Consider the following 68,542-nt stretch of genomic DNA (forward strand, 5'->3'; position numbering starts at 1 on the left):
TTGTTACTCTCGGTTACAGATATTCACAATTCTTGCAAATTTATTAGGAACCTGCATCCACAAGCTGTATGTAATTTGACCTTCTCCGGTATCCTTTCATCTATTAAATGCAGAACAAGCGAGCTCGGAATCCATGATTGAATGCTCATCGAAAACAGTTTGAGACATGTCTGGTCGAGTTTAAATTTGGCTATTTTTTGTGATTTTCAAACCTCTGCAAATGTCTTGATGCTTAGATGTGAATCTGAAGTCAAATTGATGACTAGAATGCAAGCTTTATCAGAATGTGTTCCCTGTTGTGCTTAAGAACCTTTTACCAAAAAAAGGCTGGTTACCAAATGCCATTGGCTCATCTTGTTTCTATGATTACCATCTCCAAGCTTGGTTCGAGATTTCTTATGTTCAAGCCCGATTCGCAATGTGCAGGGGTACTAACAATGCTTATTTTGCAAAAGTGGGAGGAATAAGCAATGCAGAAATGAACAGGATTGAGGTCAACTTTCTGTTCAACCTCGATTTCCGACTTTGCGTATCGCCAGAGGAGTTCGAGATGTGTTGCTCACAGTTAGAGACGGATGGCAGTGGCAAATACCAGATCGATCGCTCGATCAAGTGTTGCGGAATTAGAGAAGGGTGGCTCAAGAAAGACAGTGATAAATGCACTTCCACCATTGCAGGGCTCAGCTGCAGAGCTATTTGAGTCCAAATGTTACTTTTATTTTCTGATGCCTCCTGGCCAGGAAGGGCTAATTTCTTTCCTTCTAATTTTGTTCTGTAGCCATGTCGAAAGTCTGAACTTTATAAAAGTCTCTTGCTTTACAAGGTCAAACCCGATTTTGGGTGAGAACATTCTTTAGTGCCAGACAAAATGAAGTGTTACAAGCATATTATGACCACTTTTTGGTCAAGGGTCTTTCTAGTCCTACAAATAGCCTGATTTTCCGCACATAAGTATATGAAACTAGGTTAGTGAACCATCTACTGTTTCCTCCGAAAAAGAACAGATTAGACAAACCTGCCACTAGGTCGCAATTTACATAAATTAATCAGCCCGTAGCACCTAAGATTTGAAGACTGCAACATGCACAAGCTTGACCAATGATGTTGCATCAGCTAGAGAGTTTCTGAAAAGATTAGGAACAAGTAGAGGAAATGATTTTGAGCTAAATGCCTTAGTTCAACAATCCATAGAGGCCACAGCCTCGGCGAGCTGAATTAGGCAGTCCCCGAGTCAGCAGTTTGATTTTACTAGCAGAAGGAAATTGAGAGAATGAAAAATCGATATAATAATTCCAAATTGAGCTATCTCTGAAATTTCTAGCAAAACTTTAAAGTGCACAGGTGCTGCACAATACCTCATTTCAATTAACATGTATTAACATTATACTCCATAAACCCTACCCTACCAAGACCTACTAGGAAATGGATGTAACAGAAGTACAGAAGACGGTAACTTAAACAGCAACAAAGAGAGAAACCTGCAACCTCAAAAACCCCAGTAAAACAGGTACCAAATAAAGCTTTGCCAAAAGCTGCTTCGAAGATCATACAGATATTAAAGCCATATAATAGAAAAGGCTTCATCAATCAACTGGAGGCGTTCTTCCTTGCAGAGTAGACACGGTAAGCAGCCAGCCCGACAACAGCTACAGCAGCACCAACTGTCATCATTGATGAATCAATTCCACATTATCAAACTTTAAGCCAAAAACTCAATCATCTAAATTGACCAGAATAAGCTACTGTCATTACAATTTTCACTGTTTTATGAACCCTAGCATATACAATTTTCACTGAAACAAAAAGATAAATATACTCAAACGAGATCATTTCTTAACAACGGCATCTTCCATATGGCACTATTACCTTGCTTAAATATGAGAAAATGTCGTGATACTAAAAGGGTCTAATTCTGACTATGCCTTTCTAAACTCCACACACCCCATAAACTGAAAATCAAAATTACAACCAGTCACAAACCACTGATAGACAATTAAGGATCCTTAGAGAAACAACATACCTGAAACAAACATAAGAGAGCGATTGACGAGTCTATGATACTGTTTGCGGCTTCTCCCAGCTTCTGTTTCCGGAATACTCAAGTGAGGATGCTCTGCAGCGTTCACGATCCTTTTGAATATAGTATTAAAATCACCCAGTTTTGCGCTGATAGGTATAGGGGCCTCTATTCCCATATCCTGACTCACCTATATAAGCAAAGACAGAAGAACAAGATTTGAAGAGAACATTAACCAAGCACCCGCAAAAGCAGGCTAGAAGTATAAATTTTAAATTAACAGACAATTTGGAAATATGAAGCAGGGCCACAATCTGCAGTTTCTCTTTCTCAGAGCATTTTTCTCTTTCTTGGAGAATTAATGGGAAGATGAACAACATTAAGTTTCTTCTGAAGATGTGCTTGTAATGCCAAATAAACTGATAATCTAGGCAGAAACAAAAAAAAACACGTGCATGCAATGTGGCTGACGTAACAATAATAATAACATAAAAGGCACGGGGATGGAGTTAGCATTCCCAACCCCATCACTCAATCCCTTTGCAAAAAGAAAGCACAGGACAACTTCTAGGATATTACATCCTTAACTTTGAAAGCATATGCTTATTGGGAAAAATTTATACCCTGGTAGAGTCTTGTATAGCCATGGGAAATGGATCTAGATCATCCTTAGCCGCGACAATAAGGCAAGGCACCTCGAAACCAGTAATTTCACCATGACTGGCAACTTCCACAAGTAATTCAGTTGCTCTCTTCCACGAGGACTCATCAGAACTGAAAACCAAGGAAGATAACTTTCAGGGCAATGAGAATTCTAATGGCAAGAGGCATATTCATGCATTGGACAAACTTAAATTCAAAAGCCACGTAATGTGAGCAATATAAGCTTGGTTGCTTACATGGAGTTAAAAATAGACTCTACGCATGGTTGTCAATGTACCTCAATCCACAATTCATCAAACAATGCAGCTAGTGAAGTGCAGGACCGTATACATTTTCTTGTCAAGATTAGAAAACAACCATACCATATGAAATCGCAAGGATTTCGGAATTACTTTTTCCCTTCAGGGAAAAGGATCTTCAATGTGATAACAAGAATAATGACCCAACAAGAAGACGAGTTCACAATGCCGAGACAAAAGAAACCCCAATAACCCTTAGGAATGACTCAGCTAAACAAGTCTCACCCTTTAACATATTGAATGCAGAAATAATTTTGAAAATTGTCACATTGATGTTGAAGAGAACAATCTGAAGATGTTTTAGGATCGAGATCGAGAGAGAGAGAGAGAGAGAGAGAGAGAGAGAGAGAGAGAGATCACAAATGTTTACTCGGTGGGAGTAAGAAAAGATTACACAAGAGCTATACTAATGGTGAACAAAGAGACACTCACAAAACTTAATTGGCCTATTTAATAACCTACTAACTTATTTCCAAATCGACTTGATATACTTCAATACAATGCATTACCGTTACAAGTTAAAAAGATAAGCGGGTTATATTGCAAATAAACCATATATGATGGTAACACCAGCAATGGTTCATGGTATACTAATGGCTTAAGGAGGATTGAGAAGATGATGAGGCCAACCATAGTCTTGGTCATCTCATAACTCATAGAACTCCTACAAATTAATTCCAGTTTCATCTATTTTTGCTTTCATTCGACTTCTGTAATTATTGAAGGGGATCATTGGCGCAAGAGTAAAGTTGTCACCTTGCGACTGGAGGTGCTGGTTCATGTCCTGGAAACAGCATCGTGCCAAAACACAAGGTAAGGCTGGGTTCATTAGACCCAAAGTAGTCCGACCCATCCCTGGACCCCACACATAGTGAGAGCTTCGTGCACTGGCTGCCTATTCTACTATTATAATTAGTGGTGAACTTACTCCATTATTTTTATTTTCTTCTTTGACATGTAAACGGAAGTCAATTATTGGTATAATTTCACATATCAAGCATCGATTCTACATGAAATGTCTATATAACAAACTTGACTTGATATTCAACTTTTAAATAAGAGAAGTACTGCTTTTATAGTGTGGAGAAGGTTAACAATTTATCATGCATAAGGCATCATCTGACATTTCTCCGATAATGCGCGCGGCAATGACATGAAGTTATAATAACCTGTCATGAACAAAAACGGCTATGTCACAGGCAGCCAAAGACTCCTTGTTGACCAGCATTTTTTTAACTCCATCTTCTGGAACTTCTCGCAACACGAGGGTTTTCTTGCATCCCTGCGTAACATGTGAATTTATGTCTGAGGAACCATGCAACATCAGTAACAAATCATAGTGACCACGCCATTCAACTTACCCCAGGCTGGTCAACAACATTAACAGCATAACGCTCATCAGTTGTTGAAGAGTAGGTATCAGAGAAGGGTCTGCATCAACAGTAAGCCATTATGAAGACTAGATGAACTGAGTAGTTCACAATGTTACAGAACTCATTAGAGATGAATAGAAGGCAAACCTCCCTAGTAAAGAATTCAGTAATGCTGACTTTCCGGCCTTTTTAGGCCCAAAAACTAAGCATTGGAAAACATTTCTGTCGGATTGTTGCTTCTTTCGATTATATCTTCTTGTCTTAGTGACACGGATAGCAGGTGAAGGATCACCAGGATATCCAATGTAGATGAGATTCTCAAGGGTCCGAGCTGGGTCTAACAGTGTCATCAGAGCCCACTGCATTGACACAAGAAGACTATTTAAAAATCACTTTAGACTTCCACGTACCTGGAAGGAAAAAAATCTGCTACTCATCAAAAGTTTCAAAAGGCAAGCTATATTCAAATCTTAGCGTAATCAAATATAAAATGCAAACTATAGCAAGCAGATAAAATGGTGAAAAATAGCATCCAGTCATTCTTACAAGACCTTCCAAGCATGACGAATTACAGGGACTTCTCATAAGTTAAAATGATGAAATAAGAAGCGAAAGAATATTACATAACTTCGTCCAGCATTGAAATTGTCATAAAAATTACAATTCTGAACTTTCCACAAACAAAAACACAGAAAAAGAGGTACCAAGGCACAACTTAATCCCTCATATCAACTTAAAGAAGACAAAGGACATACTTACTATATTTACGGATCATAGAACAAAAAATTAGAAGGCTAGGTAAATGCTCATACCTGAGACAAAAATCCATCCAGTGATAGTCCCTCCAATGCAGTTTTTTCTGCAGCATCTTTGTATGGAGCTTCATTCCACGGACTGAATGTAGAAAGCAGGTCTTAGGTCTATACATTTAGAATCTCATACAAACAACTTAGTGGTAAAGCGGACACAGTATATACATTGCTCATGCATTACAACCATATCTTCAAATAAAATATGCATTTATTGGAATTGCACATTCATATCCGAAGTAATATATTCCCTTAATCCCATAACCATCTAGGGGAGTAACGTGGATGCACAAATAACTAGTTTGAACTGATTTACAACAAGAAGCCACTACATTATAAAGAAAGCAAAGAAACAGCTTAAGAACAGCACAAGGTTCTAACAGAAACAGGATTACCATTCTGGTGCAGTGGAGAAGAAATCCTCGATTTCATTAGGACGTAGAGCCCCATCCTGTAAAGTAATATACTGAAAGTCAGGATTCTCAGAACTTCAGGACTAGACTGTGACCAGCAACATAGATCGAATTTTTAGATTAAAGCTTCAACTAAAGTGGATAGCTGGTAATCGAAACGAGAGTGGACATACTTCATCAATGTCAAATAACTCAAATACCCCCCTGAGATAATCAATAGCTTCATTTGTCAGCTCCACGCTCTACACAGAGGAGAACCAAAATAAGCAACACCTTTAATGCTATTAAAACACCATCAGTGGAATTAATTAAACATTCAGTACCAAAGACTACATTGACCTGAATGTAATGCCAATTAAAGACAAAAACAATTATTAGCTGTTTGTAGCAGAAGAGAGGTACAATTTCCAGGTAGCTTCACACATTGAAAATTTGACCATTTGGCATACATATGGCATTTTCTTCAACTTAGTGCAAACATGCGATCATCCCGCTAGCTCCTCAGCAACCAAAGAAAGACTGAGATCAAGACAACTTCCAGATCGAGACAGATTAGGTCAAGCACTACCGATTTATATATTGACAGTGATGACATAATTGTATGCACATTTACGAGTACGCAGCATTCATTGCCCCAGAATGATAAGTTACTTTGCATAACGTGAGAAATAAAGTAGCTAAAAAATATCGAAAGACCTTTCAAGACATCAACCAACTTTTGTGATTCAAGGTCATCCAAATTCTCGTTTGACTAAGATATCACGCCACATCACATTCACGAGACTAGGGCGAAACAGTTGTACCTTCAAGCGAATAAAAAATAGCCTTTTACTATGGCTAAAGTAAGGAAAAAAAATGTCACAAAAACAAAGTCATGAAATAAGAAGCCATCAACATATTGCTCCAGGCAAAAACCAAATAAACTAACGCTAACTCCTAGCAAAAAAAAAAACTCCTTTACTATTACTGTCCATCATATAGGTACCTGATCAGGACTTCTTTTAAATGAAGATGGAATTAGGTTCTCTGCTAGTTTGATATCATTGTCATAACCAAACTTCCTTAGAACAGTCCAAGTTGTCTCCAGACGTCCTTTTTCAATGAACAGCGCATGGAGAAACAGGAATCCTGTCAATGTCAGCCCATGTTCATTGACTCCTTCGGACAACTTCTCTTGAACAACCCTCTTGACTCCCACTATTTCCGAAGGCTGTAGAGGCGCGTTGAAACATTTGACCTGTGAAATACATGAACTGAGGTGATACAAACACACGCCAGAGACTACATAACAGGAGATAAGCTTGCTAAAATTTCCTTAATATATCCAGGGATGATGCTTGCTTGGCACCTAAAACAGTCTCAATCAGTAGACATAAACTCCCGAAGAAGGAAAAAAACAGCATGATATGTACAACAAGTTCCAACAAAAAGACACTATTAAACGCACAAAAGGAGACCTGAAAATCATTTAGCTCTGCATCGCTGAGGGCACCATCCCTATCATGATCACAGAGAATGAAAATCCGCTTCAGGGCTCTAACACAACGAGGTTTTAGGGTTTGCGTCTCCTGATCAAATAGTGGGCCGGTAGGATGAAGAACAGCCTTTTGTGCATAGTAGAAAACCTCCGGTATCTGCAGGTAGAAAAATGCTCAACAAAGGAAGAACATTACTAGATCACTATAACTAATACGAGAGAGATGATCATCTAACCAAAACCTGAATTTGTTTGTAAGCTGAACACTCGATACAAGTTTCGATCTCCCGAAATTGCTGCATTATTGGTGTCATCACGTGGTCCAAGCTAATTTGCTGATGCTCATCTCTCAAATCTAGTTTGCAACCCACCACTATAACCGGGACTTTTACCTAAAGATGATAATCAAGAGATTGCTGCTCAGTGACTCAAACACCAGAACGAAGACTAGTTCGCAAGGCTTTGCCTATCAAAATTACATTGTTATCCTTGACTACGGCGATCAAGAGTTATAGTTTCTGAAGGAAGTTGCAATTCTTTCTCATGGATTGCAGGGAATCAAGAAACAAAGGGACAACCAGTTTACAATACCTAACCTCTAATCGACGAAGTTCTGGGAGCCAAAAGGTACTCAATCGATCAAGGGTAGCAGGCTGATCACATGCATACGTAAGAACCACAGCATCAGCCCGCCGCAGCTCTTCACCAGTTTTCCCACTGTCCTCCACTCTGATTTCATATTCATCCAAAAACAAATATCGAATGAGCTAACACAACCCCAGTTTGAAACATATATATTAGACTCTTGATGATGATGAAGATAGCTAAGCAGAATTGTTTCGGTAGAGCACCTCGAAGAGGTGTCGATAATCGTAAGCGGCACGCGATCGGGATAGAAGTCTTCGGGGAGGCGCGTAGGCGGCAACACCGGAGGGACATTCGCCGGGAAAACATCAGTGGCCGCGGTGCAGATCAAGCTCGATTTCCCAGTGCCACGGTCCCCAACAACCACGATTCGGACGCCAGCTTTACCAACAGACAGAGCATTCCCAGCAGAAGCTCGTGCCATCAAATCTGTAAGACAAAGCCCCCCCACCAAATCCCCAAGAATTCATCAGCCACATCCAAAACCACACAAAACAAGCCGTCCCCAAGAAGCAAAAATTGGCCAAAATAGAGAATTGGCAAAAGCCCAGATGAAAAAAAAACACTAATCAACGCCGCGATTCGAAGCTCTCGCCGATCAAGCAACCATGCCGAATCCCCAAAAAAAAAAAAAAAAAAAAAAAAATTTACGGGAAAAGAATCTTAACATCCGTATACTTCAGAACATCCAAAGCGCAGCTGATTCGCTGGGCATAAAGATCTATCCAAAAACTAGCGGCTCGGAGTACAAAAACGGCCCTAGAACCGAGAGCGCAAAACGGCAGCACCCCACGTGCTCGATCAAATTCCCCAACCGAGATTTTCCCCCTCCCCGCGACCCACATTGGGTTTCCCCCTCCGCCGCGCCGCGTTTCCCGACGCGGGCAGCCGAATTCAGGGGAAAAAGAGAGCACCCAGAAGACGGGCAGCGAGTCTCGGGGGGAAAAGGAGCGTTAAATCTGCAGACAGACGGCGGACGGACGAACGGACGGACACACGCGAGCACAGAAAAGCCAAAAAGCGCGAAAACCAAAAGAAGAAGAAGAACAACAACAACAACACCCTAAGAGGAGCGAGCCGGACCTGCTGATCGATGGGCTGAAGAGAGAGAGAAAGAGGGAGGGGAGGGAGCACCACCTCTAAAACCCTAAGAGGAGGAGGACGGGGGAGGGGGTTGACGGCGGTGGTGGCTGGCGGCTTGGCTACGGAGGCTGCTTTGGGCTTTTGGAGTTGAGGTTGGAAGGTGGCGACGATTCAGGAAAAGGAAGAGTTATTGTTTCTTTCTTTCTTTTTCGTCTTTTTTTTTTCCGTGGGCAGAAAGCAGTATATTGTTTCGCTCGATTTTTTTCCATTTTTATTCCGTTTATGTTTGGGGTGGGAAAAAAAAATAGGAAGGGGAAAGAGAGGGAATTTGTCAACGATTGTGGGCTGAGTTTGATTTTGCTCTCGATGATCTCTAGTGATTCCCCGTCGCAGCAAAGAGCTCGGATTCGATTGAGGACTCGCGATTTGATCTCAAATCGATATATACTTCCGATAAAATTTACTCCGAACTAATTTTTTATGGTACACCTACAATAAATTTACCCCGAACTATTTTTTTGACCACCAAAAACCCTAAATTTGTATACTCGTGACAAATCTACCCTCCGTCAATTCCCGTTAAGTTAGATTAATACCGTAAAAAATCACAAACTGGTAACGGAGGATAAAATCTCAAACTGGTACATCCGTCAACTGTCACGTGTCGTCTAACCCGACAATATGACGGTAAAATTTAACGGAAACTAACGGATGGTACATTTGTCAAAGGTATACTAGTTTGAAGTTTTTGGTAATCAAATATTTAGTTTTTGGTAATTTATTGTAGGTATATCAGTTTTATGATTTTTTTATAGTATTTACCCTTTTCTTTTTCTCTATATCTAGTTTCTCACAGTTTCCTTCACCTACTGCCTTTTTTTATTGGTAGTGAAGGTCCGCATCTCTAGTTGAATGCTTTTGAAGTTGGCGTGCATGATACAAATTGTTCAAAAATGTTAGGTTGATAGAGAATAATATGGTGACTATAGTTAGTATATTTTTTAACAAATATAAATTTATGAAGTACGTACCGAGAGCATTATGACGTCTTCATCATCTAGCTCGAGGAAAGAGAAGCTCGACTCTTCACTCGATAGGATGATCATCGCATCATGGACTGTAGCTCTCGTCCAATCATCGAGAGCATGCCACCAAAGAGTTCCTTCCTTGTCGGTACTAGTTTGTTTTAATTTTATGCTATGTGCTTTGAAATTTTTATTTTTGATTTTATTTTATGTATTCATCTTTTGTGGATTGTTGCTATTGACAAATTGGGATTTTTGTTATTGCGTTCACTTTTATTTTGCTTAACTAAAAATGAAATCCAAAAAAAAAAAAGAAATTAACTAGTTCCCGGGTAGACCCTCTAGCCGACCCTGGAATCGGTTGATAAGGTAGGTTCTAGGTTATAGATTCTAAGGTATGCACGGTACGTTATAAGTTCTAAAAACTGGGAAACTTTCTCCCTCTAGCCAAACCTATTACCTTATTTTCATTATTTTAAAGTTAGTCCTATAGTTTTATAAAGGGTGAAAGGTTGGTGTTTTTTCTTTGTATTTAGCTAGTACTATTTTGAATAATTTACATAAGACTTAATTATCAGGAATGACTTTCTTTTTCTTTAAAATAATAATAATAATTATTATTATTACAGAAGACTTATTATTATTAATGATATTATTATTATTATTATTGTTATTATTAATGATACTATTATTATGATTTTTGTTTTTATTATTTTTATTATTTGTTTTGAAATTCGAACATGCAACTAAATTAGTTCTCATGTATGCATACAAACTCTACCAGGCAATATTATACGTAGCCCTATTATAAAGGTCTGGAACAAAAGCCCCCGAGCTATACATAATGAATTAAATGTGCACTAATTTAATATGTGCAGATCCTTAATCTAAGTGATGAAAAATAATTTCTAAAAACGATAAGATAAAGCTAGCAAAACCAATCAAATTTATATAATGCAAGAAATACCTAAACCCATTCTAAATTTTTCTTTATTTTTTTTTATTTTTACATCGATGTTACCATGGATGCGGACCGGATTTCTTCACGGATCTATCTTGTTTTCGATGTTCATGTTGAGGCCTTTGTACTTGCACCTCTATTCATACGATCGCTTTCTTGCTCTATACTTGACTGAATTTTGCATGAACATATAGCCCCATCTATGTTATTTTTTGGAAAAATGACACAAACAGTCCATGAACTTTAGTTCAATATGTAATGTGGTCCCCGAACTTTTATTCTTTTCAATATAGTATCTAAACTTTAGCTTAATGTTCAATGTCATCCTTAAACTTTTACTTTATTCAATGTAATCCATGGACTTTTAGTACATATTCAATATAGCCCAATTTTGTGCATTCATAGGATTGAAATAATTCTCGCCTTTTATACTTTATTTACAGCTGAATTCTCCTTGCCTTTTTAATTCTTGTTTTGGTCAAATTCACATTTCCTATCCTTTTTATTTTTTGGTCGAAACATTTCCTATCCTTTACTAGCTGAAATTTTCATTGTTCTTTCCTTGTCTTGAGTTACATATCTTCCTAGTTCAAAACACCACATGCATTGCGCACGCAATTCTCGGCCAAGCAAAAAGCTAGATGGGAGTAGCGAACTTAACAAAGAGGTCGGAATGATTATTAAAAAAGTTCTAAACATATTACACTCGCGTCAATTCATTCTTAAATCTTTTAATTTGACCAATTTAATTCTAAACCTATTGTACTTGTATTGAATTATCAAGAATGACCTTTTTTTTTTGTTGATCATCATCATCATCATCTCCGTTGTTGTTGTCGTCATTATTTCCAAATTCAACTATGTGATCAAACTATCTTTCATGTATACTCATGAATCAATTTTATCTAGGGGAATTGAATGCTCTATTAATAAAGTCGAAAAGGAATTGTATGCATCGGTTATGGGACCGACGTGATGTAACGTAATCAACCAATTACTTTACCAAAGTATTATACTTTCTAATTGATTTATAAGTGCGAATTTAACTCAATTTTTTAGTAACACGTTTCTCCTCACGTCAATGTCACATCGGTCACCATGTTCATGCGACTTCGGTTGTTCAAACTTGTCGGGCACTACTTTTTTGTTTGAACAAGAACTTTCGCTCCTGTTATATATGTGGCAAAAGTAATTGACTGTGATTATCACAAAATAAAGTAATTAACTCTGAAAAATATTCTTTATCTATCAATTTTTCCAGCTCGTGCTCGGCACATAAGTGTTCATATGGATCAAAATGAAGAGGTTTTAACACCTACTTTCTACTCGAAACTTTTCATATTTTTGGCTTTTTCATGTAATTAGAACCGACTCTCTAACTCTTAATTTTTATTTTATTTTCCTTCCTTGTTTCTAGTTTGTTTTAGACTTTATAAAAGTAATGAGTTGCTGCCAAAACTTAAGATATTATACGAATTTCAGAACATTTCGAAAAACTTATATTTGTACCAACGTGTCGACATTTAAAGTTTCAAAAGTTTCGGATTTAAAAGTCAATCCATACATAAACCCGAGTTTTCACGTGATATATATCTTTTTCATGCTATCAAATTAATAATATATTTTTTATTTGATGTATATAGAAATTCGTTACCGCACAAAATGATATGACAAGCCATATGAGACAACCACTCGGATCCCAACAGAAAATTAGCAAATTAAAAAAAATATCTATGTAAACACATTGTTGTTAATATGTGTATTATGATTCCAGAATTTATTTTAATAGTGGTAATTTTTAACCCAACGAAGGAAAGCATGGTCAATCCTGATGGTAACTAGCAAAGAATGGTCTATACCCAAAAAAAAAAAAGTGTAAAAACTGTGTCAATTTTGATTCAACTACTAAACACTTTGAGTTATATACATAATGATCGGTTCGAGTTGTATTAAAGCCTATATAATTTCATTCATTAGATAGATTGATACTCGTCTCTATTAGAAAATATGTGAATCATACGATACATCGAATTGTACCAATCATCCGTATCTCCAAGCATATGAAATGATATGTAGTGTGAAGGAATACAGCTATAGGATGAAAAATATGCTATGGCTACATTTGATACATAGACTGTCGATCAATGCTTTTTCCTCATGGTGTTTTGGGAGGCCTGGAAATTGACATTAAGGTTTTGATGAAGTTGTCCAAACAAAGTAAGACCTAGATTTTTCGCAACCCACGCTGATTTTTCTCCGGCACGCGACATTTTCCAAAATAGATGGTCAAATTCAGGGAAAAAGGAAAGTAAATGGAAGAGACAATGAATCTCAGAAACAACGTAATCTGCAAACAGCGGGTGAACAAAACGAGAGTGAAAGAAAACCAAGAAATCTACGTACAGAAACACGAGCAAGAGAAAGAGACAATACAGACGACTCAGACCTGTTGATCGATAGAGAAGGATGATGTGGAAAAGAGAATCGCATGAATTATGTACCTTTTGATACGCTATAACCATTTAAGGTAAGAAGATAATCATGGTTTTAATGAAAGTCAATCCATGAGAGATAGACCTGCAATCCTAATCATTTCTAACAGAATGGTTGAAGAGAGGGGGAGACCCCCTGAAACCCTAGAGCGCGTTAAATAGGGGCTATGGAGGCTTCTGGCTTTGGCTTGGAGTTGAGGACTTGAAGTTGGAAGTTGGCGAGAAAGAACAAAACTCACAGTTTCTATTTTCTTTCCTTCTTGGTTAGCAAGAAAATATTTATTCTCTCGCTTTGTCACTTATTCATTTATTTTCTTCCACAAATCTTTCTGTATTGTCCCAAAAATTATATATGTGAATCATGCCATACATCAAATCGCGCAAATCGTCTCCATCTCCTAGCATACGAAATCATATGATGTGCAAAGGCATACAGATATAGACCGTCAAGCTCTACCCTTCGTAAATGGTTAATGGTTGTTTCTGATTTTTAATTTGGAAGGGTTGTAGCATGATACTAGAAAAGTTCGGTCCAAGGATAGAGTATTGCTGATATAATTAACTGAATGATCGATTGCCGTGAAAGAGAACCTTTTTTGCTAATTGGGATTGCGTAAACTTGTAGAGTTTGGGCAAGCGTTGCTTCCATTGATGAAACAATTTACAATATATATAGGGTTTAGGGCTAAAATAATACAATGACAATTATGCCCTTTAGTATAAACCTAATCTACCAATACTCCTCCTCAAGTTGATGAATGTAAACATGTCAACAACTTGTTCTTAAAAGTACAAAATAAATCACGTGTGATCGGTTTCGTGAACAAGTCTGCAAGTTGGGAGTGACCGGGAATATGAAGAGTGTGCAAAGTGCCATCTTGAATTTTTTCACGAACCAAGAGACAGTCAATCTCGATGTGTTTGGTGCGTTCGTGGAAGACGGGATTAGTGGCCATGTGGATGGCTGCTTTATTATCACAAAAAAGATCTGATAGTGTTGACGTGGAGATCTGAGAGAAGCATGCAAAGTCATGTGATTTCACAAGTGGCAGACGCCATAGCACAGTATTCAGCTTCTGATGAGGAACGGGGCAACAGTAGTTTGTTTCTTGGAACGCCATGAGATGCGACAAGAACCAAGAAACATGCAGTAGCTAGAAACAGATTGTCGGGATGTAGAACAAGATGCCCAATCAAAATCTGCGTAACCATTAAGTTGGAGAGTAGAATCGGATGGGAAAAACAAATCAGTGCCGGGATCATGCTTGAGATACCGCACAATGCGAAGTGCGGCATTCCAATGGTCTTCATTAGGAGAGTGCATAAATTGACTAAGATGTTACACTGCAAAGAGTAAATCTGGACGAGTTATTGTAAGATGTAATAATCTACCAATAAGTCGTCGATATGAACCTAGATCCTTGAGAGTTGGGGAGGAATCCGAAAATTGTATATTGGGTTCCATCGGAGTATCAACAGGACATCTTCCAAGAAGACCAACGTCAGACAAAATATCAAGAGTGTATTTCCTTTGTAACAAAAAAATCCTAGACTTGGAATGAGAAACTTCAATGCCTAAGAAGTATTTGAGAGTACCCAAGTCCTTAATGCGAAATTGTGTGTCGAGGAATCGGTTGAGAAGTTGAATCATAACTTCATCATCATCCGTGATAACCAATCGTCAAGAGAGAGCCACGGATCAATGTAAAAAGTGAGTAGTTCGCCTTGGACTGTTGAAAATCAACATCAAGCAGTGCATAAGAGAATTTAGCAAACCATTGCCTCGATGCTTATTTAAGGCCAGATATTGCTTAAAGGACGTGAGAGAATCACCACTCTGATACCATATAGAGTTTGGGCAAACGTTGCTTTCTTTGACAAAATAATTTATAATATATATATACATAGGGTTTAGGGCTAAAACAATACAATGACAATTATGCCCTTTAGTATAAACCTAATCTACCAATAAAACTTAATTAACTTAATAAACTATAACAGATAAATCCACTTTGAATATGATTTGACGCCAAAGCAAATAGTGAGACACACCGTGCCTTCCTAGAAAGATAGACATTCGAACCAGTGCACATCGTGACAATTGCCTTGCGCTTTACATTACACTACCACAGTTTAACAGAAGTAAGTGATTAGCTTTGCATGTTCCCAAAATGGATCACTTCCTTGCATCCACAACCTGCCAGCTTTTTACACACAAAATTTACCCCACAAAGACCAACAGAGATAGAAAGAGAGAGAGGTCTCAAGAACACCTCTCAATGGGTCATCAACAATCCCAACAGCAGACACATCCACAAGATACTCAACCCACCAAGCAAAGCCGCATCCCCACCAGCGAAACTCCCTTCCGGCGTGCTCGTCGTCAGCACCACCACCATCCAGTCGTCCTTGGACCCGACGCCGGCTCCCGTAAACCTCGAGTCGTTCAGGTACTTCTGGTACGTAGTGTGGGTGTAGTTGGTGAGGACGAGTGTCGGGACCAGCTTTGGCACGCACGCCGGGGGTATGACGCCGTCCGCCGTGTGGTTGGGGTGGATCTTGCACTTGGACAGGACGTCCTGGTAGCTCGAGGACTGCAGGCCGATGCCTGGGAGGGTGTTGGGGCCGTACGTGGCGGTGCAGGGCTGGTCCTCGATCTTCTTGGCGATTACATCCACAAGACACGAGGCCTTGTCGTTCTTGGCGAGGTCTTGGAGGCTCTGGGACTTTTTGTAGCTGTTGATGCCTTGAAGAAGGTTGTCTTCGTCGTCTGCAAGAAGATCAAACAGTGAAGAGTGGAACCTCTCAGATTACTCATTCATCATGCAACAGCAAAAAGGAAAAGGAAACTACTCCATGCGTATAAACTAAGAAACCTAGCAAATATAATCATATCAAAGAGGACACACCATTACAGACCACCGGGTGAGACAACAAGAAGATGGCATGAGCGAGAACAAACCCAGAGAGCAGAAATTTGACCAAACACGTGGTGATTAATGAGCAAGATCGCTGTAAGTTTGCAATGAACAATGAGATTTCGTATAAAAGTTGGATATGAGGGGCTTTGGATTTGGCTTTTGGTCCTTGCTCTTTGAAGGTTATCTACTAATCTTTTGAAAACCCTTGGAGTTTCCAGGTGCCACTTCGTTCCCTCCGCTTCGCAATCAAGGCGAAGTGGCGAATTGACAGATGAGCTAACATGTCGCAGCCATGCAAAAACATAGGAACAGAGACGCGCTGCCTCTAGTGTTACGGCTCGATTTCGTCAAAGTTCATATTTCAATATTAGATTTTGGTACCGCTTCCTCACAGTAGATACAGAGTTGAAAGTGATTGCTGAAACTCTTTTAGGGGGTGGAAACCTTCTCCAAGCTGCTACAACTTACAGCTGCTTTTCAAGAATTTGCTTCACCCATCTTTATACGCTACAGTTTTATTCATTGCCGGACACATGGATTATAACATATCATATAAAACAGTTGCAACACATCACAATTACAGCACAATTGCAAGTATACTAAACAGAAGAAGGCAATAAATAAAAATTCCTTAGAGTTGGCACAATTGATTAGGGCATCAGTGAATTTCTAACACAAAAATCATATGTCACCCGTTCAAATCTTACTAATTGCATACAAACTGCTCTAGATTAGCATATAGACCGAAAGTCTTGATTTACATGGTTCGTGAGATTTGCAAGATATTTTAAATATCTTTAAACGGTCAGATCACCATACCGGTAACATTACGCGATGAAAGACAATTTTTTGGTGGCAACAAAATTGCTTCACCCTTTATGGGCTATACAGTATAGACCCAAGAAGTACATTTTGAGTATGGCATCAATTCTTTCGGCAAAGATTAGTCCATTGATCTCTTATTTCCTCTTTGTGGCATATGAAATCGAGTGCCTATTGCTAATCCCACCAGAGATTAAAAAAAAGAGTAACATATACATCATGTTAACCATTAGTATTTGAACTTTCGAATCGATTATTTCTTACTTGGCAAGAATAACATATTGATCTATGCCTAGCGACAGCACCCATCACGCACCATAATCTCCTATCCGCAGTTACTTTTCGAACACGATGTCACTGTCATATTAAGTCGATCATTACGAATGATGCGGTGATCATGCGGCGACGTGCGCGCACAGAGTGCGCTTACTTCTCCTTCGTCTCTCCATCGCCATCGTCATCTTCTCCGCTGCATCCTCGTCATGATCCGGGGATATCTCTTGCTCTTTGGCTTTGGCTCCGAAGGCAGCGGTACGTCTCAACGTTTACTCGATTTGCATGTTCCATGCACGCGAAGCCAAGTGGGCAGAACCCTTCGCTGGAGCCGGCCACGTGGGATCCAGGCATTTCACCATCGGCTAATGCTGGAGGAGCACGTCGCGGCTACCATTTAAGCGCTGTACACGCCCGCTTTCTGAGTTGGGACGTTCACCTGTGAAATAGTGTTCAGTAGACAGAGAGAGAGAGAGAGAGATGGCGTCGAACGGAGAAGAGATGTTTCCGCCGCAGAGGCAGGAGGGGCAGCCAGGGAAAGAATATGAGATGACGCCCACTCCCTAGTTCACAAGCCCCGACTTCAAGCCCTCCGGCATGCTCCAGGTCTTTTATTTCAACTTCATTTTAGGCGCGCTCTCTTTTAAGATGCGTTTATTTCGTGGAAAATAAATGATTTTTTTTGCAAGAGTTGATCTTCTGGGCATGCCCTTCGATTCAGCACTAGGTTATAAGAAGCCAATCTGGAAGAATCATGCAGGTTCACATCACCTTGCGCGCGACTCGCCGCACGCCCTCATCGCGCGATGTTGAACCGTGTACTAGCACGTGGAAACGATGAGGTTCGTGATGGTCGCACGCAAGGTGTCTTCTAATTTGGTTTCTCGACAATTTAGTTTCTAATGAAAGGCATGCTGAGACGGATTGAATCATGCTAATGCTATAATCAGGTAAATATTTGTTGCCTAAAAGTAGCCAATAGTTGATGCATGATGCTTAATTCAAACAAGTCTCGACAGGAAGTTAATAGGATATTTCTCTTGCATGCATTCACAACATGCAACTTGTTTTGAAATTTGTGAAAGGGGAAAATCGCCCTTGTTTCCGGAGGAGACTCTGGTATCGGAAGAGCGGTCTGCCATTGCTACGTGCAAGAGGGTGCGACGGTTGCCCTCACCTTCGTGAAGGGTCGAGAGGACAAGGATGCGACCGACCTGCTCCACATGTTGATGCGGGCAAAGATGTCTAACGCGAAGGATCCAATAGCAATAGCCGTGCCCGATCTAGGGTACGATGAGACTTGCAAGAAAGTGGTTGATGAAATGGTCAACTCGTTCGGCCGGATTGATATACTTGTGAACAATGCCGCGGAGCAGTACGAGTGCAGCACCATTGAAGAGATTGATGAGGCAAGGCCTGAGAGAGTCTTCAGGACTAATATATTTGCTCCGTTCTTCATGACCAGGTATAGTTTTACAACACTGGTATATAAATGCGGCCCCGGTGCGACTCCGTTGACTCGTATGCCCTTGCTCACTAGCTAGAGCGCAAGTCCTCTGGTGAAGGCTACGATCGCTCCTTTTGTTGCCATGTAGTCAAGCAGCTTGGAATTTCCTTTGTAAGCGACTACCGATGTCGTGTTGATGATGGCGCTACCTTCCTTCATGTGCCTCAGAGCATGTCTACGATCCAAAACTCAAACTCAGTATAAAATTGGCATCAATACCTTCCCTAATTATAAACAGAATATGCATGGATTGAAAGGGCAAGATGAAAAGCTGCTTCAGCGAAGAAGAGGTCAAGAAGTTTGGGTCGGAGGTGCCGATGAAGCGGGCTGGGCAGCCCATCGAGGTTGCACCGTGCTACGTGTTTCTTGCGTGCAACCATTGCTCCTCCTACATTACTGGCCAGGTCCTTCATCCCAACGGTGGGTACACTCGGTATACTTCATGCTTTATATACTTAATGTCGACGCTACTGAGACCATGCTTGGTTCTGCAATTTCTTTGCAGGTGGTGCAATAGTGAATGGTTAATACGATGGGAGTTTCAAAGGGTGGTGTGACTTGTGGTGTTGAGCATCTTAGATGTGTGAATGTGAAGTCCTAAAGCGAGTATAGTCGGTATACTTCCAGTTGATGTTATGATATGAAGAAAGCTTAAATGTATGGGTTTCGTGTAAAATAACATATGAACCTTGAGTGTGTGTTACGTTGCTACTTTAAGTGGTCAATACTAAAGAATGCAGCACAATTTTATCACGTGTGCTTAGTGTTAGACTTGTGTATGTCATGTAATCTTCAGATTTAAGACTGATCAGGTCGTGATACAATGGGCAATGCTAAAGGATGCAACACATTGTTGTGCTCGGTTCACTTGTGGATCACCATCAGAAAGAAGATGGACAGGACCCACAGTGTAGAATCCAACCCATCAGGAATAACCAACTGATGGGCTGAGTTTATGTGGGAAAGTATGTACTAAAATGAACCGAAAAAATGCAAGAGTGCAGTATCTGTGTCACGATGTGGAAAAGCTATCTCTAGACATTCGACTAAACATGAAAATGTCTCCTGCCAGTCTAAAGTCGGGCCAAGAACAGAGTAGAAACAGAGTGCTGCATAAGAAAACAACAGAGTAGACAAATAGAGCAACAGAATGTTGCAAAAGTAGTTCGCCGGATCTCATTGGTCCGAATCAAGAGCAATTTATTACTCGAGTTATTAAATCTGAGCGCTTGATTTGCAGTAACATAGTAATCCGACATCAATGAGAGACCGAGATTAAAGAGTTAAGTTAAAATCGAAACACAAAAGGCAAGAGAGCATAATATACAAGTACAACAACAGACCCAGAAGAAGGGAGGCGAAGGCAAATCTTTCTATGGTTCGTCGCCAGTTCCTGCATCTTTAGCCACTGCGAGATGGGGATCACGAAGAACCGCTGAAAGAGACTTGGACACCTTTCCCACCGATTCCAGCGATCAAGCATTGGAACCCGCAAGTTTCCAATTCAGGAATCACTTTGTCAACAACTGTTCCTGATAGCACTGATCCGCAGGGTCAAGGAAACAGATCACAAAAAGAACATAAGTACATGAGATGGAACACGGTTATCTATCTTCAAGATTCTGTAAAAAGATATTTCAAGAATCAGGATTGCCATACAACTCGAGAAAGCACACAACAATGCAGTTGTTCTCTTGTGCAAAGTCGGACAGATTTCTTAAATGCTAAGCCATATTTACCGACCATCAAAGTCATTCGATGTTCCTGTCCTAGGATGGAACTTCAATTGCCTTTGCATGGAAAGCATCCTAAGCCTTCATGAGTAGCTGTTGCCTCTTACTTCTTTCTTGACGCTCATGCAATTATATGCACTCTGATGGGTATGCAACTTATGCAAGTATTTGAGCTAAACAAGTATCGACATCCCACACAAGCTCACGTAATGACTTCTCTCAATATTCTTTTCATGCTTCTAAAGAGACTCGATGCTTTAATTAAAAGAAGACAACATGCGTGACACGAGTGGAAACTACAGATGACATTATCAAGAGAAAAAGAACTAAGCGAAAGGATACGGGTTGGCAGCAACGTCAGAACACAACCTCCGCCCCCAGCTCCAGTTAGTTTGGAGGTTAATTTAAACTTTAATGTCGTGCGCAAGACTGTCTCTATGGAGGCATGGCTGACCCCCATGCACTGAAGCAAACCTTGATTCATTTCCATCAACTCCCTTATTTTCTCTTCCTTCTCTGTCACCGAAATGTCGTCGGGAGCGGGTGCTTGGATTATAGTCGACAATTCTTTGCTGATAGAATCAACAGCGTTGAACACAGAAGTCATGGCATCTGGATGTCTCAAGGTCCTCTCAGAAACACCTGCGACTAAAGCTTTCGTGTTCCTCCCCACTTTTGTGTTGGTAATGAGCATTCTAAGGGGCACAGCGGACTTGATGCGTGTCAAACTTCCTGACTTAAACTTGATCATGTTACCTGCAGAATAAAGTTTGCAGTCGATACAAAAACAACTTAGAAAACTCCATCTAGAAAGTGAGAGAGAATCCGTTCTCCTGATTCACAGCCAGAAGAGATCAGCCAAAAGTTCTCGATTCTATATCTTCTCACCGCTCAAGTTGAGAAGGCTGAAGTGGTTCTTATCTACATAGTCTTACAACCACCACTTGGAGTTTATAGACCAGGAAACAATTTCTGACACAATCTACATCATTAAGAGTTTTCCTTCCATTTACTTTTCGCCAGAATACCGAATAGATTAAAGGCTCCTAAACCACGTTACAGATAATCTTTCCATTGAATGCCAGCATGCACACCAGTTAATCTAACCATTGCAAAGACAGGTGAGGATCATAATTAGTTTGGAAAGCCAGCACAAAATCCAATATTCTACATATAAAGGTAACCATTTACTTGCACAAGATACCTACCATATGTGCTCACAGTGTTGTCAATTCCCGACGGCTTTCCATGAATAATCTTTTCGCCTTCAAAAGCCCATTTATTCAACAATTCGAGTTCATTGTCCCCAAAATCGAGCCATCCTTTATGGCCTTTGTCCAAGCTCACAGATTTGGAGAAAGCAAGAAAAGCAGCTGAGAGTGCCACACAAATTGCAGCTGATGATCCCAACCCTGAACCGAGAGGAAGCTCCGAAGTGACAGTCACGGTGGCAGGCTTAAACCTGATGTGCATAGATGAAAATATTAGAACAATGCAATGCACAAAATGTATTACTGAACCTGATTAAAAGAGATGTACCCTTGGATACAGGTGTAGAGCCAGAGGAAAGCTGAAACTCCAGATGCAAGTGCAATTTTTTCCTCTGGAATGTTTTGTTCTTCAACTAGAGCAGAAATTGATTCTGCAAATTTTCCGGAGCATGTCTTGGGGCTTGAACAGTCGAGATCATTTGATTCTGAAAGAGCTTCTTTAATTCTACCAATAGGCCAAGAAAATTCTAACCCCATGTCCTTGAGGTGGAGTGTAAGGGTGTCGCTGGTCTCTGCTTAGAAAGACAAGATGTCACGGCCAAAGCTAACAAAAGATCTAGGCATTGATAGAACAACATACTGAATTTCTAATTTGTAAAACCCATTGTATTGCACTGTAGCAGATATAGAGAGTGCATATTATGGTGCAAAGCATGCCCTCCATTACATGCTTCATGCACCAATTCAAACACAGCGAGGTCAACCAGATTGGGAAAAGATTCCGTACTCACCCAGATGGCAAAACAAATTGAAAACAAGTTTCCTAGAGAGCACACCGAAATCCTCCCACCGAATCCAAAATTGCAGGTAAAAATCTTTCGCTTATTTGATGGGATTATTAAGAGGTTATCTATGGTTAAACAGTCCCTTGACCAGGTAGTCATTCTTGATCAGGTCACTGACCTTTATTTTCGTCCAATTTGGTCACTTGACCTATCGAGCACATCGACGAGTGTTTCACGCTCAAATATTCATCTTTAGAAACCTTTTTTTTGCCTCTCATATTCTCCATAGAAGACGTTCAAGATCCTCATCCACAGAAGATTCCTACGAATTGATTTTTAATCGCTACCACGAGAAGCTACGGCATTGAAAGCACATTGGAAAGTTGAGCGACTAAAATCAAGAAAAACTGAATAAATCGAGAATAAGTGCAAAACTGAGCACATCGAACTAAGGATTAAACACGCATCGAACTCAGCTCCACTTGACCCTACCAGAAATCGACATCTCCTTCCGAAAACCTCGCCATAGGCCAACGGAACTTTCCATTTCAGCGAGAGGACAACACCTGACGACACCGTCTCGAAGCGAAGAACTTCACACAAGTATCACCCTACTTCTACTGATCAGAAACTCGAAAAAGGATAGAAACCGCCGCTGCTTCCTCGCGTAAAGAGGAAGTTGCAGAAATCAAGCTCAGATCAAACGAAAGCGAAGCCGCGCGCGGGTGCGTAAGCAGTTTGGAGAACGTGCGGGGAACAGGGGGGGGGGAGGGAAATGTACGTACCGGAGGAGGAGGGCGACGGGACGCGGAGGGTGACGTAGGTGTAGAGATTGATGGACGCGGCCACGGCGACCGATCCGTGGACCACCGCGTGCTCGCCGGAGAGGATGATCTTCCCGGGGGCCCTCGCCGTCACCTCCATTTCTCCTCACCCCACCCCACCCCCACGCGCGCGATTCGCTCGGTCGCCGGCGGATGGATTGGCCTCCCCCGATCGCGAGCTCGGTTCCGCCGGGAGGCGATTCGAATCGATCGATCGATCGATGGATTCGATCCTCCTGTTGCTCGTGTTCCGCGCGAGCGAGAGGGAGAGAGACTGTTGTGAACGTGAGAGAATGTGGGAAAGCTGTGGCGGTATTATGGCGGAGAGAAACGAACACGAGGTCGAGGAGGTGGAGGCTATTGATGGGGGTACCTGCTTTTTGTCGCTTTTTGTTTGGTGCGGTGGCGATGGCACGCGCGCCCACGGGAGACGCGCGCGCGCGTGGGGGCGATGCGTTTCTTGAAATTTTTTTGTCCTTTTTTTTTGGGCCTTTTTTTTTAAGGAAAAAGGGAGTTTTTAGGAAAAATTATTTCGGATTTCGGAATAAATAACTAACTTTACTTAATTTGTTACGCTGCGCACTAGGGGGTGTGCAAAACGGATCGCCCAACCCGAGAACTGACCTAACCGGACAAGACCGGTCAGTTTGTTGCGGTTCCCGAGGGTGTCAGTTTGGTTCCCGGTTCCTAAAAGTGGAACCGAGGGAACCGGATCGAACCGAACCGACCGGATATACTCTTTTTTTATTTATTATTTCTTAAAAAAAATTAGTAAAATATGAACTAAACCCGGAGTGACTGGTTTCATGAGACCGAACCGGTGGTCGGGTCTAGTACCCAGTTCCCATTTTTTAAAACCGGGAACCAATTACCTCTACCATGAATCACCGTCACCTAACGCCACTTATCATTTTTTTCAGTTTGAATTATATTTCAAAATTGGTGCATTTTTTTAGAGCAGATATCACAAAAAAAAAACACCTTAAACTATACCTATCATAACACAAATACCCTAAACTTTTTTTTATCTTGCCAAAAACCCTAAACTTACCTACTGCGACACAAATACCCACCTTTTCTTTTGTCATGAAAGAACTTAAATTTATACACGTGTGACATATACCATCTATTTTAATTTCATTTCGGATATATTTGTTACATCGGTATATATTCGGGGTTTTTTATGGCAAAAAAAAGTTCTACGGTATTTGTGTCATAATGGGTAAATTTAGAGTTTTTTCTAATATAAAAAAAGCTCGAGATGTTTGTGTCACGGTAAGTATAGTTTTGGATTTTGTGGTATTAACTTCTTCTTTCTGATTGGCTTGTCATTTATGTTTGTGTTTCGATGCCACATTGTCACACATGCTCGTGTGCATGATATCATGTAGAGATGTACGGTAATTAAAGATTGGTTTGGTACACTTCTATTTATTAGCATGCTTTTGTCGATCGCTGAGCTCTTGTACTTTGTGCGTTGAAAAGTTATACCACTTACCTTATCAAAAAAAAAAATTGTTTTTGCTGTCAATTAAGGTTTCTTGACCGTTAGATATTTCCAAGCACGGCCACATCTAATGTAAGCCCTTTCAATGGACCCTTACATTGATTAAAATGGCAAACAGAATGGAGCAAGCAAGAGAGACAGAGGGGTAAGGTTTAGCGACCCTCGTGGTGGTCTGTCACGATTCCGCGATCCGATATCGATAAGGGTGTCCGCTCCCACCGTTGGCCTTAGGAGGGGCTGCACAAAAACCCCAATAAGACCACCTCCTGCCGACACGGGTGGCGGCCCTTGCCAAGGAGCGAGGGCATGCGTGACCCTCACCCGCGGTCGGCACAATTCCTTGCTAGGAGGTTTCACGACCTCAGTCGGACCTCATCCATCCATAAGAATCCAGATTCCGACCTTCCCTTTTAACATCCATCTTCCTCCCTGCACATAGTTATGCAAAATGGCTTGGGATAACTTGAGTCGTCGGATCTGCTCAAGACCTAACAATGTTCAATGAAGCCACGAATTCGAAGTTTTCCGAAGGGTAGGTCCCACATGGAAAACATCTACACATGCATATAGGAGAAAGCCAAAAATTTCATATACCTATTTCATTTGTGCCAATTCAGTACCAAACTTTTCAATTTGATCAATTTAGTTATAAACATTTTCACATTTTGCCAATTGAGTCTATTTAGCCTATTTTGGGCAGGATCGCTGACGTGGATGCCAGTGATCATATATGATATAGTTGATGCTAATGCTAACTTTTTGTTTTTCCTTTCATTTTGGTTTCATTTTGGTCAAAGAGGGCCATTGTGACCCTCGCCAGCCACTGGACGAGGGCTTGCTAGCCCTCGCCGGCCGCTGGGGAGGATCGTAGCCCAGCCAGCTATTGGTGAGGTGACCCTCACCAACAGCCGGTGACCCTGGGCGGCCACAAATGACAAGAGAAAAAATAAAAAATAAAAATAAAAATTCAATTTTGTTGTTAAAATTGTAAAAATTGTCTACGTTGGCTTCAATCGTGCCACATAGGACGGCTTTCGGCCACGTCAGCGATCTTTGATCAAAGCTGGTCGGATGGACTTAATTAATAAAAGATGAAAATATCTAGGACTAAATTAGCTCAATTGAAATATTTAGAACTGAATTTGCACGAATGTAATAATTTTATAATATTTTTTTGGGGTACTTTTCCCGATCATTGTACCGTGAACAAAGAAATGCTCCAGCCCATCAACAAGGACCTCAAGTCATTCCCTAGGCGCGTGAGCTGCAGCAAGTCAAATTGAACCACTGAAGGGAGTGGACCTGCCACCAAGTTCCCAAGTTCACGGCCGATGCTCAAAACGCCGAGTTCAAACTTGTCAGCCTCGAAAACGAATCGAACTTTGTTTATATCGTCACCAACGAGATCGCACCATCAAACTTTATACGGCTCACCTACCATCATCTTCGTTCATGTTCAACGTGCTCGAAACAAGGAGCCTTCTCTGGCTTCATCAAGATCATACCATGCCTTAAAAAGCATTCCGGTTCGGCTTCGGAGTTCGATTTTCTCGGTTCGATTGCAGATACACTGTTCAGCAGGCGAATGAGTCGCATTTGAGAAGTCGCTTTCGCTCGAGAGGGCGTAAAGTGAACCTACCGTATTAGCACGAAGTGATCTCTAACGAGCTAACATCGATTGGGCATGCCCCTATGCTAGGGGAGGAGCCGCGGAGCCAAAAAGTCTTCGGATGTGTGCGCATGCTTGGAATGACTTCTCTATAGTTTATGCTGTAATGTATGCGATGTTAGACCCTGATCAAAGTGCCGAAGAGAATAAATAGATGGAAAGTCCACTTGAAAGTCCAAACCCGACAGCTTCGAGGACTTCAAATGGCGTTGTTGACATTCGCACTTGAGCCCACCCCTTGCAATGTCACCCTTTAGCTGCACAGCCACGACAGGTATATTCACTTTTCGATTTGGATGCAATTAGAAACAGTACTTAAAACAAGACATCTTTCGCTCGGATTGATTTTAGGGGTCACGCCTTATCATCTTGTGGAAGCAATCTTACTTGAATTAGTCGAGTTGAAAGGTTCGGATGCCCATATCAAAAAAAAAGTAGAAAGAAATGCTATATAGACCCATGTTCTCCCATAAAATATCCATGGACCGTATTCTCTTTAAATAAAGTATGTCATGAGTTTCACTCTTTTTGAAGTGTGATTAGCTTGATTCATTATGGTACTTCACACAAACAGAAACTCAAAATTTGTGTATGATCTGGTGTTGTGAGTGCAAGTTTCTATGGAGGGCCTATATAGAGATGGGTGGTCCCAGACCATCTAACTTTTCAACTTAAATTCAGTACTGAACAAGGTTGAACAAGGAAAACGAGAATCTATAGCGATAACACAGTCCTTGTTCCTTACCAATATGAAGATTGCACAAGCACTTGGTTGCAAAATGCTCAAAGTGTCACAATGAGCACCCATATATCCTTACAGAATATAAACAAGTGGGCTTGTATGATATACAGAAATTTATTTTCTCAGCAACAGCCTTACGAAAATCACAGAGTCCGCACTACATTCAACGGCACGCAGCACAAGTACAAGGGGGCGCAATGGAGCAAGAACAGTGGGATATCGGCCTGTACAATAGGATAGCTTGAAGCATCTCAGGAAGATAATGAGACATGCATACGTCAAACTGATTTCTCTGCAATTTCAGCTTGTTCCTTGAGAGACTCGTACAGCGTCTCGACGAGGTCTAGCAGGAACTCATCAGCACCGTGTTTTGCCAGCAAGGATATTGAGATAGGCAAATTATCATGCAGCCCCATCGGAATGCTTACCTGTAAATGCAAATTGCAGACACTTAATCCTAGATTGCATAGAGGCATTGGATTAATTGAGACAGGAGTATGACAGCTTTAAGGTTGCGTAGTGAGAGAAGATTGCGCAACCTGACAGAATCCCGATACACCGGCAATGGAAAGCAAACGGAATGCCTTAGCACCATAAACTTCCAGAGAGGATACATCTGTTTGTAGCTTTGGCACAGGCCCAGGAACCGTGGGGATTGCAAGGACACCGAAATCCTGTACCAAAGGGAATAACACCTTCTTCTTTTACTATTCAAATTGCTCAAGAGAGATAAATGAGAACAGTATTCTTTGATAATTCCTCCAGTTCCTTGGTCAATTATGCACTTCTCTTGGGAAATTCATTAGATAAGATTAAAGATAGCAGGAAGCCAAGAACAGTGCTCTTGGATAATTATTACTTGGTCAATTATGCATTTCTTTTGGGAAATTCTTAACATAATGTTAAACATTGCAAGAAGCCAAGAACAGTGACAGAAGACAACTATGAACTCAAGGCATGCGAGATGATCAGAGAGGGACATACCCCGAGTAGGGAAGTAAGAGCAGCATGGAATTCTTTCTTCACTGACCAATAGACATCAATATTTTCTTCAGTTGTCTGGAGGGCGTCCCTGACATGATCTGATATTCCAGGGCCCAAATCGGGATTGACAGCAGAGATCCACTCCTTATGGTTATTCTTGAACTCATACCTACCATTCAAGGTTAATCAGAATTCTTCTCTAGATAGCGGTTCTCTTCATTATCCCACACAATGCACAAATGAAATAAAATCCAACGTGGGTTCAGGTCCACATCACCACCTCTGAAGCAACCGCCTTGCAGTAGAAAGAGCTTCCAAAGATGGTATGATGTCTACTTCATCCTCATTTATTTCACGTAGGAATGAACTCAAGGCCGGAACATTGTCTCTGACGTATTCCCCAAGGACGGTGTGCTTAATTATACCATCTGCATTGATTCGCATTAAGGAGACATCAGATACAAGAAGAAATACTAGTTAGGGATTGGATATATATGAATTGAGAGACTATACAATTCCAGTCCAGTTCACTTCCATCTGTAATGATCAATTCCTTCCACATTTCTGTGCTTCAGGACTGCAGGTACAATTTGAGCTTAAATCATTTGCTCTTATCTTCTTACCTCCGAATAATTTCTCCACTGATCTTACAAGAGCTTGAGTCAGTCGCTCACTTGGAATGTTTGAAAGCTGGAAACAATCTCTTGGAACAATGATCTGACTAGGTCTATTTGGATCTGCATCAGGCAACTCGAGAAGAACACGACCGACCTGCTTCAAGATGCTCGGTTCCCTAGCAAACCAACCTAGATAAGACAGTAAAGAAACACAAAAGTAAACAAATGTTCATTTACTAGCTTACAATGAGAGGAAAAAAGAAAAGAAGCCAACAAAATAAATTCACACTAGTCATGAATGAGTTTATTGTGAATACTCCCATGAGTGCAGAAACCTTGCACAAGTACATGACGTAATTGAAAAACAAAACCGGGAAGTAGCGTGAAGCAGTCAGTTGGCTGCTGTGTTATCATTTGTAGAATACTTAAAGATGGAATTACAGCGCAATACAAAACCTGGGAGAAAGGGGACAAACAGTTTCAAAGAGGCACACTTTTCGCCATATTGAAAGTGCTGGAAATTTCTTTCAGCTGCCCAATATTTCATTTTTTTGATAAAGAAACAATACTAATGTAAGAAATAAAATAAGGAACCTAAGTCTTTCGCTGAACTTTCCTTCTTTAAGAAGCCGAAACCAATGACTATATTCATCAAAAGCTGGAGGCCATGAAAAAACAGAATTCTCACCTACTGTATCCAAACTTTGTGCCATTGGAATGACTCCAACAGTGCTAACGGCATTATGTGAAGGCCGAAATCCAAGAATCCCACAGTAAGATGCGGGAACTCTTACACTTCCTCCAGTGTCACTTCCTGCAATGGTGCAGAACTTTTACCTTCATTCAGAAGGATAAACTGAGAAAATTTCAGAGTATTTCCAGGATGAAGTGCTTCACCTAGGGAGAAATCGACAAGCTTTGCTCCTACTGCAACAGCAGATCCACTGGAGGATCCTCCAGGCACGCGATCGGGTGCACATGGGTTCCTTGGTGTGCCGTAATGTTTATTTACCCCAAATATGCTGCCACCATAAAAATAATCATTTCAGTGGATTATTTTCCTCTCTTTAGACTAGAACTTCCTTTTCAAGCTATTTAAGAAGGAAGAGACTACCTTGGAAATCACATTCTCAAGCTAGAATTCCTCAAATTCAACCTTGGTGAACTATGTATGCAATGAATTTATCCCATCTTTTCCATGGTAAGCATTCCTATCTTAACCTAACCAATCCAAGCTCGAAACACAATAGGGAAAGAAAGTTCTCAAATCACCATGCCCTCTTCACTGGCCAGGCGAGAGGCTTCCTTCCAAGATTCGGAACTCTAAAATCTGATTTCAGGAAGACTATCTGAAATATGACTGCATTGCAGGTTGTCTTAAAGTAGTTAGCTAGGAGCTGGTATGCAGTGTCTGGCAGCTCTAGCCATGCAATTAGTCTAGCTTATCCCCTATTCTCTCGCCATGCTAAGGCTAAGTACGAACACATACCTACCCTACTCTTCATTATTCATTGCTTGCTCTCTTCTCTTCGACAGTCAGCCACAATTCTCGAGTTTGAGTTGTGTTTTTCAATTGCAGCAAGACTGAGTTTATAAGCCAAATTCGCAGACACTAACCTGTATGCCATTTCATCCATTACAGTTTTTCCAACACAAGTAGCACCCGCTTTCAACACATTCAAAACAGCTGGAGCTGTGGAAGATGCAGGCACGTGAGTCCTCGCCCAATCAGGATTTCCAAAACCAGTCACATGTCCTTCAACATCGAAACTGCACACAGAATTCCGTATGAAAAAAACCGACACAAACTTCCGTCTCAGAAAAAGTTCAACTACGCATAGCAGCAGGAATCAATGTAAAATTTCATGCCTTTTCACAGAAGATGCATGTATGAGTAGCGCTATCATCGGGAGGAACACGCGGTAATAGTTAGATCTCTCCCTTTCATTCGGTGATAAATGTAAACTACTCACACTCACTCGGTAATAGTTAGATCTCTCCCTTTCATTCAGTGATAAATGTAAACTACTCACACTCACTCACTAGACCCAGGATGAAAATCCGACATTTACAAAACAAAAATATATCGATAAAAAATAGTTTTTCAGCTACAAGTCAATCAAGAATATGCGGTAAGCTTTACCCGAGCTGTCTATGCCCGATCCGTTGTACTCTCTTCGAAAACGTTTAGGAAGAAAATGCGTCGAACATCACACAGCTCGTCATCAATTGACATTGCGTGTGACAACCAACAACAACATTGTACTCAAAATGACCACCTCCCCCTTTGTCTTCACTGCTTTGAACATGGGTCCCACAACATTAGCCGATTACTTCTAATAGATAATTGTTGACACCAATAATTAATCGGGTTGTCAACGGTAAAATAGATTATTATTAGGGGAAATTCAGAACAACGGGGATAAATGCACATGATGAGAAATATTTGGCAAAAAGCAAGTCAATCTATGGAATATGACGTAAGCCGTAAGTTTAGCTGTCGAAAGTAAGATAATAGACAGCTGATGGCCACTAAATCATATGCCGGCGGGAAGTTTCGAGTGTTTGAAATTTGAAAAGACCGAAATCGAGGAGGGAACAGTTACCGCCTAGGATTTGTTCTGAAGATAATCGACTAAGTCATTATTGCTTGAAGACCAAGTCACGGAAGTTATCGATAAGAATAAAAACACATGGTGACATACACGATTCACCTAACATAGATTGATAGGTGTCGCAAGAATAAAGACGAGGACGGGATCAATAGTAATTACCTGACATAGACTAACAGGTGTCACGAGAAGGAAGGATGGAGATGACATAGATCGCAGTTACCTGACGTAGATTAACAGGTATCGCAAGAATAAAATATGAAGATGAGATCGATGACGGTTATTTGACGTGAACTGATAGATGTCACTAGAGGACGGTTATCATATTTATAGTATAAATACCATCCAATAGCCAACAAAAAGCCCCCGAACACACGATCAAAATGCTAATTTTTTTTTAATCTTTAACCTTTCCACATTATATTTTCAATTTTCTTATCTGTAATTATCTATGTTTTAAGTCTAGTATCAGTATAACATGGCATCGACGAAGTTCGAGTGTAATTGATTTATTCGAACTGATTGTGCTGCTAAAGTTTCCTATCGATCATATATTATCATAGCTTGAATTTACATTATTCGATGAAAACAAGCAAGTTCCTTTTTCTCACCCGGATATCTCCCGTCCGGAGTCGCCACCAAAACCCGGTCCTTTTTCACAAAAAAAGCCGAAGAACGATATTTCGTCACGGGACTTTTCCGGCGAAACAATTATCGAACCCCATGTCAGCTTCTCACCCGGTACGCGAGTATCTTCTCATCCGGTCTCCGCTTTCCCATGTCAAAGCTCAACAGTTCACTGAACAATCTGAAGTTAATAACTACTTACTGACCAGGCAGACTCATCTTCGCAAACCCACTTAAAGGGTGGCAAGAACACACAACCCAGATCATCTCCGCGCATGAACAAAACAAGGGAAACCAAAGCTGGGAACAGAGACCATATAATCAACCGGGTCACAGTTGAACGAGCAACAACGGAGGAAGTGATCACTCACATGTCCTTCACGGCGAAGGTGAGGCCGGCCAAGGGAAGCGAGGGAGACGGAGAGGGAGGCTTGAGGACGAACTTGCTCACGAAAGCGCCGTAGTCCGGAGCCATCGCCATTCTCTTCTCTGGAGTTGCTGTCGGTCGCCGCTTCTTGATATGTTCCACTTGAAAGAGATGATGACAGATAGTAGTACAGAAAAAGAGGCTCCAGCCAGCCTCCCCAATCGCCACGGATAGCTCTTTGATCCAATCAAATATTTGACAGAAAAAAAAAATGAGAAATTTACCATTGGAGGGGATTAGATAAAATCGTCCTTTACCGGATATTTGTTGATTGTGAGACTAACTTCACCCCGTTTTCATTAAAAAAAAAGAGATGAAATTGTCCTCGAAAGATTGAATTGAATTAAATCGAAGCTTTGCGTAAATAAGAATCTTTTCTTAAAATCGTCAGTGAAATTTCATTTTTTTGAATTGACGAAAATTAATATCATTCCCAAAATGTTTACAAAAAATATCGAGATAACTCATTGTACATAACTTTTTTGTGTTAATATTTTTAGTGCTGTTCTAGATGCTCTTCTAACGTATTACATGCATGTAAAAGTATCTCGACTATAGTAATGAAAAAAGATAAATTTTTTATATAGTAAATATAGATTTGATATATATTTTAGACTAACTAAATTAAAATATAAAATATTCACCAAGAAAGTAAGCTCTTGAGATAGGATCACGGGAGCGACAAAAAGAACAAATAAGTTATTATAAGAGTAACGATGAAGAAGACACTAACTTTTGTTTTTCTAAATAGCAATAAGTTTAAATTTGACGAAAAACCATAAACAAAAACAAGCATGTGAAATTCTTGATTATGGTAATTAGATAATACACAGAAATTAGAAAAACTATAAAAAAGAAGAAGAAGGAAAGTAAATAAATTTGGAGCCACCACCTTAATTTGCAATTGAAATTGAGGGTGATATTGTCTTTTTAGTGAAAATAAGGGTGGATTTAGTTGTATAGGGAGTGGAAATAACGCCGCCCCTATTTTATCTCGAGTAACGACATACTTTCTGAGAAAGAAGGGTCGAGAACACGCTAACTGCCTCACAATGGCAAATTTGTAATTTTGTCGAAAATCAAGGGCAACTTAATTGTTGTGAGAGCAGTTCGGAGCACATTCAGACCATCTTTTTCGAAAGATAAATAATTTATCCTTTTATCTTCCGGAAGAGTTAGGGAGAGCGAATTTGAGGAGAGCTTTCTTCAACTCGAATGAATCGAGTTTGAGGTTCCATTTTCAATGTTGTCGAGTCATGCCAACGAATTCAAGATGCAATTCAGATCCCGTGAAGACAGGTAGGCCAAGTGCCCTATGTCCTGCTTCTTACTTCTAGACTTAATTTGAGGTACTTGACACATTGTCTCAATGTCCAATTAAATCAGCGGCTTAGTGGTGGCAACATTCATCTCTTTTGCAAGAGGCATGCTCCGCTAACAAGTTAGATCAGATCTCGTGAGCCGGCCAAATCTGTGTGTAAACGATGGTGGCTAGCATTCTCGCTTCGATAGGTCTTGAGAGAGTCGTAAAAAGGTTTTTACTTAATGTGGCACACCTCCAAAGTTATCTTCTTATTTCAAGGGAAAGAAAGAATGTTATGAAGGCTTACGACAATAGTTCGAACATCAAGTTGAACATATTAGTAGCCGTTTATGCACTATGATTCGTGCCTAGGCGTGCCGAGGGGACCGAGCAAGCCGCCTGACCCGCGGGAGATAAAAATCCCTACAACGTTGCAATTATTTGCGTCGCTTGGCTAATGTGTCGAGTCCATTACTTCTAATGTATTACCCTTAAATCATCTCAAGCGTTTTAACCAAATCAAGCCCATTCATATTTATTTCGATCTCGCCACGTCGAACTGCGGTAGATTATCTTCATGCTGATGCGCCCCCATCACGATCGGGTCCTTGGGCCGCGACCCCCCGTCGATGAACGCCAGGCAGAGTGTCTCCGGGCGCGCCTCAACCATGGAGTTCGTGCTGAAGATCGAGTGGATGGTGTTCCTGTCTTGCATGATGAATTCGACGATAGGGACTCCGGGACCGACCCGGGTGCTCGGGAGCCTCGCTCGCTCGCAACATGCCAGGAACGGTGGGATCGCTTCCGCTAGCGGTATCCGTGAGAGCTCACTAGTGAAGAATCAAGTCAGGGCGACAAAAAATTGAGTGCTCCAAAATTGTGTATGGCGTTGTGGTGTTGATCCTTGTTCGTCCATTGCTTGCTGAAACATGCACTTGTTAGAATGAAACATTTCGAATGGACTTATAATTATGAAAGGTATGACTGAGAAGAAAATAAATGCTTGAGCAAAAAATCTTTATGGTTGCCCCAGTGGCCACCCTTCCTACTTGAAAAAGGAAAGGTGTGGAGTTCGAATCCCCACCTTCTCGGGGGGACCTTCTCGAGGTGGGCTCAGGGTGAGAACATGTAGTTTTAGATATGAATTTCGACTTTCAAGCCCTGCAAGAGGCAGAGCAAAATCTGAAAGTGAGTTGAGAGTTACAGTAGAACAGACCAAAAAAAAAAAAATCTTCATAATTGTAGTTTTGATGTTGATATTGAGAACAAAATTTCTCGTAATCGATAATCTTTTGGGGTTGGTTTAGTAATTAAAGATCTGACTTGTGTGTGTAAATTAGGCGTATCCTGACACATTGTTGATTCTCACAACATCAAGTGCAATTTGGGCCACTCATATTGACTTAGACTCGTATCTTCCATGTTCCATGAAGTTAATGTGATATCTATTGACTCGGGATTTATCTATCTAAAGCCGGCCTTTTTAGTTGTGAAAAAAAACAAGCTCTTGAAATTTCGAGTTTGACTTAACATTATTACCTAGCAGAGATGTGTTCAATGCTACAGGTTTCTGATTTATCCCGATTGATCTCAGTCCAACGAAGTACTTCCCTCTCCATCGGATCATCAGCGGCTATAGAGCAATCCGCTCGAGACACCAACCCTGGGAAGCATGTTGTACTGTCCGTCGCCGTGAAAGTTTACCGTGAAATTTTTAAGTTAGATGACACGTGACTATTAACGGGCATATCAATTTGGGGTCACAGGTGTATCGGTACGTGATTTTTCATGGTATTAATCCAATTTAATATTAGGTAAATTTGTCACAAATATATCAATTTATGGCTTTTGGTGATCAAAAAATTAGTTTGAGATAAATTTATCACAGGTGTACCGGTTTGAGGTTTTTTCGTGATCAAAAAATTAGTTCGAGATAAATTTGTCACAAGTGTACCAATTTAGGTTCTTCGTAATATTAACTCTTTTTTCTTTCCTAAAAAAATATCTTTAGGAAAAAATATTTTTAGATTTTTGGAATAATTAACTTTACTTAATCTGTTACATCACGTATTATTATTGTCACCTGACGTAACTTATCATCTTTTTTTTATTCAGTTTGAATTATTTTGCGAATTAGGTGCAATTTTTTTCTCTGTTGGCTTGTCGCGTGTGTGTGTGTTTGTGTTTTTGAAGCTTCTGTTTACTGAAACGATGAACTTTAACTATGCTATCAGTTGATGTTTCTTGACCACTAGAGAATCGTCATCCGAGGACATACGAAGCCAATGTAAAATGTCCAACAAGCATCTGCAGCCACTTCTATTGTGAGCCCTTTCAATGGACCCTCACAATGATTTGAAGAGGAAAACAAAGATGGAGCAAGCAAGAGAGAAGGGGGTGGGGTAAGGTTTAGCCACGCTCGTGGCAGTCTGTCGCGGTTGCATAATCCGATCTCGATAAGGGTAAGACCACCTCCCACCGACGTGGGCAGGCGGCCCTCGCCAAGGAGCGAGGGCGCATGCGACTCTCACCCGAGGTCGGCGCAATCCTTTGCTCGGAGGTTTCGTGACGTCCCTCGGACCTCATCCCTCCATTGGGATCTGGATTCCAACCTCCTCATTTTTACTTCCATCTTCCTTGCGCGCACATAGTGATGGAAAATGGCTCGGGACAACTTGAGTCGTCAGATCTGCTCGAGACCTAACAATGTTTAGTAGAGTTATGAATTATGAGTTTTCTAAAGGGTTTAGGGTCCCACGTGGCGAAAACCTACACATGGATATAGGGGAAACCAAAAATGTTATAGATATTGCATTGATGTCGATTTAATCTTAAACTTTTCAATTGAATAAATTTAGTCATAAACATTTTCACATTTTGCCAATTGAGCCCATCTGACCAATTTCTGCCAGAAAATCGATGACGTGGACACTAGCCATCTTATGTGGTATGGCTGACACTGACGTCGATAATATTTTGTTATTTTTTGCTTTCTCCTTTATTTTTTTTCCTTTCATTTTGGCCCACGATGATCACTAGTGACCCTCGCCAGACACCGGGCTAGCCCCGCCTCGCCCAGAGCTTGTGGGGCTATGGGCAAGGCAGGCCTCGCCTCGATCTGGTGAGGGCTGCAACCCTCCTAGGCGGCCAAAATGAAAAAAAAAATAAAGCATTCAAATTTATTATTAAAATTTGTGAAAATTGTTCATATTAGCGCCGGTCATGCCATATAGAATAATTATTGTCCACGTCAATTATTTCTTGCTAAAATTGTCCAAATGGCCTCAATTAGCAAAATGCGAAAATATAGCGCTAAATTAGCTCAATTGAAATATTAAAGACTAGACTAACACAAATACAATAGGTTTAACAGCCGGTCGCGTGAGCTGCAGCAAGTCAGAATGAACTAATGAAGTGAAGGAAGTGGACCAAGTTCCATGTTCGTGGTCGATGGTGGAAAGGCGGAAGTCAAACTTGTCACCCTCGAAAATGAACCGAGCTTGTTTACATCGTTACCAACGAGACCACACCCAATAAACTATGTACGGCTTCACCTACCATCCTCATCTCCATTCAACGAGCTCGAAATGAGGAGCCTTCTTTGGTTTCATTGAGATCACTTTCTGTCCGAGTGCTTTTGGTTCGGGTTTTGCGTATTGAATGAAAGTTCGGATTTCTCAGTTCGATCGCGGGTACGTCGTTCGACCGGCGAATCGATCACGTTCGGGATGTTGCTTTCGATCGAGAGCGTAAATTAAACCTACCGGATCAGGCACGAGTTTAATCTCCAACGAGCTAACATCGATTGGCCATGCCCCTATGCCAGGGTGTAGCCACCGAGCCAAAAAGTCTTCGGAGCTTGAAATGACTTCTCTGTAGTTTATGCTATAATTAATGCGATATTTCGACCATGACCAAAGTGCCGAAGACCACAAATGGGGTCGCTAGTTATGTTCTGCTTGATGGCACGTCCGCTTCAGAGTCCAAACCCGACAGCTTCGAAGACTTCAAATGGTGTTGACACTCGCACCTTGAACCCATCCCTTGCAATGTCATCCTTTTAGCTACACAACCACTAAAGAAATATTCACTTTTGATTTGGATTGGATTAGATACGGTACTTAAATCACCATATCTTTCACTAGGATTAATTTCAGGGGTCACGTCCCATCACCTTGGAAAGGCAATCTTACTTGATGCATGTGAAGGGACAATTTGTGTACATTCATGAGAATAAGTCGAGATGAAAGTTTTGATTACCTATATTGTAAAAAAGAATAAAGAAATGTTATACAAACAGACCCGTGTTCTTCTCAACGACATCCATTGACCATATTCTCTTAAATGAAGTATGTCATGAGTTACGCTCTTTTTGAAGTTTCATTAGCTTGATTCATTATGGTACTTCTCACAAACAGAATCTCAAATTTTGTGCAGGTTCCGAGGTGGTGAGTGCAAGTTTCTATGGAGGGCCAATATGGACGTGGGTGGTCCAGACCATCCAACTTTTCAGCTTAAATTCAGTACTGAACTAGTTGAACAAGGAAAACGAGAATCTATGGCGATAACACACAGTCCTTGTTCCTTACCAATATGAAGATTGCACAAGCACTTGGTTGCAAAATGCTCAAAGTGTCACAATGAGCACCCATATATCCTCACAGAATATAAACAAGTGGGCTTGTATGATATACAGAAATTTATTTTCTCAGCAACAGCCTTACGAAAATCATGGAGTCCGCACTACATTCAACGGCACGCAGTATAAGTACAAGGGGGCGCAATAGAGCAAGAACAGTAGGATATCGGCCTGTACAATAGGGTAGCTTGAAGCATCTCAGGAAGATGATGAGACATGCATACGTCAAACTGATTTCTCCGCAATTTCAGCTTGTTCCTGGAGAGACTCGTACAGTGTCTCGACGAGGTCTAGCAGGAACCCATCAGCACCGTGTTTTGCCAGCAAGGATATTGAGATAGGCAAATTATCATGCAGCCCCATTGGAATGCTTACCTGTAAATGCGAATTGCAGACACTTAATCCTAGATTGCATAGAGGCATTGGATCAATTGAGACGGGAGTATGACAGCTTTAAGATTGCATAGTGAGAGAAGATTGCGCAACCTGGCAGAATCCCGATACACTGGCAATGGAAAGCAAACGGAATGCCTTAGCACCATAAACTTTCAAAGAGGATACATCTGTTTGTAGCTTTGGCGGAGGCCCAGGAACCGTGGGGATTGCAAGGATACCGAAATCCTGTAACAAAGGGAATAACACCTTCTTTTACAATTCAAATTGCTCGAGAGAGATAAATGAGAACAGTATTCTTTGATAATTCCTCCAGTTCCTTGGTCAATTATGCATTTCTTTTGGGAAATTCATCAGATAAGATTAAACATAACAGGAAGCCAAGAACAGTGTTCTTGGATAATTCTTATTTGGTCAATTATGCATTTCTTTTGGGAAATTCTTAAGATAATGTTAAACATCGCAAGAAGCCAAGAACAGTGACAGAAGACAACAATGAACTCAAGGCATGCGAGATGACCAGAGAGGGACATACCCCAAGTAGGGAAGTAAGAGCAGCATGGAATTCTTTCTTCACTGACCAATAGACATCAACATTTTCTTCAGTTGTCTGGATGGCGTCCCTGACATTATCTAATATTCCAGGACCCAAATCGGAATTGACAGCAGAGATCCATTCCTTATGGTTATTCTTGAACTCATACCTACGATTCAAGGTTAATCAAAATTCTTCGCTAGATAGCGGTTCTCTTCATTATCCCACACAATGCACAAATGAAATAAAATCCAACGAGGGTTCAGGTCCACATCACCACCTCAGAAGCAACTGCCTTGCCCTAAAAAGAGCTTCCAAAGATGGTATGATGTCTACTTCATCCTCATTTATTTCACGTAGGAATGAACTCAAGGCCGGAACATTGTCTCTGACGTAGTCCCCAAGGACGGTGTGCTTAATTATACCACCTGCATTGATTCACATTAACGAGACATCATATACAAGAACAAATACTAGTTAGGAATTGAATATATATGAATTGAGAGACTATACAATTCCAGTCCAGTTCACTTCCATCTGTAATGATCAATTCCTTCCACATTACTGTGCTTCGGGACTGCAGGTACAATTTGAGCTTAAATCATTTGCTCTAATCTTCTTACCTCCGAATAATTTCTCCACTGATCTTACAAGAGCTTGAGTCAGTCGCTCACTTGGAATGTTTGAAAGCTGGAAACAATCTCTTGGAACAATGATCTGACTAGGTCTATTTGGATCTGCATCAGGCAACTCGAGAAGAACACGACCGACCTGCTTCAAGATGCTCGGTTCCCTAGCAAACCAACCTAGATAAGACAGTAAAGAAACACAAAAGTAAACAAATGTTCATTTACTAGCTTACAATGAGAGGAAAAAAGAAAAGAAGCCAACAAAATAAATTCAAACTAGTCATGATGAGTATATTGTGAATACTCCCATGAGTGCAGGAACCTTGCACAAGTACATGACGTAATTGAAAAACAAAACCGGGAAGTAGCGTGAAGCAGTCAGTTGGCTGCTGTGTTATCATTTGTAGAATACTTAAAGATGGAATTACAGCGCAATACAAAACCTAGGAGAAAGGGGACAAACAGTTTCAAAGAGGCACACTTTTCGCCATATTGAAAGTGCTGGAAATTTCTTTCAGCTGCCCAATATTTCATTTTTTATAAAGAAACAATACTATTGTCAGAAATAAAATAAGGAATAAGTCTTTCGCTGAACTTTCTTTCTTTAAGAAGCTGAAACCAATGACTATATTCATCAAAAGCTGGAGGCCATGAAAAAACAGAATACTTACCTACTGTATCCAAACTTTGTGCCAGTGGAATGACTCCAACAGTGCTAACGGCATTATGTGAAGACCGAAATCCAAGAATCCCACAGTAAGATGCGGGAGCTCTCACACTTCCTCCAGTGTCACTTCCTGCAATGGTGCAGAACTTTTAGCTTCGTTCAGTAGGATAAACTGAGAAAATTTCAGAGTATTTCCAGGATGAAGTGCTTCACCTAGGGAGAAATCGACAAGCTTTGCTCCTACTGCAACAGCAGATCCACTGGAGGATCCTCCAGGCACGCGATCGGGTGCACATGGGTTCCTTGGTGTGCCGTAATGTTTATTTTCCCCAAATAAGCTGCCACCATAAAAATAATAATTTCAGTGGATTATATTCCTCTCTTTAGACTAGAACTTCCTTTTCAAGCCATTTAAGAAGGAAGAGACTGCCTTGGAAATTACATTCTCAAGCTAGAATTCCTCAAATTCAACCTTGGCGAACTATGTATGCAATGAATTTATCCCGTCTTTTCCATGGTAAGCATTCCTATCTTAACCTAACCAATCCAAGTTCCAAACACAATAGGGAAAGAAAGTTCTCAAATCACCATGCCCTCTTCACTGGTCAGGCGAGAGGCTTCCTTCCAAGATTCTGAACTCTAAAATCTGATTTCAGGAAGACTATCTGAAATATGACTGCATTGCAGGTTGTCTTAAAGTAGTTAGCTAGGAGCTGGTATGCAGTGTCTGGCAGCTCTAGCCATGCAATTAGTCTAGCTTATCCCCTATTCTCTCGCCATGCTAAGGCTAAGTACGAACACAAACCTACCTTACTCTTCATTATTCATTGCTTGCTCTCTTCTCTTCGACAGTCAGCCACAATTCTCGAGTTTGAGTTGTGTTTTTCAATTGCAGCAAGACTGAGTTTATAAGCCAAATTCGCAGACACTAACCTGTATGCCATTTCATCCAATACAGTTTTTCCAACACATGTAGCACCCGCTTTCAACACATTCAAAACAGCTGGAGCTGTGGAAGATGCAGGCTCGTGAGTCCTCGCCCAATCAGGATTTCCAAAACCAGTCACATGTCCTTCAACGTCGAAACTGCACACAGAATTCCGTATGAAAAAAATCGACACAAACTTCAGTCTCAGAAAAAGTCCAACTACGCATAGCAGCAGGAATCAATGTAAAATTTCATGCCTTTTCACAGAAGATGCATGCATGAGTAGCTCTACCATCGGGAGGAACACGCGGTAACAGTTAGATCTCTCCCTTTCATTCAGTGATAAATGTGAACTACTCACACTCACTCACTAGACCAAGGATGAAAATCCGACATTTACAAAACAAAAATATATTGATAAAACATAATTTTCCAGCTACAAGTCAAGCCGTCTATGCTCGATCCTTTGTACTCTCTTGGAAAACGTTTAGGAAGAAAATGCGGCGAACATCACATAGCTCGTCATCAATTGACATTGCGTGACAACCAACAACAACATAGTACTCAAAATGACCACCTCCCCTTTTTCTTCACTGCTTTGAACATGGGTCCCACCATATTCGCCGATTACTTCTAATTGATTATTGTTGATACCAATAATTAATCGGGTTGTCAACAGTAAAAGAGATTATTATTATTAGGGAAAATTCAGAACAGCAGGGATAAATGCACATGACAAGAAATATTTGGCAAAAAGCACGTCCATCGATGAAAAATGACATAAGCCGTAAGTTTAGCTATCGAAAGTCTGATAACAAATAGCTGCCAGCCGCTAAATCATATGCCGGGGCTCGGCGGGAAGTTTGGGGTGTTTGAAATTTGAAAAGACCGAAATCAAGGAGGAAACAATTACCGCTTGAGATTTGTTCTAATGATGATCGACGAAATTGCTATTGCTTGAGGACCAAGTGATGGAAGTTATCAATAAGAATAAAAACAAATGGTGATATACACAATTCACATGACATAGATTGATAGGTGTCGCAAAAATAAAGGCGAGGACAGGATCAATAGCACTTACTTGACATAGATCGACAAGTGTCGCGAGAAGGAAGGATGGAGATGAGATCGATGGCAATTACCTGGCGTAGATTAACAGGTGTCGCCAGAATAAAGGATGAAGATGAGATCGAAGGCAGTTATTTGACGTGGACTGACAGATGTCACCGAAGGACGGTTATCATATTTACGGTATAAATACCATCCGATAGCCAACAAAAAGCCCCCGAACACACAATCAAAATGATATCTTTTTATCTTTGAGCTTTCAGCACTGTATATTTTCAGTTTCCTTAGCTGTAACTATCTATGTTTTAATATAATATCGACAGAGTTCGAGTGTAATGATTTATTCGAACTAATTGTGCTGCTTAAGGTTCCTATCGATCAGATATTATCACGGCTTGAATTTATATTATTCAATAGAAACAAGCAAGTTCCTTTTTCTTGCATGGATATCTCCCGTCCGGAGTCGCCACCAAACCCGGTCCTTTCTCACAAAAAAAAGCCGAAGAACGACTTTCGGTGAATTATATTTCGTCGGGAGCTTTTCCAGCGAAACAGTTATCGAACCCCATGTCAGCTTCTCACTGGGTACGCAAATACCTTCCCATCCGGTCTCCGCTTTCCCATGTCAAAGCTCAACAGTTCACTGAACAATCGGAAGTTAACAACTACTTAACTGACCAAGCACTAAGCAGACTCATCTTCGCAAACCCACTTAAAAAGTGGCAAAAACACACAACCCAGATCATCTCCGCGCTTGAACAAAACAAGGGAAACCAAACTAGTAACCAAAGCTGGGAACAGAGACTATATAATCACAGTTGAACGGGCAACAACGGAGGAAGTGACCACTCACATGTCCTTGACGGCGAAGGTGAGGCCGGCCAAGGGAAGCGAGGGAGACGGAGAGGGAGGCTTGAGGACGAACTTGCTAACGAAAGCGCCGTAGTCCGGAGCCATCGCCATTCTCTTCTCTGGGGTTGCTGTGGGTCTCTGCTTCTTGGTATGATCCACTTGAAAGAGATGATGACAGATAGTAGAAGTTGTAGACTAGTAGTACAGAAAAAGAGGCTCCAGCCAGCCTCCCAATCGCCACGGATAGCTCTTTGATCCAATCAATTATTTAGCAGAAAAAAAAAATGAGAAATTTACCATTGAAGGCGATTAGATAAGGGTTAATACGATGAAAAATTCTAAACTGATATATTTATGATAAATTTATTTTAAATTATTTTTTTATCATAAAAAATTCGAAATTGATACATTTGTGATGATTTTATCCCGAACTATTTTTTTGACCATCAAAACCCATACACTGGTACACTTGTGATAATTTTACCTCTGAACTAATATTTTGACCACAAAAAATCCTAAACTGGTACACCTGTGACAAATTTATCCTTCGGTAGTTTACGTTAAATTTTACTGTCAAATTTCTAAGTTTAATGACACGTGGTAATTGATAGGTGTACCGGTTTTGGATTTTACGCCTCTGTTTGTAACAAGTTTACCAATTTGTGATTTTTTGTTATATTAATTTAATTTAACAGACACTAAGAAAAGGTAAATTTGTCACAAATGTACCAATTTAGAATTTTTAGTGGTCAAAAAATTAGTTCGGGATAAAATTGTCACAGGTGTACCAGTTGGTGATTTTTTGTGGTAAAAAAATTAGTTCGTGATAAAATTGTCACAAGTGTACTAGTTTGTGGTTTTTTGTGGTCAAAAAAATAGTTCAAGGTAAATTTATCACAGGTGTACCAGTTTGGGGTTTTTTGTGGTAAAAAAAATAATTCGGAGTAAAATTATTACAGGTGTACCAGTTTGGGGTTTTTCATGGTATTAACCCATTATATAAAATCGTCCTTTACTGGATATTTGTTGATTGTCCGACTAAATTCACTCCATTTTCGTTAAAAAAAGATGAAATTGCCCTCGAAAGATTGAATTTAATTAAATCGAAGCTTTGCATAAATAAGAATCTTTTCTTAAAATGGTTGGTGAAATTTCATTATTTTGAATTGACGAAAATTAATATCGTTCGCAGAATGTTTACAAAAAATATTGAGGTACCTCATTGTGCATAACTTTTTCATGTTAATATTTTTAGTGTTGTTCTAGATACTCTTCTAATGTCTTACATGCATGTAAAAGTATCTCGCCAATAGTAATGGAAAAAGATAAACTTTTGATATAGTAAATTTGGACTTTATATATATTTTAGACTAACTCAATTAAAAAATAAAATATTCACCAAGAAAGTAAGCTCTTGAGATAGGAGCGACAAAAAGAACAAATAAGTTATTATAAGAGTAATGACGAAGAAGACACTACTTTTTATTTTCTAAATAGCAATAAGTTTTAATTTGACAAAAAACCATAAACAAAAACAAGCATGTGAAATTCTTGATTATGGTAATTAGATAATACACAAAAATTAGAAAAACTAAAAAATAAAAAGAAGAATAGAAAATAAATTTGGAACCACCACTTTAATTTGCAATTCAAATTGAGGGCGATATTATCTTTTTAGTGAAAATGAGGGTGGATTTAGTTATATAGGGAGTGGAAATAACACCACCTCTATTTTATCTTGAGTAACAACGTACTTTATGAGAAAGAAAGGTTGAGAACATGCTGACTGCCTCACAATGGCAAATTTGTTATTTTGCTCAATATCAAGGGCAACTTAATTGTTGTGAGCAGTTCGGAGTACATTCGGACCATCTTTTTCGAAAGACAAATAATTTACCCTTTTATCTTCGAGAAGAGTTGGGGCAAGCAAATTTGAGGAGAGTTTTCTTCAACTTGAATGAATCAAGTTTGAGGTTCCATTTTCAATGTTGTCGCATCATGTCGATGAGTTCGAGATGTAGTTCAGATACCGTGAATGCATGACATATTATCTCAATTTTCAATTGAATTAGCGGATTAGTGATGGCAACATTCACCTCTTTGGCAAGAGGTTTGCTTCGCTAACAAGTTAGATCAAATCTCGTGATTCGGCCAAATCTGTGCGTAAACAATGGTGGCTAGCATTCTCGCTACAATACGTCTTGAGAGAGTCATAAAAAGGTTGTTACTTAATGGGGCACTCCTCCAAAAAGTTATCTTTTTATTACAAGGGAAAGAAAGAATGTTATGAAGGCTTACGATGATAGTTGGAACATCGAGTTGAACATATTAGTAGCCGTTTATGCACTATGATTCGTGCCTAGGCATGCCGAGGAGACCAAGCAAGCCGCCCAACACAGTACTTCCCTCCATCAACCGTGGGAAGCATGTTGTACAGTCAGTCGCCTTGAAATTTTACCGTGAAATTTCTAAATTAGACGACACGTAACAGTTGACGGATATACAATTTTAGGGTTTTATTTTCCATTTGTTACAGGTGTACCAATTTGTGATTTTTACGTGGTATTAATCCAATTTAATATAAGGTAAATTTGTTATAAATATATCGGTTTTGGGTTTAATAAGTTTGGGGTAAATTTGTCACGGATGTAGCAGTTTGAGGTTTTTCGTGATCAAAAAATTAGTTTGAGATAAATTTATCACAAGTGTACCAGTTTGGGGTCTTTCGTGATATTAACTCTCTTTTTTCGGCCTTTTTTAGGAAAAAAATATTTTTAGATTTTGGAATAACTAATTTTACTTAAGTTGTTACATCACATGTTATTGTCACCTCATGTAACTTATCATCTTTTTTTTATTCAGTTTGAATTATATTTCGAATTAGTTGCAATTTTTTTCTCTATTGGCTTGTCGTGTGTGTGTGTGTTTGTGTTTCGATGCCGCACGTTCGCGTACGCTTCTGTTTACAGGAACGATGAACTTCAATTGTGCTGTCAGTTGATGTTGCTTGACCATTAGAGGATCATCAGCATCCAAGGACATATGAAGCCAATGTAAAATGTCCAACAAGCATCTGCAGCCACATCTATTGTGAGCCCTTTCAAAGGACCCACACAACGATTGAAAAGGAAAACAAAGATGGAGTAAGCAAGAGAGAAGGGGGGGTAAGGTTTAGCCACCCTCTTGGCAGTCTGTCGCGGTTGCACGATCCGATCCCGATAAGGGTAAGACCACCCGCCACCATCATGGGCGGGCGGCCCTCGCCAAGGAGCGAGGGCACACGACCCTCACCCGAGGTCCGCGCAATCCCTAGCTCGGAGACTTCACGACCTCGCTCGGACCTCATCCCTCCATTTGAATCCGGATTCCAACCTCCCCTTTTAACTCCCATCTTCCTCGTGTACACATAGTGATGGAAAGCAGCTCTGGACAACTTGAGTCGCCGGAAGGGAGGGGACCATCCACCAAGTTCCAATTTTATGGTCGATGGTCGAAAGGCTGAAGTCAAACTTGTCACCCTCGAAAATGAACTGAGCTTGTTTGCATCGTTACCAACGAGACCGCACCCAATAAACTATGTACGTCTTCACCTACCATCCTCATGTCCATTCAACGTGCTCGAAACGAGGAGCCTTCTTTGGCTTCATTAAGATCAAGCTCTGTCCGAGTGCTTTTAGTTCGGGTTTTGCATATTGAATGAAAGTTCGAATTTCTCGGTTCGATCACGGGTACGTCGTTCGACGAGCGAGTTGATCGCGTTCAGGCTGTTACTTTCGACCGAGAGCGTAAAGTGAACCTACCGGATCAGGCACGAGTTTAATCTCCAACGAGCTAACATAGATTGGCCATGCCCCTTTGCTAGGGAGGAGCCACCGAGCCAAAAAGTCTTCGGATGTGTGCGCTTGCTTGAAATAACTTCTCTGTAGTTTATGATATAATTAATGCAATATTTCGACCATGATCAAAGTGCCGAAGACCACAAATGGGGTCGCTAGTTATGTTCTGCTTGATGGCACGTCCACTTCAGAGTCCAAACCCGACAGCTTCGAAGACTTCAAATGGTGTTGACACTCGCACCTTGAACCCATCCCTTGCAATGTCATCCTTTTAGCTACACAACCACGAAAGAAATATTCACTTTTGATTTGGATGCGATTAGATACGGTACTTAAATCACCATATCTTTCACTAGGATTAATTTCAGAGGTCACGTCCCATCATCTTGGAAAGGCAATCTTACTTGATGCACGTGAAGGGACAATTTATGTACATTCATGAGAATAAGTCGAAATGAAAGTTTTGATTACCTATATTATAAAAAAGAATAAAGAAATGTTATACAAACAGTCCCGTGTTCTTCTTAACGACATCCATGGACCGTATTCTCTCAAATGAAGTATGTCATGAGTTACACTCTTTTTGAAGTTTCATTAGCTTGATTCATTATGGTACTTCTCACAAACAGAATCTCAAATTTTGTGCAGGTTCCGAGGTGGTGAGTGCAAGTTTCTATGGAGGGCCAATATAGACGTGGGTGGCCCAGACCATCCAACTTTTCAGCTTAAATTCAGTACTGAACTAGTTGAACAAGGAAAACGAGAATCTATGGCGATAACACAGTCCTTGTTCCTTACCAATATGAAGATTGCACAAGTACTTGGTTGCAAAATGCTCAAAGTGTCACAATGAGCACCCATATATCCTCACAGAATATAAACAAGTGGGCTTGTATGATATACAGAAATTTATTTTCTCAGCAACAGCCTTACGAAAATCACGGAGTCCGCACTACATTCAACGGCACGCAGCACAAGTACAAGGGGGCGCAACAGAGCAAGAACAGTCAGATATCGGCCTGTACAATAGGATAGCTTGAAGCATCTCAGGAAGATGATGACACATGCATACGTCAAACTGATTTCTCTGCAATTTCAGCTTGTTCCTTGAGGGACTCGTACATTGTCTCGACGAGGTCTAGCAGGAACCCATCAGCACCGCATTTCGCCAGCAAGGATATCGAGATAGGCAAATTATCATGCAGCCCCATCGGTATGCTTACCTGCAAATGCGAATTGCAGACACTTAATCCTAGATTGCATAGAGGTATTGGATTAATTGAGACGGGAGTATGACAGCTTTAAGGTTGCATAGTGAGAGAAGATGGCGCAACCTGACAGAATCCCGATACACCGGCAATGGAAAGCAAACGCATTGCCTTAGCATCATAAACTTCCAGAGAGGATAAATCTGTTTGTAGCTTTGGCGGAGGCCCAGGAACCGTGGGGATTGCAAGGATACCGAAATCCTGTACCAAAGGGAATAACACCTTCTTTGACACTTCAAATTGCTCGAGAGAGATCAATGAGAACAGTATTCTTTGATAATTCCTCCAGTTACTTGGTCAATTACGCATGTCTTTTGGGAATTCATCAGATAAGATTAAACATAGCAGGAAGCCAAGAACACTATTCTTTTATAATTCTTACTTGTTCAATTATGCATTTCTTTCAGGAAATTCATAACATAATGTTAAACATTGCAACAAGCCAAGAACAGTAACAGAAGACAACTATGGACTCAAGGCATGCGAGATGACCAGAGAGGGACATACCCCGAGTAGGGAAGTAAGAGCAGCATGGAATTCTTTCTTCACTGACAGACAGACATCAATATTTTCTTCAGTTGTCTGGAGGGCTTCCCTGACCCGATCTGATATTCCAGGGCCCAAGTCCGGATTGACAGCAGAGACCCATTCCTTATGGTTATTCTTGAACTCATACCTACGATTCAAGGTTAATCAGAATTCTTCTCTAGATAGCGGTTCTCTTCATTATCCCACACAATGCACAATTGAAATAAAATCCAGCGAGGGTTCAGGTCCACATCACCACCTCTGAAGTAACTGCCTTGCACTAGAAAGAGCTTCTAAAGATGGTATGATGTCTACTTCATCCTCATTTATTTCACGTAGGAATGAACTCAAGGCCGGAACGTTGTCTCTGACGTAGTCCCCAAGGACGGTGTGCTTAATTATACCACCTGCATTGATTCACATTAACGAGACATCATATACAAGAACAAATACTAGTTAGGAATTGAATATATATGAATTGAGAGACTATACAATTCCAGTCCAGTTCACTTCCATCAGTAATGATCAATTCCTTCCACATTACTGTGCTTCGGGACTGCAGGTACAATTTGAGCTTAAATCATTTGCTCTAATCTTCTTACCTCCGAATAATTTCTCCACTGATCTTACAAGAGCTTGAGTCAGTCGCTCACTTGGAATGTTTGAAAGCTGGAAACAATCTCTTGGAACAATGATCTGACTAGGTCTATTTGGATCTGCATCAGGCAACTCGAGAAGAACACGACCGACCTGCTTCAAGATGCTCGGTTCCCTAGCAAACCAACCTAGATAAGACAGTAAAGAAACACAAAAGTAAACAAATGTTCATTTACTAGCTTACAATGAGAGGAAAAAAGAAAAGAAGCCAACAAAATAAATTCAAACTAGTCATTATGAGTTTATTGTGAATACTCCCATGAGTGCAGGAACCTTGCACAAGTACATGACGTAATTGAAAAACAAAACCGGGAAATAGCGTGAAGCAGTCAGTTGGCTGCTGTGTTATCATTTGTAGAATACTTAAAGATGGAATTACAGCGCAATACAAAACCTAGGACAAAGGGGACAAACAGTTTCAAAGAGGCACACTTTTCGCCATATTGAAAGTGCTAGAAATTTCTTTCAGCTGCCCAATATTTCATTTTTTTATAAAGAAACAATACTATTGTCAGAAATAAAATAAGGAACCTAAGTCTTTCGCTGAACTTTCTTTCTTTAAGAAGCTGAAACCAATGACTATATTCATCAAAAGCTGGAGGCCATGAAAAAACAGAATGCTCACCTACTGTATCCAAACTTTGTGCCAGTGGAATGACTCCAACAGTGCTAACGGCATTATGTGAAGGCCGAAATCCAAGAATCCCACAGTAAGATGCGGGAGCTCTCACACTTCCTCCAGTGTCACTTCCTGCAATGGTGCAGAACTTTTAGCTTCGTTCAGTAGGATAAACTGAGAAAATTTCAGAGTATTTCCAGGATGAAGTGCTTCACCTAGGGAGAAATCGACAAGCTTTGCTCCTACTGCAACAGCAGATCCACTGGAGGATCCTCCAGGCACGCGATCGGGTGCACATGGGTTCCTTGGTGTGCCGTAATGTTTATTTTCCCCAAATAAGCTGCCACCATAAAAATAATCATTTCAGTGGATTATATTCCTCTCTTTAGAGTAGAACTTCCTTTTCAAGCCATTTAAGAAGGAAGAGACTACCTTGGAAATTACATTCTCAAGCTAGAATTCCTCAAATTCAACCTTGGCGAACTATGTATGCAATGAATTTATCCCGTCTTTTCCATGGTAAGCATTCCTATCTTAACCTAACCAATCCAAGTTCCAAACACAATAGGGAAAGAAAGTTCTCAAATCACCATGCCCTCTTCACTGGCCAGGCGAGAGGCTTCCTTCCAAGATTCGGAACTCTAAAATCTGATTTCAGGAAGACTATCTGAAATATGACTGCATTGCAGGTTGTCTTAAAGTAGTTAGCTAGGAGCTGGTATGCAGTGTCTGGCAGCTCTAGCCATGCAATTAGTCTAGCTTATCCCCTATTCTCTCGCCATGCTAAGGCTAAGTGCGAACACATACCTACCCTACTCTTCATTATTCATTGCTTGCTCTCTTCTCTTCGACAGTCAGCCACAATTCTCGAGTTTGAGTTGTGTTTTTCAATTGCAGCAAGACTGAGTTTATAAGCCAAATTCGCAGACACCAACCTGTATGCCATTTCATCGCTTACAGTTTTTCCAACGCATGTAGCACCCGCTTTCAACACATTCAAAACAGCTGGAGCTGTGGAAGATGCAGGCTCGTGAGTCCTCGCCCAATCAGGATTTCCAAAACCAGTCACATGTCCTTCAACGTCGAAACTGCACACAGAATTCCGTATGAAAAAAATCGACACAAACTTCAGTCTCAGAAAAAGTCCAACTACGCATAGCAGCAGGAATCAATGTAAAATTTCATGCCTTTTCACAGAAGATGCATGCATGAGTAGCGCTACCATTGGGAGGAACACGCGGTAATAGTTAGATCTCTCCCTTTCATTCAGTGATAAATGTGAACTACTCACACTCACTCACTAGACCAAGGATGAAAATCCGACATTTACAAAACAAAAATATATCGATAAAAAATAATTTTCCAGCTACAAGTCAAGCGGTCTATGCTCGATCCTTTGTACTCTCTTCGAAAACGTTTAGGAACAAAATGCGTCGAACATCACACAGCTCATCATCAATTGACATTGCGTGTGACAACCAACAACGACATAGTACTCAAAATGACCACCTCCCCTTTTTCTTCACTGCTTTGAACATGGGTCCCACCACATTCGCTGATTACTTCTAATTGATTATTGTTGACACCAATAATTAATCGGGTTGTCAACAGTAAAATAGATTATTATTATTAGGGAAAATTCAGAACAGCGGGGATAAATGCACGTGATGAGAAATCTTTGGCAAAAAGCAAGTCAATCAATGAAAAATGACATAAGCTGTAAGTTTAGCTATCGAAAGTCTGATAACAAACAGCTGGCAGCCGCTAAATCATATGCTGGGGCTCGGCGGGAAGTTTGGAGTGTTTGAAATTTGAAAAGACCGAAATCAAGGAGGAAACAATTACCGCTTGGGATTTGTTCTAATGATGATCGACAAAATTGCTATTGCTTGAGGACCAAGTCATGGAAGTTATCAAAAAGAATAAAAACACATGGTGATATACATGATTCGCATGACATAGATTGACAGGTGTCGCAAAAATAAAGGCGAGGACAGGATCAATAGCACTTACTTGACATAGACCGACACAAGTGTCGCGAGAAGGAAGGATGGAGATGAGATTGATGGCAATTACCTGGCGTAGATTAACAGGTGTCGCGAGAATAAAGGATGAAGATGAGATCGATGGCAGTTATTTGACGTGGACTGATAGATGTCACTGGAGGACGGTTATCATATTTACAGTATAAATACCATCCGATAGCCAACAAAAAGCCCCCGAACACACAATCAAAATGATATCTTTTTATCTTTGAGCTTTCAGCACTGTATATTTTCAGTTTCCTTAGCTGTAACTGTCTATGTTTTAAGTCTAGTATCAGTATAATATCGACAGAGTTCAAGTGTAATGATTTATTCGAACTAATTGTGCTGGTTAAGGTTCCTATCGATCAGATATTATCACGGCTTGAAATTATATTATTCAATAGAAACAAGCAAGTTCCTTTTTCTTGCATGGATATCTCCCGTCCGGAGTCGCCACCAAACCCGGTCCTTTCTCACAAAAAAAGCCGAAGAACGAGTTCGGTGAATTATATTTCGTCGGGAGCTTTTCCAGTGAAACAGTTATCGAACCCCATGTCAGCTTCTCACTGGGTACGCAAATATCTTCCCATCTGGTCTCCGCTTTCCCATGTCAAAGCTCAACAGTTCACTGAACAATCGGAAGTTAACAACTACTTAACTGACCAAGCACTAAGCAGACTCATCTTCGCAAACCCACTTAAAAAGTGGCAAAAACACACAACCCAGATCATCTCCGCGCTTGAACAAAACAAGGGAAACCAAACTAGTAACCAAAGCTGGGAACAGAGACTATATAATCAACCGGGTCACAGTTGAACGGGCAACAACGGAGGAAGTGATCACTCACATGTCCTTGACGGCGAAGGTGAGGCCGGCCAGGGGAAGCGAGGGAGACGGAGAGGGAGGCTTGAGGACGAACTTGCTCACGAAAGCGCCGGAGTCCGGAGCCATCGCCATTCTCTTCTCTGGGGTTGCTGTCGGTCTCTGCTTCTTGGTATGATCCACTTGAAAGAGATGATGACAGATAGTAGAAGTTGCAGACTAGTAGTACAGAAAAAGAGGCTCCAGCCAGCCTCCAATCGCCACGGATAGCTCTCTGATCCAATCAATTATTTTACAGAAAAAAACAAGAGAAATTTACCAATTGAGGATTAGATAAGGGTTAATATTACGAAAAATTATAATTAATATATTTATAATAAATTTATTTTAAATTATTTTTTTGACATTAAAAACTTCAAATTGAAATACCGGTAATAATTTTATCCCGAATTAATTTTTTGACCATCAAAACCCCCGCACTGTTACACTTATAATAATTTTACCCTCGAACTAATTTTTTGACCATAAAAAATCCCAAACTGGTACATCTATGGCAGATTTACCCTTCGTTAATTTTCGTTAAATTTTACTGTCAAATTGCTAAGTTTAATGACACGTGGTAATTGACAGGTATACCGGTTTTGGGTTTTACCCCTCTATTTGTAACATGTTTACCAATTTGTGATTTTTCGTGATATTAATTTAATTTAACGGACACTAAAGAAAGGTAAATCTTTCACAAATATACCAGTTTGGGGTTTTTAGTGGTCAAAAAATTAGTTCAGAGTAAAATTGTCACGAGTGTACCAGTTTATGATTTTTTGTGGTAAAAAAATTAGTTCGGGATAAAATTATTACAATGTACCAGTTTGGGGTTTTTGGTGGTAAAAAAAATAGTTTGAGGTAAATTTGTCACAAGTGTACCGGTTTGAGATTTCTTGTGGTCAAAAAAATAATTCGGAGTAAAATTATCACAGGTGTACCAGTTTGGGGTTTTTCGTAGTAGTAACCCATTAGATAAAATCGTCCTTTACTGGATATTTGTTGATTGTCCGACTAAATTCACCCCATTTTCATTAAAAAAAGATGAAATTGCCCTCGAAAGATTGAATTTAATTAAATCGAAGCTTTGCATAAATAAGAATCTTTTCTTAAAATGGTCAGTGAAATTTCATTATTTTGAATTGATGAAAATAAATATCAATTGCATAATGTTTACGAAAAATATCGAGGCACCTCATTGTGCATAACTTTTTCATGTTAATATTTTTAGTGTTGTTCTAGATACTCTTCTAATGTCTTACATGTAAAAGTCTATCGCCAATAGTAATGAAAAAAGATAAATTTTAGATATAGTAAATATAAACTTGATATATATTTAGGCTAACTAAATTAAAAAATAAAATATTCAACAAGAAAGTAAGCTCTTGAGATAGGAGCGACAAAAAGAACAAACAAGTTATTATAAGAGTATTTTAGCAAAAAAAAAGTTATTATAAGAGTAATGATGAAGAAGACACTATTTTTTTTTTCTAAATAGCAATAAGTTTCAATTTGACGAAACACCATAAAAAAAACAAGCATGTAAAATTCTTGATTATGGTAATTAGATAATACACAGAAATTAGAAAAAGTAAAAAATAAAAAGAAGAATAGAAAATAAATTTGGAACCACCACTTTAGTTTGCAATTGAAATTGAGGGCGATATTGTCTTTTTAGTGAAAATGAGGGTGGATCTAGTTATATAGGGAGTGGAAATAACGCCACCTCTATTTTATCTCGAGTAATGACATACTTTCTGAGAAAGAAAGGTCGAGAATATGCTGACTGCCTTACAATGGCAAATTTGTAATTTTGTTGAATATCAAGGGCAACTTAATTGTTGTGAGCAGTTTGGAGTACATTCGGACCATCTTTTTCGAAAGACGAATAAATTACCCTTTTATCTTCAAGAAGAGTTGGGGCAAGTGAATTTGAGGAGAGTTTTCTTCAACTTGAATGAGTCGAGTTTGAGGTTCCATTTTCAATGTTGTCACATCATGTCGATGAATTCGAGATGTAGTTTAGATCCTGTGAATACATGATACATTGTCTCAATGTCCAATTGAATCAGCGGATTAGTGATGGCAACATTCACCTCTTTGGCAAGAGGCATGCTTAGCTAACAAGTTAGATCAAATCTCTTGATTCGGCCAAATCTATGTGTAAACAATGGTGGCTAGCATTCTCGCTACAATAGGTCTTGAGAGAGTCATAAAAAGGTTGTTACTTAATGGGGCACTCCTCCAGAGTTATCTTTTTATTACAAAGGAAAGAAAGAATGTTATGAAGGCTTACGACGATAGTTCGAACATCGAATTGAACATATTAGTAGCCGTTTATGCACTATGATTCGTGCCTAGGCACGCTGAGGGGACCAAGCAAGCCGCCCAACAAAGTACTTCCCTCCATCAACCCTGGGAAGCATGTTGTACAGTCAGTTGCCTTGAAATTTTACCGTGAAATTTCTGAGTTAGATGACACGTAACAATTGATGGATATACAAGTTTAGGGTTTTATTTTCTATTTGTTACAGGTGTACCAGTTTGTGGTTTTTACGTGGTATTAATCCAATTTAATATAAGGTAAATTTGTTATAAATGTATCAGTTTTGTGTTTAATAAGTTTGGGGTAAATTTATCATGGGTGTAGTAGTTTGAGGTTTTTCGTGATAAAAAAATTAGTTTGAGATAAATTTGTCACAAATATACCAGTTTGGGGTCTTTGGTGGTATTTACTCTCTTTTTTCGACCTTTTTTTAGGAAAAAAACATCTTAGGAAAAAATATTTTTAGATTTTGGAATAACTAACTTTACTTAAGTTGTTACATCACATGTTATTGTCACCTCACGTAACTTATCATCATTTTTTTATTCAGTTTGAATTATATTTCGAATTAGTTGCAATTTTTTTCTCTATTGGCTTATCGTGTGTGTGTGTTTGTGTTTCGATGCCGCATGGTCGCGTACGCTTCTGTTTACTGAAACGATGAACTTCAATTGTGCCATCAGTTGATGTTTCTTGACCATTAGAGAATCATCAGCATCCAAGGACATATGAAGCCAATGTAAAATGTCCAACAAGCATCTGCAGCCACATCTATTGTGAGCCCTTTCAAAGGACCCACACAACGATTGAAAAGGAAAACAAAGATGGAGTAAGCAGGAGAGAAGGGGGGTAAGGTTTAGCCACCCTCGTGGCAGTCTGTCGCGGTTGCACGATCCGATCTCTATAAGGGTAAGACCACAAGGCATCATCGTGGGCGGGCGGCCCTCGCCAAGGAGCGAGGGCACACGACCCTCACCCGAGGTCCGCGCAATCCCTTGCTCGGAGGCTTAACGACCTCGCTCGGACCTCATCTATCCATTTGAATCCGGATTCCAACCTCCCCTTTTAACTCCCATCTTCCTCGTGTACACATAGTGATGGAAAGCAGCTCTGGACAACTTGAGTCGCCGGAAGGGAGGGGACCATCCACCAAGTTCCAATTTTATGGTCGACGGTCGAAAGGCTGAAGTCAAACTTGTCACCCTCGAAAATGAACTGAGCTTGTTTGCATCGTTACCAACGAGACCGCACCCATTAAACTATGTACGTCTTCACCTACCATCCTCATGTCCATTCAACGTGCTCGAAACGAGAAGCCTTCTTTTTTTTTTTGGTAAGGAAACGAGGAGCCTTCTTTGGCTTCATTAAGATCAAGTTCTGTCCGAGTGTTTTCAGTTCAGGTTTTGCGTATCGAATGAAAGTTCAAATTTCTCGGTTCGATCGCGGGTACATCACTCGATGGGCGAATCGATCGCGCTCAGGATGTTACTTTCGACCGAGCGCGTAAAGTGAACCTACCGGATCAGGCACGAGTTTAATCTCCAACGAGCTAACATAGATTGGCCATGCCCCTGTGCTAGGGGAGGAGCCACCGAGCCAAAAAGTCTTCAGATGTGTGCACATGCTTGAAATGACTTCTCTGTAGTTTATGCTATAATTAATGCGATATTTCGACCATGATCAAAGTGGCGAAGACCACAAATGGGGTCGCTAGTTATGTTCTGCTTGATGGCACGTCCTCTTCGGAGTCCAAACCCGACAGCTTCGAAGACTTCAAATGGTGTTGACACTCGCACCTTGAACCCATCCCTTGCAATGTCATCCTTTTAGCTACACAACCACGAAAGAAATATTCACTTTTGATTTGGATGCGATTAGATACGGTACTTAAATCACGATGTCTTTCACCAGGATTAATTTCAGGGGTCAGGTCCCATCATCTTGGGAAGGCAATCTTACTTGATGCACATCAAGGGACAATTTGCATATTTTCACGAGAATTAGTCGAGTCGAAAGATTTGGTTACCTATATCGTAAAGAAGAATAAAGAAATGTTATACAGACAGACCCATGTTCTTCTTAACGACATCCATGGATCATATTCTCTTAAATGAAGTATGTAATGAGTTTCGCTCTTTTTGAAGTGTGATTAGCTTGATTCATTTCGGTACTTCTCACTAAGGGCACGCATGGAATCCATTCTGGAGTAGAAATTCTACTTAAGAATGCATTCCAGAACAGAAATACGTTTGTTAAAAAATTTCCGGAATGCAATCTGGAGCAATTTTTGCATTCTGGAATAAAAATGTGTTTGTTAAAAATACTTGATTCCAGAATGCATTTTTTATTCCAGAATGAGTTTTTGGCAAGAAAAAGAGAAGCTACTTTTTGTAGCTTCTCTCTTCTAGAATGTATTTTCCCTATTTTCTCTCTTTTTCGTGGCCTTTACAACACATTTTGAGATCTCACTAATTTTTTTTTTCAGAAAATGCATAAAAATTGAAAAATTCCAGAAAAATTCATAAAAATTTCCAGAAAATAAAAAAAAGTCAGATTTCGGGAAAATAGAAAATTTGGTAAATTTTTTTCAAAAAATATAAAAAAAAAATCAAAAATTTCAAAACTTCACAGAATGGCTTAGAATACCTTTGGGTACCCAATTTGAGTGAAATTTAATTTTTTTGAGGTGCCCAAAAAAATCAAAAATTTCAAAACTTCACAAAATGGCTTAGAATACCTTTGGGCACCTACTTTGAATGAAATTTAATTTTTTTGAGGTGCCCAAAAAAATAAAAATATAAAAAATTTTAAAACTTCACAGAATGATTTAAAATACCCGTAATCACCCACTTTGAGTGAAATTTTAATTTTTTTAGGTGCAAAAAAAAATCAATAAATCAAAATAGATTTCTGTTCCAGAAATCAATTTCTGGAGCAGAATTAGTCATGTTTTATAAGACAGATTTCTCCTCAAAAAATCAATTTCTTGCAAGAATTCCGAAAATCAATTTCTGGCAAGAATTTGATTTCTGAAGCAGAATGATTACCATTCGCGCCCTAACAGAACCTCAAATTTTGTGTAGGTTCCGAGGTGGTGAGTGCAAGTTTCTATGGAGGGCCTATATAGACGTGGTGGTCCAGACCATCCAACTTTTCAGCTTAAATTCAGTACTGAACTAGTTGAACAAGGAAAACGAGAATCTATGGCGATAACACAGTCCTTGTTCCTTACCAATATGACGACTGCACAAGCACTTGGTTGCAAAATGCTCAAAGTGTCACAATGAGCACCCATATATCCTTACAGAATATAAACAAGTGGGCTTGTAAGATATACAGAAATTTATTTTCTCAGCAACAGCCTTACGAAAATAACAGAGTCCGCACTACATTCAACGGCACGCAGCACAAGGGGGCGCAATAGAGCAAGAACAGTAGGATATCGCCTGTACAATAGAATATCTTGAAGCATCTCAGGAAGATGATGAGACATGCATACGTCAAACTGATTTCTCCGCAATTTCAGCTTGTTCCTTGAGGGACTTGTACATTGTCTCAACGAGGTCTAGCAGGAACCCATCAGCACCGCATTTTGCCAGCAAGGATATCGAGATAGGCAAATTATCATGCAGCCCCATCGGAATGCTTACCTGTAAATGCGAATTGCAGACACTTAATCCTAGATTGCATAGAGGCATTGGATTAATTGAGACGGGAGTATGACAGCTTTAAGGTTGCATGGTGAGAGAAGATTGCGTAACCTGACAGAATCCCGATACACCAGCAATGGAAAGCAAACGCATTGCCTTAGCACCAAAAACTTCCAGAGAGGATACATCCGTTTGTAGCTTTGGCGGTGGCCCAGGAACGGTGGGGATTGCAAGGATACCGAAATCCTGTACCAAAGGGAATATCACCTTCTTCTTTTACACTTCAAATTGCTCGAGAGAGATAAATGAGAACAGTATTCTTTGATAATTCCTCCAGTTACTTGGTCAATTACGCATGTCTTTTGGGAATTCATCAGATAAGATTAAACATAGCAGGAAGCCAAGAACACTATTCTTTGATAATTCTTACTTGTTCAATTATGCATTTCTTTCGGGAAATTCATTAACATAATGTTAAACATTGCAACAAGCCAAGAACAGTAACAGAAGACAACTATGAACTCAAGGCATGCGAGATGACCAGAGAGGGACATACCCCGAGTAGGGAAGTAAGAGCAGCATGGAATTCTTTCTTCACTGACCAATAGACATCAATATTTTCTTCAGTTGTCTGGAGGGCGTCCCTGACATGATCTGATATTCCCGGGCCCAAATCGGGATTGACAGCAGAGATCCATTCCTTATGGCTATTCTTGAACTCATACCTACGATTCAAGGTTAATCAGAATTCTTCTCTAGATAAAGGTTCTCTTCATTATCCCACACAATGCACAAATGAAATAAAATCCAACGAGGGTTCAGGTCCACATCACCACCTCTGAAGCAACTGCCTTGCACTAGAAAGAGCTTCTAAAGATGGTATGATGTCTGCTTCATCCTCATTTATTTCACGTAGGAATGAACTCAAGGCCGGAACGTTGTCTCTGACGTAGTCCCCAAGGACGGTGTGCTTAATTATACCACCTGCATTGATTCGCATTAAGGAGACATCAGATACAAAAAGAAATACTAGTTAGGGATTGGATATATATGAAGTGAGAGACTATACAATTCCAGTCCAGTTCACTTCCATCTGTAATGATCAATTCCTTCCACGTTACTGTGCTTCAGGACTGTGGGTACAATTTGAGCTTAAATCATTTGCTCTTATCTTCTTACCTCCAAATAATTTCTCCACTGATCTTACAAGAGCTTGAGTCAGTCGCTCACTTGGAATGTTTGAAAGCTGGAAACAATCTCTTGGAACAATGATCTGACTAGGTCTGTTTGGATCTGCATCAGGCAACTCGAGAAGAACACGACCAACCTGCTTCAAGATGCTCGGTTCCCTAGCAAACCAACCTAGATAAGACAGTAAAGAAACACAAAAGTAAACAAATGTTCATTTACTAGCTTACAATGAGAGGAAAAAAGAAAAGAAGCCAACAAAATAAATTCACACTGTTCATGATGAGTTTATTGTGAATACTCCCATGAGTGCAGGAACCTTGCACAAGTACACGACGTAATTGAAAGACAATACTGGGAAGTAGTGTGAAGCAGTCAGTTGGCTGCTGTGTTATCATTTGTAGAATACTTAAAGATGGAATTACAGTGCAATACAAAACCTACGAGAAAGGGGACAAACAGTTTCAAAGACGCACACTTTTTGCCATATTGAAAGTGCTAGAAATTTCTTTCAGCTGCCCAATATTTCATTTTTTTTATAAAGAAACACCACTAATGTCAGAAATAAAATAAGGAACCTAAGTCTTTCGCTGAACTTTCCTTCTTTAAGAAGCCGAAACCAATGACTATATTCATCAAAAGCTGGAGGCCATGAGAAAACAGAATTCTCACCTACTGTATCCAAACTTTGTGCCATTGGAATGACTCCAACAGTGCTTACGGCATTATGTGACGGCCGAAATCCAAGGATCCCACAATAAGATGCGGGAACTCTTACACTTCCTCCAGTGTCACTTCCTGCAATGGTACAGAAGTTTTAGCTTCATTCAGAAGGATAAACTGAGAAAATTTCAGAGTAGGATGAAGTGCTTCACCTAGGGAGAAATCGACAAGCTTTGCTCCTACTGCAACAGCAGATCCACTGGAGGATCCTCCAGGCACGCGATCGGGTGCACATGGGTTCCTTGGTGTGCCGTAATATTTATTTACGCCATCTATGCTGCCACCATAAAAATAATCATTTCAGTGGATTATATTCCTCTCTTTAGACTAGAACTTCCTTTTCAAGCTATTTAAGAAGGAAGAGACTACCTTGGAAATTCCATTCTCAAGCTAGAATTCCTCAAATTCAACCTTGGTGAACTATGTATGCAATGAATTTATCCCGTCTTTTCCATGGTAAGCATTCCTATCTTAACCTAACCAATCCAAGTCTGAAACAGGACAGGGAAAGAAAGTTCTCAAATCACAATGCCTTCTTCACTGGCCAGGCGAGAGGCTTCCTTCCAAGATTCAGAACTCTAAAGTCTGATTTCAGGAAGACTATCTGATATATGACTGCATTGCAGGTTGTCTTAAAGTAGTTAGCTAGGAGCCGGTATGCAGTGTCTGGCAGCTCTAGACATGCAATTAGTCTAGCTTATCCCCTATTCTCTTGCCATGCTAAGGCTAAGTACGAACACATACCTACCCTACTCTTCATTATTCATTGCTTGCTCTCTACTCTTCAACAGTCGGCCACAATTCTCGAGTTTGAGTTGTGTTTTTCAATTGCAGCAAGACTGAGTTTATAAGCCAAATTCGCAGACACTAACCTGTATGCCATTTCATCCATTACAGTTTTTCCAACACAAGTAGCACCCGCTTTCAACACATTCAAAACAGCTGGAGCTGTGGAAGGTGCAGGCACGTGAGTCCTCGCCCAATCAGGATTTCCAAAACCAGTCACATGTCCTTCAACATCGATACTGCACACAGAATTCCGTATGAAAAAACCGACACAAACTTCAGTCTCAGAAAAAGTCCAACTACGCATAGCAGCAGGAAGCAATGTAAAATTTCATGCCTTTTCACAGAAGATGCATGTATGAGTAGTGCTACCATCGGGAGGAACACGTGGTAATAGTTAGATCTCTCCCTTTCATTCAGTGATAAATGTAAACTACTCACACTCGCTCACTAGACCAAGGATGAAAATCCGACATTTACAAAACAAAAATATATTGATAAAACATAATTTTCCAGCTACAAGTCAAGCTGTCTATGCTCGATCCTTTGTACTCTCTTCGAAAACGTTTAGGAAGAAAATGCGGCGAACATCACACAGCTCGTCATCAATTGACATTGCGTGTGACAACCAACAACAACATAGTACTCAAAATGACCACCTCCCCTTTTTCTTCACTGCTTTGAACATGGGTCCCACCACATTCGCCGATTACTTCTAGATTATTGCTGACACCAATAATTAATCGGGTTGTCAACAGTAAAATAGATTATTATTAGGGAAAATTCAGAACAGCGGGGAAAAACGCACATGATGAGAAATATTTGGCAAAAAGCAAGTCAATCGATGAAAAACGACGAAAGCCATAAGTTTAGCTGTCGAAAGTATGATAATAGACAGCTGGCAACCGCTAAATCATATGCTGGCGAGAAGTTTCAAGGGGTTGAAATTTGAAAAGACCGAATTGATGAGGGAACAGTTATGGATTTGTTTTGAAAATAATAGACGAAGTCGTTATTACTTGAGGACCAAGTCACGGAAGTTATCGATAAGAATAAAAACACATGGTGATACACACGATTCACCTCACATAGATTGACAGGTGTCACAAGAATAAAGATGAGGACGGGATCGATAGCAGTCACTTGACATAGATTGACAGGTGTTGTGAGAAGGAAGGATGGAGATGGGATCAATGGCAGTTACCTGATGTAGATTAACAGGTATCGCGAGAATAAAAGATGAAGATGAGATCGATGGCGGTTATTTTACGTGAACCGATAGATGTCACTAGAGGACGGTTATCTTATTTACAGTATAAATACCATCCAATAGCCAACAAAAAACCCCCTGAACACACAATCAAAATGCTACTTTTTTAAGTCTAGTATTGGTATAACATGGTATTGACGATGTTCGAGTGTAATGTTGCATTTATTCGAACTGATTATGCTGCTTAAGTTTTTTATCGATCAGATATTATCACGGCTTGAATTTATATTATTCGATAGAAACAAGCAAGTTCCTTTCTCTTGCCTAGATATCTCCCGTCTGGAGCTACCACCGAACCCGGTCCTTTCTCACAAAAAAGCCGAAGAACGATGTTCGGTAAATTATATTTCGTCGCGGGAGCTTTTCCGGCAAAACAATTATCGAACCCCATGTCAGCTTCTCACTGGGTACGCGAGTATCTTCTCATTCGGCCTTCGCTTTCCCGTGTCAAAGCTCAATAGTTCACTGAACAATCTGAAGCTAATAACTACTTACTGACCAAGCACTAAGCAGACTCATCTTCGCAAACCCACTTAAAGGGTGGCAAAAACACACAACCCAGATCATCTCCGCGCATGAACAAAACAAGGGAAACCAAAGCTGGGAACAGAGACTATATAATCAACCGGGTCACAGTTGAACGAGCAACAACGGAGGAAGTGATCACTCACATGTCCTTGACGGCGAAGGTGAGGCCGGCCAAGGGAAGCGAGGGAGACGGAGAGGGAAGCTTGAGGACGAACTTGCTCACGAAAGCGCCGTAGTCCGGAGCCATCGCCATTCTCTTCTCTGGGGTTGCTGTCGGTCGCTGCTTCTCGGTATGATCCACTTGAAAGAGATGATGGACAGATAGTAGCAGTAGTAGACTAGCAGTACAGAAAAAGAGGCTCCAGCCAGCCTCCAATCGCCACGGATAGCTCTTTGTTCCAATCAAATATTTAACAGAAAAAAAATGAGAAATTTACCATTGGAGGTGATTAGATAAAATCGTCCTTTACCGGATATTTGTTGATGTCCGACTAAATTGAACCCATTTTCATCGAAAAAAATAATGAAATTGTCCTCGAAAGATCAAATTTAATTAAATCGAAGCTTTGCGTAAATAAGAATCGTTTCTTAAATGGTCTTTCATCAGGATTAATTTCAGGAGTCACGTCCCATCATCTTGTAAAGGCAATCTTCTTTGATGCACATAAAGGGACAATTTAGTTCATGAGAATAACTCGAGCCCAAAGGTTCAGTTACCTATATCGCAAAAAAGAATAAAGAAATGTTATAGAGACAGACCCATGCTCTTCTTAACGACATCCATGGACCGTATTCTCTTAAATGAAGTATGTCATGAGTTTCGCTCTTTTTGAAGTATGATTAGCTTGATTCATTATGATACTTCTCACAAACAGAACCTCAAATTTTGTGTAGGATCCGGCGTGGTGAGTGCAAGTTTCTATGGAGGGCCTATATAGACGTGGGTGGTCCAGACCATCCAACTTTTCAGCTTAAATTCAGTACTGAACTAGTTGAACAAGGAAAACGAGAATCTATGGCGATAACATAGTCCTTGTTCCTTACCAATATGACGACTGCACAAGCACTTGGTTGCAAAATGCTCAAAGTGTCACAATGAGCACCCATAAATCCTTACAGAATATAAACAAGTGGGCTTGTATGCTATACAGAAATTTATTTTCTCAGCAACAGCCTTATGAAAATCACGGAGTCCGCACTACATTCAATGGCACGCAACATAAGTAAAAGGGGGAGCAATAGAGCAAGAACAAAGGATACCGGCCCATAAATATAGCCAAAAGCATCTCAGGAAAATGAAGAAACGTGCGTACGTTAAACTGATTTCTCTGCAATAGCAACTTGTTCCTTAAGAGACTCATACAGTGCTTCGACGAGGTCTAGCAGGAACCCATCAGCACCATGTTTAGCCAGCAAGGATATCGAGATAGGCAAATTATCGTGCAGCCCCATCGGTATGCTTACCTGTAAATGCGAATTGCAGACGGTTTATTGTAGATCGCATAGAGGCATAACATTAATCAAGATAGAAGCATCACAGCTTTAAGGTTGCATAGTGAGAAAGATTGCGCAACCTGACAGAATCCCGATACACCGGCAATGGAAAGCAAACTGAATGCCTTAGCGCGAAAAACTTCCAGGGCTGATGAATCAGTTTGTAGCTCTGGTGGAGGCCCAGGAACGGTGGGGATTGCAAGGATACCAAAATCCTGTACCAAAGGGAATATCACCTTCTTCTTTTACAATTCAAATTGCTTGACAGAGATAAATGACAACAGTATTCTTAGATAATTCCTCCAGTTACTTGGTCAATTATGCATTTCTTTTGGGAATTCATCAGATAAGATTAAACAAAGCAGGAAGCTAGGAACACTATTCTTTGATAATTCTTACTTGTTCAATTATGTATTTCTTTCGGGAAATTCATAACATAATGTTAAACATTGCAACAAGCCAAGAACAGTGACAGAAGACAACTATGAACTCAAGGCATGCGAGATGGACAGAGAGGGACATACCCCAAGTAGGGAAGTAAGAGCAGCATGGAATTCTTTCTTCACTGACAGACAGACATCAATATTTTCTTCAGTTGTCTGGAGGGCTTCCCTGACCCGATCTGATATTCCAGGGCCCAAGTCCGGATTGACAGCAGAGACCCATTCCTTATGGTTATTCTTGAACTCATACCTACATTTCAAGGTTAATCAGAATTCTTCTCTAGATAGCGGTTCTCTTCAATATCCCACACAATGCACAAATGAAATAAAACCCAACAAGGGTTCAGGTCCACATCACCACCTCTGAAGCAACCGCATTGCACTAGAAAAAGCTGTCAAAGATGGTATGTTGTCTACTTGATCCTCATTTATTTCACATAGGAAAGAACTCAAGGCTGGAACATTGGCTCTGACATAGTCCCCAAGGACGCTGTGCTTAACTATAGCAACTGCGCTGATTTGCATTAAGGAGACATCAGATACAAAAAGAAAAACGAGTTAGGGATTCGATATATATGAGTTGAGAGATTATCCAATTCCAGTCCAGCTCAATTCCATCTATAATGATAAATTCCTTCCACATTACCATGCTTCAGGACTGCATGTACAATTTGATCTAAATCATTTACTCGATGCTTTTATCTTCTTACCTCCGAATAATTTCTCCACTGATCTCACAAGAGCTTGAGTCAGTCGTTCAGTTGGAATGCTTAAAAGCTGGAAACAATCTCGTGGAATAATGATCTGACTAGGTCTAATGGGATCAGCATCAGGTAACTCGAGAAGAACACGGCCAACCTGCTTCAAGATGCTTGATTCCCTAGCAAACCACCCTAGATAAGACCGTAAAGAAGACAACAGTAAACATATATTCATTCACTAGCTTACGATGATAGGAAACAAGAAAGGAAGCCAACAAAATAAATTCACACTTGTCATGAACGAGATTAATGCGAATACTTCCATAGATGGGGAAAACTTGCATAAGTTCATGATGTAATGGAAAACACAGAACAAGGAAGAAGTGTGAAGCAGCCAGTAGGCTGCTGTGTTATCATTTCAGAATACTTGAAGATGGAATTACGGGGCAATACAAAACCTAGGGAGAAAGGAGACGAACAGTTTTTAAAAAATGCACACTATTCACCATATTGAAAATGCTAGAAATTTCTTTCAGTTGCCCAATATTTCACTTTTATAAAAATAAAAATAAAAACACCACTGAGTCAACTAATGTTAGAAAAAAAAAATAAGGAACCTAAGTCTTTCATTGAACTTTCCTTCTTTAAGAAGCTGAAACCCATGACTATTTTCATCAAAAGCTCGAGGCCATGAAAAAGCAGACTTCTCACCTACTGTATCAAAACTTTGTGCCATGGGAATGACTCCGACCGTGCTAACGACATTATGTGAAGGCCGAAATCCAAGAATTCCACAATATGATGCGGGTACTCTTACACTTCCTCCAGTGTCGGTTCCTGCGACCGTGCAGAACTTTTAGCATCATTCAGAGCATAAACTGAGAAAATTTCAGAGCAATTCCAGATGAAGTGCTTCACCTAGGGAGAAATCGACAAGCGTTGCTCCTACTGCAACAGCAGATCCACTGGAAGATCCTCCAGGCACACGATCCGGTGCACATGGGTTCCTTGGCGTGCCGTAGTGTTTATTCTCCCCATTTATGCTGCCACCACAAAAATAATCATTTTGGTGGATTATCTTCCTCTCTTTAAAGTAGAACTTCCTTTTGAAGCTATAAAGAAGGAAAAGACCACCTTGGAAATTCCATTCTCAAGCTAGAATTCCTCAAAGTCAACCTCAGTGAACTATGTATGCAATGCATTTATCCCGTCTTTTCCTTGGTAAGCATTCCTATCTTAAGCTAACCACTCCAAGTTCAAAACACAATATGGAAAAGAAAGTTCTCAAATCATGATGCTTTCTTCACTGGCAAGGCAAGAGACTTCCTTCCAAGATTCAGAACTCTAAATCTGATCTTGGGAAGACTATACGAATGTGACTGCATTGCAGGTTGTCTAAAGTAGTTAGCAAGGAGCTCGTCCGCAGTCTTTGGCAGCTCTAGCCATGCAACTAGTCTAGCTCATCCCCGATCTTCTCTGCATGCTAAGGCTAAGTACAAGTACATACCTACCTTACCTTGATTCACAGCATGCTCTCTACTCTTGACAGAAAGCCACAATTCTCAAGTTTGAGTTGTGTTTTTCAATTGCAGCGAGACTCTGAGTTTATAAGCCAATTTTGCAGACCCTAACCTGTATGCCATTTCATCCATGACAGTTTTTCCAAGACATGTAGCACCCGCTTTCAACACATCTAAAACAGCTGGAGCTGTGGAAGATGCAGGCACGTGAGTCCTCGCCCAATCAGGATTTCCGAACCCAGTCACTTGTCCTTCAACATCAAAACTGCACATAGAATTCCGTATGAGAAAAACTGACACAAACTTCAGTCTCAGAAAAAATCCAACTACACATAGCAGCAGGAATCAATGTATAATTTCATGCCTTTTCACAGAAGATGCATGTATATGAGTAGCTGTTACCATCAGGAGGAACTCATGGTAATAGTCAGATCTCACCCTTTCATTCAGTGATAAATGTAAATAACTAACACTAACTCACTAGACCAAGGATGAAAATCCGACATTTTTACAAAACAAAAAACATATCGATAAAAAATAACTTTCTGGCTACAAGTTGATCAAGCATATGCGGTAAGCTTT

General features: G+C 40.2%; 9 protein-coding genes and 1 pseudogene across 16 annotated transcripts in view; 2 read left to right on the forward strand and 8 right to left on the reverse strand.

Annotated features, from left to right (window-relative positions):
- LOC115690984 (cyclin-P3-1) overlaps positions 1-896 on the forward strand; it is a 2,308-nt gene extending 1,412 nt beyond the window's left edge. For all 4 annotated transcript variants that reach the window (XM_056309317.1, XM_030617505.2, XM_056309316.1 and 1 more), the window contains exon 3: positions 427-896. In XM_056309317.1, the coding sequence (XP_056165292.1) occupies positions 427-700 (274 nt within the window). In that variant the 3' untranslated portion in view covers positions 701-896. The remainder of the gene's footprint in view (positions 1-426) is intronic.
- A 366-nt stretch (positions 897-1,262) lies between these two features.
- LOC115690982 (mitochondrial Rho GTPase 1) lies at positions 1,263-8,916 on the reverse strand. Of its 2 annotated transcripts, none has more exons than XM_056309314.1 (15): positions 8,834-8,916; positions 7,903-8,125; positions 7,648-7,780; positions 7,294-7,443; positions 7,032-7,208; positions 6,560-6,811; positions 5,748-5,816; positions 5,557-5,612; positions 5,165-5,246; positions 4,500-4,711; positions 4,341-4,410; positions 4,149-4,261; positions 2,641-2,791; positions 2,021-2,207; positions 1,263-1,661 (listed from the first exon to the last, which is right to left on the reverse strand). In XM_056309314.1, exons 2-15 carry the CDS (start codon positions 8,118-8,120, stop codon positions 1,588-1,590), a joined length of 1,944 nt encoding a protein of 647 aa, XP_056165289.1. In that variant the 5' UTR covers positions 8,121-8,125; positions 8,834-8,916; the 3' UTR covers positions 1,263-1,587. The 2 variants fall into 2 exon arrangements, with proteins under 2 accessions (XP_056165289.1, XP_030473363.1); XM_030617503.2 differs by having other exon boundaries at positions 8,780-8,891.
- A 6,617-nt stretch (positions 8,917-15,533) lies between these two features.
- On the reverse strand, positions 15,534-17,455 carry LOC115691013 (uncharacterized GPI-anchored protein At5g19250). The gene is made up of 2 exons (XM_030617543.1): positions 17,431-17,455; positions 15,534-16,027 (listed from the first exon to the last, which is right to left on the reverse strand). Exons 1-2 carry the CDS (start codon positions 17,453-17,455, stop codon positions 15,534-15,536), a joined length of 519 nt encoding a protein of 172 aa, XP_030473403.1.
- A 298-nt stretch (positions 17,456-17,753) lies between these two features.
- On the forward strand, positions 17,754-18,948 carry LOC115691015 (glucose and ribitol dehydrogenase-like; annotated as a pseudogene).
- A 985-nt stretch (positions 18,949-19,933) lies between these two features.
- LOC115691007 (mevalonate kinase) lies at positions 19,934-23,501 on the reverse strand. Of its 2 annotated transcripts, none has more exons than XM_030617537.2 (5): positions 23,295-23,501; positions 22,053-22,296; positions 21,722-21,975; positions 20,856-21,269; positions 19,934-20,321 (listed from the first exon to the last, which is right to left on the reverse strand). In XM_030617537.2, the coding sequence occupies exons 1-5, from the start codon at positions 23,431-23,433 to the stop codon at positions 20,203-20,205; spliced, it is 1,170 nt and encodes a 389-aa protein (XP_030473397.1). In that variant the 5' UTR covers positions 23,434-23,501; the 3' UTR covers positions 19,934-20,202. The 2 variants fall into 2 exon arrangements, with proteins under 2 accessions (XP_030473397.1, XP_056166137.1); XM_056310162.1 differs by having other exon boundaries at positions 22,053-22,299.
- Positions 23,502-27,298: 3,797 nt separating this feature from the next.
- Positions 27,299-32,660, reverse strand: LOC115669435 (amidase 1-like). Of its 2 annotated transcripts, XM_056310319.1 has the most exons (9): positions 32,463-32,657; positions 30,470-30,622; positions 29,750-29,874; positions 29,541-29,666; positions 28,859-29,041; positions 28,516-28,663; positions 28,236-28,404; positions 27,791-27,925; positions 27,299-27,679 (listed from the first exon to the last, which is right to left on the reverse strand). In XM_056310319.1, exons 1-9 carry the CDS (start codon positions 32,570-32,572, stop codon positions 27,530-27,532), a joined length of 1,299 nt encoding a protein of 432 aa, XP_056166294.1. In that variant the 5' UTR covers positions 32,573-32,657; the 3' UTR covers positions 27,299-27,529. The 2 variants fall into 2 exon arrangements, 1 of the variants encoding a protein (XP_056166294.1); XR_008816297.1 differs by lacking the exon at positions 27,299-27,679 and having other exon boundaries at positions 27,888-28,019; positions 28,111-28,404; positions 32,463-32,660.
- Positions 32,661-38,442: 5,782 nt separating this feature from the next.
- LOC130137841 (amidase 1-like) lies at positions 38,443-43,749 on the reverse strand. Its single transcript, XM_056310318.1, has 9 exons — positions 43,534-43,749; positions 41,618-41,770; positions 40,898-41,022; positions 40,689-40,814; positions 40,012-40,194; positions 39,669-39,816; positions 39,389-39,557; positions 38,947-39,081; positions 38,443-38,835 (listed from the first exon to the last, which is right to left on the reverse strand). Exons 1-9 carry the CDS (start codon positions 43,641-43,643, stop codon positions 38,686-38,688), a joined length of 1,299 nt encoding a protein of 432 aa, XP_056166293.1. The 5' UTR covers positions 43,644-43,749; the 3' UTR covers positions 38,443-38,685.
- Positions 43,750-48,198: 4,449 nt separating this feature from the next.
- LOC130137842 (amidase 1-like) lies at positions 48,199-53,576 on the reverse strand. The gene is made up of 9 exons (XM_056310320.1): positions 53,315-53,576; positions 51,376-51,528; positions 50,656-50,780; positions 50,447-50,572; positions 49,767-49,949; positions 49,424-49,571; positions 49,144-49,312; positions 48,703-48,837; positions 48,199-48,591 (listed from the first exon to the last, which is right to left on the reverse strand). The coding sequence occupies exons 1-9, from the start codon at positions 53,422-53,424 to the stop codon at positions 48,442-48,444; spliced, it is 1,299 nt and encodes a 432-aa protein (XP_056166295.1). The 5' UTR covers positions 53,425-53,576; the 3' UTR covers positions 48,199-48,441.
- A 5,357-nt stretch (positions 53,577-58,933) lies between these two features.
- On the reverse strand, positions 58,934-64,786 carry LOC115665686 (amidase 1-like). Of its 2 annotated transcripts, XM_056310322.1 has the most exons (9): positions 63,946-64,786; positions 62,091-62,243; positions 61,371-61,495; positions 61,168-61,293; positions 60,487-60,669; positions 60,144-60,291; positions 59,864-60,032; positions 59,419-59,553; positions 58,934-59,307 (listed from the first exon to the last, which is right to left on the reverse strand). In XM_056310322.1, exons 1-9 carry the CDS (start codon positions 64,053-64,055, stop codon positions 59,158-59,160), a joined length of 1,299 nt encoding a protein of 432 aa, XP_056166297.1. In that variant the 5' UTR covers positions 64,056-64,786; the 3' UTR covers positions 58,934-59,157. The 2 variants fall into 2 exon arrangements, with proteins under 2 accessions (XP_056166297.1, XP_056166298.1); XM_056310323.1 differs by lacking the exon at positions 63,946-64,786 and having other exon boundaries at positions 61,371-61,490; positions 62,091-62,240.
- Positions 64,787-64,938: 152 nt separating this feature from the next.
- LOC115691004 (amidase 1) overlaps positions 64,939-68,542 on the reverse strand; it is a 4,452-nt gene continuing 848 nt past the window's right edge. The window contains exons 2-9 of the mRNA XM_030617533.2: positions 68,073-68,225; positions 67,359-67,483; positions 67,152-67,277; positions 66,450-66,632; positions 66,101-66,248; positions 65,821-65,989; positions 65,377-65,511; positions 64,939-65,266 (exon numbers count right to left, since the gene is read on the reverse strand). Of these exons, the coding sequence (XP_030473393.1) occupies positions 65,117-65,266; positions 65,377-65,511; positions 65,821-65,989; positions 66,101-66,248; positions 66,450-66,632; positions 67,152-67,277; positions 67,359-67,483; positions 68,073-68,225 (1,189 nt within the window). The 3' untranslated portion in view covers positions 64,939-65,116. The remainder of the gene's footprint in view (positions 65,267-65,376; positions 65,512-65,820; positions 65,990-66,100; positions 66,249-66,449; positions 66,633-67,151; positions 67,278-67,358; positions 67,484-68,072; positions 68,226-68,542) is intronic.

The sequence above is a fragment of the Syzygium oleosum genome, unplaced genomic scaffold, assembly GCF_021117445.2.
Source record: "Syzygium oleosum isolate NSW1041296 unplaced genomic scaffold, Sole_v2.1 Sole_v2.03, whole genome shotgun sequence".
NCBI classification, from domain to species: Eukaryota; Viridiplantae; Streptophyta; class Magnoliopsida; order Myrtales; family Myrtaceae; genus Syzygium; species Syzygium oleosum.

Coding starts and splice junctions, on each gene's coding strand:
- LOC115690982 (XM_056309314.1), bottom strand. CDS start 8,120: ATGGCACGAGCTTCTGCTGGGAATGCTCTGTCTGTTGGTAAAGCTGGC. Junction 6,812..7,031: donor CAGAGCTAAATGATTTTCAG/GTCTCCTTTTGT, acceptor TGTATTTCACAG/GTCAAATGTTTCAACGCGCC. Junction 4,712..5,164: donor TGGATGGATTTTTGTCTCAG/GTATGAGCATTT, acceptor GTGTCAATGCAG/TGGGCTCTGATGACACTGTT.
- LOC115691013 (XM_030617543.1), bottom strand. CDS start 17,455: ATGGCGATGGAGAGACGAAGGAGAA. Junction 16,028..17,430: donor GATGGAGAGACGAAGGAGAA/GTAAGCGCACTC, acceptor ATCTTCTTGCAG/ACGACGAAGACAACCTTCTT.
- LOC115691007 (XM_056310162.1), bottom strand. CDS start 23,433: ATGGAGGTGACGGCGAGGGCCCCCGGGAAGATCATCCTCTCCGGCGAG. Junction 21,270..21,721: donor CAACACTGTGAGCACATATG/GTAGGTATCTTG, acceptor TTTATTCTGCAG/GTAACATGATCAAGTTTAAG. Junction 20,322..20,855: donor TCTGACGTTGCTGCCAACCC/GTATCCTTTCGC, acceptor CCTGCGGATCAG/TGCTATCAGGAACAGTTGTT.
- LOC115669435 (XM_056310319.1), bottom strand. CDS start 32,572: ATGGCGATGGCTCCGGACTACGGCGCTTTCGTGAGCAAGTTCGTCCTC. Junction 29,875..30,469: donor ATGGATGAAATGGCATACAG/GTTAGTGTCTGC, acceptor TTATGGTGGCAG/CATATTTGGGGTAAATAAAC. Junction 29,667..29,749: donor GCTTGTCGATTTCTCCCTAG/GTGAAGCACTTC, acceptor GCACCATTGCAG/GAAGTGACACTGGAGGAAGT.
- LOC130137841 (XM_056310318.1), bottom strand. CDS start 43,643: ATGGCGATGGCTCCGGACTACGGCGCTTTCGTTAGCAAGTTCGTCCTC. Junction 41,023..41,617: donor TTGGATGAAATGGCATACAG/GTTAGTGTCTGC, acceptor TTATGGTGGCAG/CTTATTTGGGGAAAATAAAC. Junction 38,836..38,946: donor GTGTATCGGGATTCTGCCAG/GTTGCGCAATCT, acceptor TCGCATTTACAG/GTAAGCATTCCAATGGGGCT.
- LOC130137842 (XM_056310320.1), bottom strand. CDS start 53,424: ATGGCGATGGCTCCGGACTCCGGCGCTTTCGTGAGCAAGTTCGTCCTC. Junction 51,529..53,314: donor ACCTTCGCCGTCAAGGACAT/GTGAGTGATCAC, acceptor TTCTGTGTGCAG/TTTCGACGTTGAAGGACATG. Junction 48,838..49,143: donor CTCTTACTTCCCTACTCGGG/GTATGTCCCTCT, acceptor CCTTTGGTACAG/GATTTCGGTATCCTTGCAAT.
- LOC115665686 (XM_056310322.1), bottom strand. CDS start 64,055: ATGGCGATGGCTCCGGACTACGGCGCTTTCGTGAGCAAGTTCGTCCTC. Junction 62,244..63,945: donor ACCTTCGCCGTCAAGGACAT/GTGAGTGATCAC, acceptor TTCTGTGTGCAG/TATCGATGTTGAAGGACATG. Junction 59,308..59,418: donor GTGTATCGGGATTCTGTCAG/GTTACGCAATCT, acceptor TCGCATTTACAG/GTAAGCATTCCGATGGGGCT.